The sequence below is a fragment of the Oreochromis niloticus genome, linkage group LG18 (genome assembly GCF_001858045.2).
Source record: "Oreochromis niloticus isolate F11D_XX linkage group LG18, O_niloticus_UMD_NMBU, whole genome shotgun sequence".
Lineage (NCBI taxonomy): Eukaryota > Metazoa > Chordata > Actinopteri > Cichliformes > Cichlidae > Oreochromis > Oreochromis niloticus.
Window position 1 is genome coordinate 38,119,024 of NC_031982.2, and position 72,089 is coordinate 38,191,112.

General features: G+C 40.7%; 2 protein-coding genes and 3 gene segments (V, D, J or C); 2 read left to right on the forward strand and 3 right to left on the reverse strand.

Annotated features, from left to right (window-relative positions):
- Positions 1–3,248: 3,248 nt before the first annotated feature.
- On the forward strand, positions 3,249–20,871 carry LOC109195408 (zinc finger and SCAN domain-containing protein 31). 3 transcript variants are annotated; one of them, XM_025900255.1, is made up of 3 exons: positions 3,249–3,711; positions 9,532–9,765; positions 20,725–20,871. In XM_025900255.1, the coding sequence occupies exons 1-3, from the start codon at positions 3,540–3,542 to the stop codon at positions 20,853–20,855; spliced, it is 537 nt and encodes a 178-aa protein (XP_025756040.1). In that variant the 5' UTR covers positions 3,249–3,539; the 3' UTR covers positions 20,856–20,871. The 3 variants fall into 3 exon arrangements, with proteins under 3 accessions (XP_025756040.1, XP_025756041.1, XP_019202973.1); XM_025900256.1 differs by lacking the exon at positions 20,725–20,871 and adding an exon at positions 13,474–13,532; XM_019347428.2 differs by lacking the exon at positions 20,725–20,871 and having other exon boundaries at positions 9,532–10,371.
- A 1,911-nt stretch (positions 20,872–22,782) lies between these two features.
- Positions 22,783–31,480, reverse strand: LOC109195399 (T cell receptor alpha variable 38-2/delta variable 8-like). The segment is given in 4 exon segments: positions 22,783–22,986; positions 28,965–28,970; positions 31,149–31,331; positions 31,428–31,480. Coding segments are annotated over 4 exon segments (351 nt in total).
- A 3,717-nt stretch (positions 31,481–35,197) lies between these two features.
- LOC112842977 (T cell receptor alpha variable 3-like) lies at positions 35,198–45,211 on the reverse strand. The segment is given in 3 exon segments: positions 35,198–35,217; positions 44,509–44,880; positions 44,965–45,211. Coding segments are annotated over 3 exon segments (447 nt in total).
- A 2,506-nt stretch (positions 45,212–47,717) lies between these two features.
- LOC109195400 (T cell receptor alpha variable 1-1-like) lies at positions 47,718–48,840 on the reverse strand. The segment is given in 3 exon segments: positions 47,718–47,722; positions 48,132–48,515; positions 48,606–48,840. Coding segments are annotated over 3 exon segments (435 nt in total).
- Positions 48,841–66,384: 17,544 nt separating this feature from the next.
- The window catches only part of LOC109195407 (zinc finger protein 2 homolog), a 9,343-nt gene continuing 3,638 nt past the window's right edge, over positions 66,385–72,089 (forward strand). Inside the window, exon 1 of the mRNA XM_019347427.2 lies at positions 66,385–66,903. Coding sequence (XP_019202972.1) covers positions 66,732–66,903 — 172 coding nt within the window. The 5' untranslated portion in view covers positions 66,385–66,731. The remainder of the gene's footprint in view (positions 66,904–72,089) is intronic.

A 72,089-nucleotide genomic window follows, 5' to 3' on the forward strand; every position in this document is an offset into this window, starting at 1 on the left:
TCATCCCACAGATGTAATCGTCTACAGCTACTCTTAATACCATCGATGTTAAGTTAGACTCTTTTTCTCCAATTGATCTTTCTGAGTTAACTTCAATAATACTTCCTCCAAACCATCAACGTGTCTTTTAGACCCATTCCTACAAAACTGCTCAAAAAGTCCTGCCATTAATTAATGCTTCAATCTTAAATATGATCAACCTATCTCTAATAATCGGCTATGTACACAGGCTTCAAGCTGGCTAGTTAAACCTTTACTTAAAAAGCATCTCTAGACCCAGCTGTCTTAGCTAATTATAGGCCAATCTCCAACCTTCCTTTCATATCAACATCCTTGAAAGAGTAGTTGTCAAACAGCTAACAGATCATCTGAGAGGAATGGCTTATTTGAAGAGTTTCAGTCAGGTTTCAGAGTCATCACAGCACAGAAACAGCTTTAGTGAAGGTTACAAATGATCTTCTTATGGCTCTGACAGTGGACTCATCTCTGTGCTTTCCTGCTAGACCTTAGTGCAGCGTTTGATACTGTTGACCATAATATCCTATTAGAGCGATTAGAAACTGCTGTAGGTATTACAGGTACTGTACTGCAGTGGTTTGTATCATATCTATCTAATAGACTCCAATTTGTACATGTAAATGGAGAGTCCTCTTCAACACTAAGGTCAATTATGGAGTTCCACAGGTTCAGTGCTAGGACAATTCTATTTACATTATACATGCTTCCCTTAGGCAACATCATTAGAACATAGCATAAATTTCACTGCTATGCAGATGACACGCAGCTCTATCTATCCATGAAGCCAGGTAACACACACAATTAGTTAAACTGCAGGAATGTCTTAAAGACATAAAGACCTGGATGGCCGCTAACTTTCTGCTTCTTAATTCAGATAAAACTGAGGTTATTGTACTCGGCCCTGAAAATCTTAGAAATATGGTGTCTAACCAGATTCTTACTCTGGATGGCATTACCTTGGCCTCCAGTAATGCTGTGAGGAACCTTGGAGTCATTTTTAACCAGGACATGTCTTCAACGCACATATTAAACAAATATGTAAGACTGCTTTCTTCCATTTGTGCAACATCTCTAAAATTAAAATATCCTGTCTCAGAGTGATGCTGAAAAACTAGTTCATGCATTTATACTTCCAGGCTGGACTACTGTAATTCTTTATTATCAGGATGTCTAAAAACTCACTGAAAAGCCTTCAGCTGATCCAAAATGCTGCAGCAAGAGTACTGACAAGCACTAGAAAGAGAGAGCATATTTCCCTTCATTGGCTTCCTGTTAAATCCAGAATTGAATTCAAATCCTGCTCCTCACATACAAGGTCTTAAATATCAGGCCCCATCTTATCTTAATGACCTTGTATACCATATCACCCTATTAGAGCACTTCGCTCTCGCTCTGCAGCTTACTTGCTGTCCTAGAGATTTAAAGTAGAATGGGAGAGCTTCAGTTTTCAGGCCCTCTTCTGTGGAACCACTTCCAGTTTGGATTCGGGAACAGACACTATCTCTACTTTCAAGATTAGGCTTAAAACTTCCATTTGCTAAAGCATATAGTTAGGCTGGACCAGGTACCCTGAATCCTCCCTTAGTTATGCTGCAAAGACGTAGGCTGCCAGGATTCCCATGATGCATTGAGTTTTTCCTTCCAGTCACCTTCTCACTCACTATGTGTAATAGACCTCTCTGCATCAAATCATATCTTTATTAATCTCTGTCTCTCTCCACAGCATGTCTTATCCTGTTTTCTTCTCTCACCCCAACCGGTCGCAGCAGATGGCCGCCCTCCCTGAGCCTGGTTCTGCCGGATTTCTTCCTGTTAAAAGGGAGTTTTCCTTCCCACTGTCGCCAAAGGCTTGCTCATAGGGGTCATATGATTGTTGGTTTTTCTCTGTATTTATTATTGTGCAATCTACTGTACAATATAAACGCCTTGAGGCGACTTTTGTTGATTTGGCGCTAATTAAATAAAATTGAATTGAATGAATTAATTGTAACCACAGTGACTCTGATAAAACAGGAATTAGCAGAATCCATCTGATATGAAGCTGTGCTTTGAATACATCCCTCCTCTTTGAAGAGTAGTCAGATATCTTGTTCAGTTTTTGTACAGCCTCTTAATAATAATAATAATAATAAATGGATTGGATTATATAGAGCTTTCCAAGGCACCCAAAGCACTTTACAATGCCATTATTCATTCAGCTCACATTCATACACTGTGGAGGCAAGCTACGTTGTAGCCACAGCTGCCCTGGGGCAGAGTGACAGAGCGAGGCTGCCATATCGCGCATCGCCCCTCTGGCCAACACCAGTAGGTGTAGGGTAAAGCCAAGGACACAAAGACCAGGAGAGAAGGCCGGGGATCGAACCGGCGACCGTCCGGTTACAGGTGCTTCCAACCCCCCCCCACGGGTTGTGATACACCAGTGATTACACTTTGTATCACTGTGTTCTAGAGCACAGTAGTAGAGAGCTGTGTCTGCCAGGTTAGGCTGTTATGGTCAGAGTAGTTGATGTAACTGATGTTTGGTTTTATAACGTTTATCAGAATATATTCACTCGAGTATCCTTTGGCTCCTTTCCTGAGTATAAACTGTGGAGCCTGAAGGTCAGAATCATGTCTGTACCAGTGAAGGTAAATATGACTGTAACCCGTCTCATAGTACATGTGAGTTTGACAGATTCTCCTTCTGTTTCAGTGACTTCAGTTTGTTGAGGAGTGATTGAGTCTCAGCTGTTAGTCCTGGAAAAAGAAAGAAGAAAAGTAGTGAATGCAGTCTGTATATTTGCTTAATGCAGCAGCTTCAACTAAACTTTAATCCCTGTTCTTAAACTCACCTATAATGTGAGATAGAAGCAAAAAGAGGTGCAGCAACATGTCTTTGGAGTTATTAAGCCAGACAGACAGCACATGAACAATGTTCTTCCACTGCAGCACAATGACCAAGGTTCAGTGGGCGGGACCAATTACATTTTAACATCATAGTTTCAGTTTATCTCAGCCAATCAAATAGTTTTGTGCTTCCACAGCAGCTCTGTCTCTGATGTTTTCTGCTTCGTTTCTCTGTCTATTCAAATGATAATATTTGTGATTTTCTTGTTTTTCATGGATGTAAAACACAACAACATTGTTTTCAGCTAGAAACTGATTTGAAACAGAGAGAAATCTTCGACAGCGGAACAGTTAAAGGTAAATGCCCTCTGCCGGAACAACAACCGTGTGACACCAGAAAGGAAAAGCGCGTGTGTGAACAGAGCCGAGAGTGTGGGACCGAAAGAGTCAGCTCATCACTGTGGTGTTAGCGGCTTTGTACTGACTGCCCGAGCTCTCTGTAACACTTTACATTCATTAATAAGAGAGAGAGAGAGGGAGGTGCGTTAACAGTCCCGCTCTGTCGGAGCTTTATCACGTGACACCAGGCGGACGTAAACAAAAGAAAGGCGCTAATGCCGTTAGCTTTCCTCTTGTGTGCCTGAGCAGAGACTCTTCTGTTGTGTTGTTTTATGTGAGCTGTGGCAGTAACAATGCCTTCAGTTCAGTATCTGAGAGAGTTTATCAACGAGCGACTAACTGCTGCTGCTGAACAAATATTCTTGGAGTTTGAAAAAACGATCGTCCAGTACGAGGAAGAGATCGACCGTCAGCGCAGACTGCTGGATATCACCTGGAAACCCGAAATCAAGCTTCGGAGGATAGGTGAGTGTCCCTCTGAGGGAGGATCCTGATCACAGCTCTGCGGGATGTTTATGATTGTGAGGGTTAATAAAAACTCGACTGCATCTTTTGCATCCCTGCTGGTGTTACAGATTAACTGGTGACGATCATTGTTGGGTTCATTTAGAGAGAAAAGAAAAATATCCTCAAAGTAGATTTTCTTAAATGTATTAAGCAGTTGAAGGCTCAAGTTAAAAAAAATAATAAAATAAAACAACTGCTTCGCTTAGGAGGCCCAAACAAACAAAGAGCCCCACTCCCAGACAGTAAACGCTTTTTATTATGTGTGATAAACAGGACGCTATGGTCACTGGTCAAAGGTTGGAGGAAAGGCACCGTCCTCCTTATTAGAGCAGGGCGATATGACCAAAATATTTATCACGATATACATTTGAAAATTTGCGATAACGATATAACTGACAATATAATTGACACGAGACAAGATCATTTACAACTCCACAACTTTATTAGTGCAAAAATAAAGGCCGACATATCCTCAACATAACCATGTATAATATCCACACAACGTAAAAAGAGGTTATACACACACAATACGGTAATATTATGTTGAAGCACAGTAGTATCACTCCGCGAGGCTCCTGCCTACGGTAGCCGTAATGCTCCGACAATCCATCAAGCGGTGCGGCTTCGTAGTTTAGCAAAGTCGTACTGAAACATTTGACAGATTTTCGTGTACCACATAAAATCGTTTCGAGGTCAGTACACAACCAGAATTCATACATAAGGCACATGGGATTATAAGGGGCGCTGTCGACTTTCAGAAAAATCAAAGCATTGATTTTAAATGTGCCATATTTTCCAAAACACATGGTAATAACGACGGCCCGCTAGCATGCGCTACCAAAAATAGTGCTTTGTTGTGTATCTGACGGACGAAAGCTAAACCAGTTCCACACCACTGAAGTTGCAGCATTTTTACAAACCAGTTCTGGTTCATCCGTTTCATTCAACGATCCACTTTCGCTCTTCTCATTCTGCTTTGCCGCCATGCTTTTTCCACCATGCGCATATGAAAACAAAGGCACTGCGCACGCGCGTTTTACCCAGATTCTTTTGCGATATTTCATTTTCTTATCGTTGCCTAACATTATACTGGTATTACTGTGAATGGTATGATATGACCCAGCCCTACTCCTTATTTGGCTGAAATCCAGCACTTCAGCTCACATTTCTTCTTCTGCAGCTTTCTGAGCATCTCCTTACGTGGAGACGCCACTTCACCCCTCTGCCAGTGATTAACTGGTGTCATGAATAAACTGGTGACAGTCAAACAGATGTGTGGTAGATTTGCTTTTCAGGAGCCGCTACTGACAAACCAGCAAATAAACACTGAATATCTCACCTGAGACATTTGAGATTAATTTGTGTCTTTTCTCTGGAAATGAATTCAATTTGAAAATTATTTGAAATGGTGGTTTAGTGAGTTTGTGGTCACCTGGGACAATCATGTACTGTTTGTCAGAAACACTTGGGGCCAAAATAGATAACTGATCGTCACAGCTAGTGAGAGTTGGTAGTTAGATACAGTCTGTATAGGTTTGGTTAATTTAACAAACATTTGTGGGGGGGACAGGAGTTACAGTAGTTAGACAATGATCGATAAGCAACAGAGCCAGTGTGACTGAGTCGATCTCCTGAAAGTGAGTGGGTTTAAGAAAGTGAGTGGCTCAGGTGTGCCAGTTGGTGTGTCATGTGTGTTTTTTGAGTTTTGAGGTGAGTTGGCTTTAAAACATCAACTTTCTAAGTTGAGAATATTCATAATTTAATTTCCAAAAATTGCATATGATGGTTATATTGTAGCTGGATCGGCTGAAGTATCACATAGTAGCTGCAGCAGTCTCAAATGGAGTCCTGTCCAGTGCCATAGCATACAGCCAGATTAACCTGTAACACATCTGCGCCTGGATCTATCACCATGCTGAGTAAGGACTGAGTGGCTGCACTTACACCTGGAGCATTCAAAACAACCCACAAACATCATGTTGAAAGATGCGGTGCCAGCAATGGACTGACTAAAACAGGCCGTTAGCAAAGACAACAAGAATCATTTTTTCGGTTTATTTAAAATGCAAAACATCTGCACTCACTGCACAAGGAAAGTGTGACGCCTGCACTTACAGCCACACAGTGGTAATAGCCACCATATTAGTGTAGAGGCTCATACATAACATTGCATTCACATTTGTGTTTCTTTAAATATAGGAATTAATTTACAGGACAATAAATAACTGGTTTTGGTTTAGAATTAATTCACATACCCACATAACACTGCATTCTAAAATAAGTGCACACATTTTAGTTTACACTGTTATGCATGATTTGTTCTTTGTTTTCTGAGTTACGTTAGTTGCAGCTGCTCCAGTTGATTGAGGAGCCAAGAGGTGGAAAAGGGGCGGAGCGAGCCTTGATGGAAAGCTGCAAATTGGCTCATTCCTCGGGACCATGGGGGGGAATTGGAGTTCTTTATGTTAGTTTCAGTTAGGTTTTGTGTGTTTTACCCCTTTTTGTGAGCTGATCAGACACTATTTAAGTTTCCCCTTTGTCTCGTTAAGTTAGGTCAGTTTGAGTTATCAGTAGGGGTGCAACGGATCACGGTTTATCCGAAATCCGAACCGATCCCACTCCACGGTTCGGTACGCACGTGATCCGAAGATTCGAAAAAGAAAAAAAAGTATGTGTATGGTGCGCGTCGTCAGTCTGTCAAGCGGTAGCGCTAGCGGTCCAAGTAGCGGAGCAGAGGAGTTTGCGGCATTTAAGCAGCCCTTTGCTGCCCAGTCCGACCGGGCTAAAGCTAAAAGCTAATGGGGTGTTTAGCTGCAGACGGGAGGCCGTCGTCTGTTGTGCAAAACAAGGTTTAAACTGTGATGAACGTGCTTGACCCACGCTATGATATCTCGTTGCGCGTCCACTTCAGTGACAAGATCCTTCCAAGCATGTATGAGCAGGAGAAGTTTAAAGTTATGGCTGAACTGTCCCAGGCATCTTCTGTTGCTCCAACTACAAATGGGTGGAGCTCCAGGGCAACGGAAAGCCACGTGACCGTGACCGCCCGTTATATCACAGCGGAGAGGTAGATACAAAGCCCTGCACTGCCCTATAGATTACATTAGATTAGATGAAACTTTATTTATTTCTCGGGTGGGTTCCTCCGGGAAATTCAGTTTCCAGTAGCACAGCACCCACAGAAGTTGCAGAATGTGAGCAGAAATATACAATGTTTACACATATATAAATACAGAGTATACAAAAGGGATAAATAGAATAAATAGGAATAAGGATACAAGGGAACGGCACATTTCAAGTATTGTGAGTCTATTACACCGTTGGATATTAACAAAAACTATTGCACAGTGAAAAGGCACTACAGCTTACTTGTTCCCCCCTCCTCTGTCCCCGTTTCCCCTCCAGCGAGGAGTTAAACAGTTTGATGGCGTGTGGGACAAAGGACTTGAGTTTGGGAGAAGCAACCTGTCACTGAACAGACTCCTCTGGTTGTTTATGGCCATGTGCAGATGATGCAGAGGCTGCCCAGCATGGTCCATAATGTCCATATTGCACCTTAATTTGTTTTTATATAAGTGCGTGGAATGAGTCTTCAGTTGAATGTTTTTTAATAGGCAAAAAATACTTAAATAAGTAAACGGCGAGTAGAATTTTTGTCTTTTTTTTTCTATTTTTGCTGATCCGAAAATTGATCCGATCCGTGACTTTAAAACCGTGATCTGATCCGAACCGTGAGATTTTTGATCCGTTGCACCCCTAGTTATCAGTATGGTTTGCTAACTTTGAGTAGAGTTCTGTTATTTTGACCTCTTTTATGGGCCCAAGATTTTCATTCTTTTTGCATGATTTAACCAATTATGTTTTTGGGTTAAATAAAAAATCCTTTTTTTGGACTTTAACCTGTGCCTAAGTATCCTTCGCTGCTCGGTCTGTCACAGAAAGTCAACGCACACTGTGCACTACCACCATCTGCAGTAGGTTCATTCAATCTAGAAAGAGAGAAATTGTATGTTGTCACGGTCACACGGTCTAAAGTCAGGTTGTTGAATGAAGAAACTGCGCTTAGCAGGTTTAGGAGGCTGCCATGTGTAAATGTGCAGTTACTGCAGATTTGTGTGCACAAGTCTTATCTGTGTGTACCGTGATATGGCCCAGCCCTAAGACAAAGCACTGTGCCCAGTCTGAGGCTGGTAGTCAGTGTTTGTTCAAGTACAATACACCGTGACCATTATAGCTAGCATACAAAGACACCATAGGATGTAGCGCTCTGCTGTTTGGGATGTTTGTCACAGACTCCTCCAGCTGCTGCGTCACCCACAAATGTTTGTTAAAATAATCAAGCTTGTGTTGTAGGCAGTGTTGAGGAGTAACGGAATACATGTACCTGCGTTACATATTTAAAATACCAAATATGAGTAACTGTATTCCGTTACAGTTACCGTTTTAAAAGGTGGTATTCAGAATACAGTTACTTTGTCGAAAGAAATGGATTACACGACGGCTTAGAGCGTTTTATTGTCAGTGTGCAGTTTCTTACACAGCGAAATTGGGTAGCTGGACCACAAAGGTGCAAAAGTAAGAAGAGTAAACGATATACAAGGAGGGAAAAAAATGAAAAATGAAAATAAAAAGCAATATATATGTATACATATATGTGAGTGAAGCATTTAATTTAGTTTAAAGGTTTATGTGCAAGACGCAAGAACAGAAAACACTGAAAGCTACAAATGTGTTGTGCATGAAACTGGAATTAAAACGTGGTGATGGAGCCAGAGCCGGATGTTTGTCAGAAGGTAATCTGGCTGTGCACTATCGCACTTGGCCACAGGTGGCGCTAGTTGACTTGCCTACATTTGAGTGCACACAAAGTAAACTGCACGCTTCAGTTGTGTGGCGAAGACGCTGAAATCGAAGTAATAAAACGTACGAGGGGAATGATAACGAAGACAAGATTCTCCAGTAACTCAGTTTGCTGTTTCAGAAAGCTGCTGATCTCAGACCTGCACAACTTCAGCTGCATGAAGAGCACATGAGATTTTCTCTGACAGCATTAAATTAAACCTGATTAAGGTCAAAGGTCATCACTTGTATGTTAAATTAAAAACTTCAATCTAGAATTTTTTCACACTGTGTTTTGCCAATGTTGTATCATTCATACAAGAGTAACCAGAGAGGATGTATATTTAACCCTCTGGGTCCACGGCATAATTGGCCATTTTAACCACTTTTGAGTAAATTGGTTTGGCTGAGATTAAAGTTATTAGATTAGATTAGATAAAATAAAACTTTATTAATCCCCCGGGTGGTTTTCACACAGCTGAATAAATGCCAAACAGAAAACTGATTAAACAGAAGTGTCAGATGGTTGAGAATTTACACCAGTGTCCTGTTATATTTTAGATAGCAAGGAGCAGACGGCTGAGTTTATTAAACTCCACCGACACAGCGGTGATGCAAATCTGAAGGCTAGACCGTCCAATTTCACAGCAGTTTACTTCCGGCCTACCCGATCTTCCGAGGACCCGACCCACGTAGACCACAAAGGCCGGGTCCTCAGGAGGATGCAGCCCATGTCCAATGACTTGGAACCACCTTATCTGCAATACTTCAACAGTTGTAAATGCACTAATAAAATCAGCCATTACTTATATCCAACCCTGGGTTGCTGCTTTACTCACAACCTCTTCACATTCTGTGAAGCAAAGCTGTTTTTTAAAAATGATTTTCACGGTTTATCATCATTACTTTTCTTTTCCTCTTGTCTTTTTGTCCCTCCAGAACTCCCACAGCAGCCTGTCTGTAAGGACGAGGTGGTTCTCCCTGAGCAGCAGCTCTGGAACCAGGAGAGGAACTCTCTGCACCAGGAGGAACCAGAACTTCCACATATTAAAGAAGAACATGAGGAACACTTCACCAGTCAGGAGGGTGAGCAGGTTGGACTCAAGGAGGAGACTGATACCTTTATGGTGACTGCTGCTGAGGAAAGAGACCACCATGACCCAGAAGCAAAAAGTAACCAGCTCCCTTCTCAAACCTGTCCTATAGATGAGAGCCAAAATCACAGAGGAAGCAGGAATTTAGACTCAGGGACAAATAGTAACTTAGAAAGTCAGAGTAATTGTGACACAGGTAAAGAGTCTTTATCATGTAATCTTTGTGGAAAATCCTTTAAGAATAAGTACAAAATGAGTCAACATCACAGAATCCACACAGGTGAGAAGCCATATTCTTGTGAAACGTGTGGGAAAAAGTTTAGTCTGTCATCAAAGCTTAAAAGCCATAAGACTATCCATACAGGTGAGAAACCGTATTCTTGTAAAATATGTGGCAAAAGTTTCACACGAAGCGATAGTGTGACCATACACATGAGAATGCACACAGGTGAGAGACCATACCATTGTAAATCATGCGGGAAAATGTTCACATCTAGCAGTCATTTATCGGCACACAGAAGATCGCACACAGGTGAGAGACCGTATCATTGTAAAACATGCGGGAAAATGTTCACATCTAGCAGTCATGTATGGCGCCACATGAAAACGCACACGGGTGAGAAGTCGTAGTCTTGAAACATTTAGAGAACAATGTCTGAGAAGCCAAGCGTGAAAGAAGATCTAAGAATTTATACAGGTTCACAGGAGAACTTTCAGAGTTTAAATACCTTTAGGCTGTGTTCCGAAATCATTATTTATTGTTTTTGCTGTGCATTAGAGGATAGCTGATGGCTGTTGCTGATTTGGATTTAGTGTCTTTTGATGTAAAACTGGATTTGAGCTATTTGTTTTTTAATAAACAGAAAAAATTGAAGATTTTTGTTACATTGGTAGCTGTTTAGTTTATTTGGTTCATATAACTTTTGGTTATTCCTTTCATTAAGACTGACATAAGTTTTTGTTTTTGCTTTTTTTATTTTTTAACTTTTGAGTTTTCTAAGAATGTAGACGTGTTGTGCTGATGGGATCAGGTTGGGTAGGCAGGTCCACCATGGGGGAGGGTCTTTGTTTTGTTGTGTTTTATGTACACAGCAGTAACTAATGGATGAATACTTTGACAGTAGTAAAGTAGAAAGTTTTGAGGGGATGATTGTGTTGCTTGGACTCCAGCCTGCAGAAAACTGCTGTTCCTGTAGCTGCACAAGTGTGTCTCTGCTTGATTTGCCTCACAGTGTGAGGCAAAGATGTTTTTCCTGTGTAATGGGGACCTGCCAGAGCTCATCTTTGATCTTTCATTTCATAAAATGGACTAGGGATAAATGAAGATAACAGTTTACTTCAGTTGTACTTGTATCCTTTATATCCGTTGAATAGATTTTTATAGGTTATTGCTGTTAGCTTCTGCATACATTAAATTGAATCTGTGATTAAAGCCCACCTGTCATTACTTTATTTCATTCCTCAGACTCCTCCCACCTGAATGCTGTCATTACAAAGCCACTTGCGCTCGGTCCTTAACCCTTTAAAGCCGGTCGGAGCGGGCACACTTTTGCATAGCTATTTTTAAATCCCTGTAGAACTGCAACCACGTAAGCTAGCACAATAATTGTTTTTTGCATATGAAACCGGAGGAGTTGTACTTGCATCATATGCCATCAGCTTGTCCTAGGTCACGGTTTCCTTCCACACATAGCTTTGCAAAAACTGCATAAAAAGCACTTGCAGCAACAAAAACATAATCTTCCAGAAACACGCTTTGCTGATCCAATCAGCTGTTTAAAACGTTTCCTACGTTGGAATAGACGTCAGAGCGAACTATCGCATGTCTGCCATTACTTGCCCGAAACCGGAAGTGATGTCATTTTCGCGGAAAATGTAGTTGTTGGTTTTTTTTGTTGTTTTTTTTACCTTCGGGGCCTTATAAGCCTATACTGGTATTTCTAAAACTCATGTTGACTTTATGCTTTCCTGAATAGTTTCTGGGATGATTAGAACTCAAATTGCACTGCTGGAAATAGTTTATTTTGATGCACATGCTGTTTTGTTTTATTTTTTTGCAAATTTGGATTCCTGTAGTATATTAAAATTGGTGAATCTCAAAAACAAAACTATGAAGACACTCAAAATAAATTTCCTGTTGTTGGAAACTTTTTTGTGCAACTTTTTTTGTATTTACAGTTTTGAGGGATAAACCTCTTAAAATTCTCTAACTAGAAATATATGTAAAAAACAAAACAAAAACAATTTTCTATTTTTTTGTAGTTCATTGCACTTTTTGCAATTTATGTAGTTACTATGGACTTAATGCATACATATTATTAAAACTTGTGCTATAACGGTTGTATTGCTGTATAGCAACTTGAAATGCTCCCAAAATGGCACTACAGCATGTAAAAATATAAAGATAAGCTCTGGCGGACTTGGTTCTATGGTAGGTCTTAAAGGGTTAAGATGTTTCATGTTTAAAAATCTGGCACTTTGGCTCCATGAATATGGACTCTCAGAAGTGGAACTCGTGGAATGATGGATGGAAGTCTGTCAATAGAAAATTGTACTTAGTAGTCAGTATAAGCTTTTAATGATATAAGTTTGCATATGATAGAATACTGTATGTTGACCTTTTGATGACTTAGACTGTTGTCCACTACAAGACTGTTTTATAAATTCTTTCTCACAGTGATATTAGCTGAACAAGCAGGAAGAGGAGAGCTGGACACTCTTATCTGCTGTATCCCACAACACACACACATACACCTGAACCACTCTTCACTCCCTACGCACTAACATTCCTCTGCCTATGAATGGACGTATTCACTGTTGTATCACTTTTGCATATAAATAAAGACAAGTGCAGGAGCAGAGCGCGCATCGCAGGGCCCCCACTCTGGTGTGAGCGTTCTGTGATCGCCCTTGTATACAAGTAAATGCTGCAGCGTCTGTGTGTTTCTACCCTTAGACTCTTAGCTGAAGAAGTGTCTTTAGAATAAATCTCTTGACAAAGTCCCAAAAATATTTGGTTGTCGGATCTCTGATGCAGAGTTGGAGGTGTGTAGAAAACAGAATTTTACAAGTAGGAGGCTGACATTTGAGTTCCAGCTGCTCATATATATATATAATGACGTTCAGACCACATCAACTGTTTAATCAACCATTTTATTATAGTGAATTAAAAGAAATGTGGAACAGCTGACATTCATGTGGTGAGTGTGTGGCTGTCTGTATGTAGCTAAGGTCTGAAAAAGAATGAAAATTAAACCAATGCCAGAGAAACCACATCCCTACCTGCTGGAGAAAAGACTGAACATTTGTTACCAAGTCTTTTTGAACAATACCCCAATGGTAACAGGTGTGCCTCCTCTCATCACCTGCCTCACAACCTATCTAATCCTACACAAACCCAGAAAGGGCAAAGACCTGAGTGGGCGGGGTTATCTGGGAAGCAGTGAAGATTTTTATGTAAAAGACATATAGTAATCTGTAAAACAGTCAAAATCACATCGATGTTTTCACAGGTATTAAAGTTTGAATGTTAAAGAAAAAAAAAACTTTTTTTTTCATCTGTCACTTTGGGTTAGGGCTGTTATGGTCAGAGTAGTTGATGTAGGAGATGTTTGGGTTTTATATCGATTATCAGGGATATATTGAGCTGTCTACTATTTCCCTCCTTTCCATAGTATAAACTGAGGAGCCTGAAGGTCAGAATTATGTCTGTACCAGTGAAGTAGAGGATGTGTATCACTTGTCTCATAGCTACATGTGAGTGTGACAGATTTTCCTTCTGTTTCAGTGACTTCAGTTTGTTGAGGAGTGATTGAGTCTCCAGCTGTGAGTCCTGGAAAAAGAAAGAAGAAAAGTAGTGAAATGCAGTCTGTATATCTGCTTAATGCAGCAGCTTCAACTAAACTTTAATCCCTGTTCTTAAACTCACCTATAATGTGAGATAGAAGCAAAAAGAGGTGCAGCAACATGTCTTTGGAGTTATTAAAGCCAGACAGACAGCACATGAACAATGTTCTTCCACTGCAGCACAATGACCAACAAATAATGTCATTGAATGAGCTCAACTTCAGTGGGCGGGGTCAGGTACCTCGTGACATCGTAGTTTCAGTTCATCTCAGCCAATCAAATAGTTTTGTGCTTCCACAGCAGCTCTGTCTCTGTCTCTGATCTTTACTGCTTCATTTCTCTGTTGTCTTTGTCATCAGTCCAATGACACAAGAATCAGAGGTTTAACAGTGTGTGGCTCCCTCTAGTGGATGTTGTGGAGTATTCTGTTGTCTTTGCTCCAAAGGTTTTTGTACAGAGTTTTGGTGTTTCCTGTCACTGTGGGCCTCACAGCACAGTAGTACACAGCAGAGTCTGTCACTGCAGCAGAGGAGATCTGAAGAGTCATTTGTCTGTTATTATCAACTGCTTTTACAGTTAATCCTGTGACTGGATTTAATATTTTCTCTCCTGTTCCTGAGTGAGAGATCAGGAACTCTGGTGGTTTTCCAGGATATTGTCGATACCAGAAGAAATAATCATCATAAACTGCAGCTTTGGAGTATCTATAGGACAGAGTAACAGTGCTGCCTTCTACACTGAACACTTCTTTGTTGGTTGGAGTGAGATCTTCACAGCTGACACCTAAAGGAACAGAAACATATTTGATACTTTTATAAATCATCACAGTTCAAATGTATTTCTTTAAACACACAGACTGTAACGTACCTGTTAGAATGGTGAGAATCAGTAAAGAAAGTGCATAATAGTCCAAAGACAACATGTTGAATGAAGGTAAAGTTTATGGTTTGTGTGCTGAACTCTGTTGAATGTGGAGGTTTCTCTCTCTTCTAGTTCAGTAACAGCTCAGCTCCTCCCTGAATCTCTCCTCCTCCTCTCTGATCTGGGTTTGAACTTCTCTCACTTCCTCCTCTTTACACACTAGTAGCAGCATTTTCACTTTCAGGTGGGAGCTCATATTTCATCAGGCTCCAGCTTCCCTGCATCACTGAATTGGGATAATCTGAAAATGGATGGATGATTAAGTTTTCAGTGTTAAGTGGCTGAAATGAAAAGAATAATTCAAAGTCTAAACAAAAATACACTGCTCAGAAAAATAAAGGGAACACAAAAATAAGGCATTCTAGATCTAAATGGATGAAATATTCTTATTAAATACTTTGTTCTTTACGTAGTTGAATGTGCTGACAACAAAATTTAAAAAGAAATATCACTGGAAATCAAATTCAGCAACCCACGTAGGTCTGAATTTGGAGTCACACTCAAAATCAAAGTGGAAAAACACACTACAGTAATGTCCTTAAAACAAGTCAAAATGAGGCTCAGTGGTGTGTGTGGCCTCCACGTGTCTGTATGACCTCCCTACATACCAGCGCGTGGCCTGGGCATGCTCCTGATGAGGTGGAGGATGGATCACCCCCCAGACCTGGACTAAAACATCTGCCAACTCCTGGACAGTCTTTGGTGGATGGAGTGAGACATGATGTCCCAGATGTGCTCAACTGGATTCAGGTCTGGGGACTGGGCGGGTCAGTCAATAGCATCAATGCCTTCATCTCGCAGGAACTTGCTGTGGCAGATCCTTTTCGGATGTATCAGTCATATATTTTAATCATATCATATTAGTAATAATAATATCACTGTCTTACTTTAGTATAGCAAGATCACTCCTGCCTTTTAGTTGTCTGCCTGTGCACTACAAATGGGCCTTATGCTCTATGACACCTACACACTGGGAGACTTCTGCTTATCAGGGATGTAAAACCTTGGGTGACGTTGAAGCAGAAAACAACATCATAATTCTCTCTGTGAGGGAGGAGGTTTTAAGGATGGAGCTGATGGTACAGCCCCCCATGAGATGAGCTAACATGTAAGACTTATGGAATGTCTTTGTCTGTCTCTGTATATAACATGTAAGGGTGACGGACAAATTTTGGAGATGATCCTAGTGTTGGGATGTTTCTCTCCACATTGCAATGTGTTTATTAAACCCACTTCAAATCACGCTCACTGGGTGTTTTGCAAGTTCTTGTTAAAATTTCCACAACAAACTGCTGACACACTCCAGCCACATGAGGTCTAGCATTGTCTTGCTTTAGAAGGAACCCAGGGCCAACCGCACCAGGACATGGTCTCACAAGGGGTCTGAGGATCTCATCTCGGTACCTAATGGTAGTCAGGCTACCTCTGGCGAGCACATGGAGGGCTGTGCGGCCCCCCAAAGAAATGCCCCCTCTACACCATTGCTGACCCACTGCCAAACCGGTCATGCTGGAGGATGTTGCAGGCAGCAGAACGTTCTCCACAGCGTGTCCAGACGCTGTCACGACTGTCACATGTGCTTGGTTTGAACCTGCTTTCACCTGTGAAGATCACAGGGTGCCAATGGCGAAGTTGCCAATTTTGGTATTCTCTGGCAAATGCCAAACGTCCTTCACAGTGTTGGGCTGTAAGCACAACCCCCACTTCTGACTGTTTAAGCAGACATATGCACATTTGTGGCCTGCTTTAGGTCCTTTTGCAGGGCTCCTCCTGTTCCTCCTTGCATAAAAGTGGAGGTAGTGCTCCTGCTGCTGGGTTGTTGCCCTCCTATTGCCTCCTCCATGTCTCTTGATGTACTGGCCCGTCTCGTGATAGTGCCTCTGGACATTATGCTGACAGACGCCAGCAAACCTTCTTGCCACAGCTCGCACTGATATGTCATCCTGGATGAGCTGCACTACCTGAGCCACTTGTGTGGGTTCTAGACTCCGCCTCATGCCAGCACTAGAGTGAAATCACTGCCTGCAGTCAAAAGTCACTAAAACACCAGCCAGAAAGCATAGCTGCTGAGAGGTGGTCTGTGGCCACCACCTGCAGAATAATTCTAAAGTTAGAAATATCCTGTCTCAGAGTGATGCTGAAAAACTAGTTCATGCATTTATTACTTCCAGGCTGGACTACTGTAATTCACTATTATCAGGATGTCCTAAAAACTCGCTGAAAAGTCTTCAGCTAATCCAAAATGCTGCAGCAAGAGTCCTGACAGGGACTAGAAAGAGAGAGCAGATTTCTCCTGTTTTGGCTTCCCTTCATTGGCTTCCTGTTAAATCCAGAATTCAAAATCCTGCTCCTCACATACAAGGTCTTAAATAATCAGGCCCCATCTTATCTTAATGACCTTGTAGTACCATATCACCCTATTAGAGCACTTCGCTCTCGCTCTGCAGGCCTACTTGTTGTTCCTAGAGTATTTAAAAGTAGAATGGGAGGAAGAGCCTTCAGTTTTCAGGCCCGTCTTCTGTGGAACCAGCTTCCAGTTTGGATTCAGGAGACAGACACTATCTCTACTTTCAAGATTAGGCTTCAAACTTTCCTTTTTGCTAAAGCATATAGTTAGGGCTGGACCAGGTGACCCTGAATCCTCCCTTAGTTATGCTGCAATAGACGTAGGCTGCCGGGGATTCCCATGATGCATTGAGTTTTTCCTTTCCAGCCACTCACTATGTGTTAATAGACCTCTCTGCATCGAATCATATCTGTTATTAATTTCTGTCTCTCTTCCACAGCATGTCTTTATCCTGTTTTCCTTCTTCACCCCAACCGGTCGCAGCAGATGGCCCCGCCCCTCCCTGAGCCTGGTTCTGCCGGAGGTTTCTTCCTGTTAAAAGGGAGTTTTTCCTTCCCACAGTCGCCAAAGTGCTTGCTCATAGGGGGTCATATGATATGATTGTTGGGGTTTTCTCTGTATTTATTATTGTGCGATCTATTGTACAATATAAAGCGCCTTGAGGCGACTTTTGTTGTGATTTGGCGCTATATAAATAAAATTGAATTGAATTGAATTGAATAGAGCAGCACGAAGTTGGACACGAGGGGTTTTACTGTTGAACACCACAATCTCAGTCTTCTTATCATTTAAAACAAGGGAATTACTCAGGAACCGTTCTTTGACCTCCCGCATGCATTCTTGAAAGTAGTGCAGGGACACAGCAAGGTCGTCAGCAAGTTCAAAATAGATCTGTATGTCGTCGGCGTAACAGTGAAAGGCGATATTGTATTTTTCAAAGATTGCACCTAGAGGGAGCAAATACAATGAGAAAAGAATAGGGCCAAAAACTGATCCTTGAGGTACACCGCAACAGACCGGTGCAGAGGAAGTGGAGAAGGTGCCCAAGTTAACCAAGAAGGATCTGTCAGCGAGGTATGATTTAAACCAGTCAAGGGCAGTGCCTCTAATACCCACAGTGTGCTCAAGTCTTAATAATAAGATGTTATGGTCCACCATATCAAAAGCCGAAGAGAGGTCCAGTAAAACTAGGACCATAGAGCGTCCAGTATCAGTGATTACAAGAATATCATTACGAACTCTAACCAACGCTGTTTCAGTGCTATGCAGATTGAAATTCCTCAGCAACATTGTTCGTCTCCAAGTACGCCTGGAGCTGGGAGAGAACTAGTCTCTCCAGGATCTTGGACGAGAACGAGAGCTTAGAGATCGGTTTGTAGTTCAAAAGGTCATAACAGTCAGTTTCTTTTTTTAAGAATTGGGTGGACTACAGCATGCTTAAAAGCCAAAGGGACACAGCCTGAGAGCAAGGAGAAATTCATTAGAGACAAGATACTAGGTCCAATTACATCAAAACATTCCTTAGCTATGCGAGATGGAAGACTGTCAAGCACAGTATTGGTCTTATTCATTTCATCAACTAGCACTTAAGAGTCAAAAGTGACACAGGCTCAAACTGATGGAAAGTTGAAATGCAATCAGAAATGGGGAGAGGACATGAAACACGTTTCAGTCACAGTAACAGAATCAGAGGTTTAACAGTGTGTGGCTCCCTCTAGTGGATGTTGTGGAGTATTCTGTTGTCTTTGCTCCAAAGGTTTTTGTACAGAGTTTTGGTGTTTCCTGTCACTGTGGGCCTCACAGCACAGTAGTACACAGCAGAGTCTGTCACTGCAGCAGAGGAGATCTCCAGATGAAACTCCTTTTTTTCTCTCTCATGTATAAACTTCAGCTTTTCTGTTTGCGCTGAATGTTCTGCCATGAGAAGCTGTGGACGTGAACCGGACTTCTGATGGTACCAGAAAAGTGCCTGAACATAACCTGAATAGTTGCAGGAGAGAGTCACAGTGTCTCCTTCCAAACTCATCACTGCATCTTTAGATGGTGTCAGTAAATCCTCAGAGGATCCTGAAAACAACAAAGACATATTTCACCATCATGTTTCTGTATCTTTTAACTTAGTTTATAAAAAGTGAATCAATTCAAACAACATCCAAATCTTTTCATGTCTATCATCTCCTTTTACATCTCACTCCATCTTTTGATGACTCACCAGTCTGAAAGGAGACCATCATCATCCAAATGAAAAGCAGGAACATGATTTTCTCTTGGACTGAATGAACAATACAGAGAACACAGCAGCTCTTCAGCTCCTAAATGAAGCCTTTCATATTCACTGGTGTAGCTCCTCCTCCAAAGGCTGCTTCTTCTGGATAGGCTCGGCCCTGGTTTCTGTGGAGCCTGTAAATAAAGAGAGCTTTGAATATTTGAAATATTTAGCAGAATGTAGAATAATCTCACTCATGTATTAAACAGCAGAAGTACACATGTAAACCAGCCAGCATCAATACTGGATTTTAAGTAAGTCCATTACTGTTCTCAGATCAGCGGTGAATAGCCGTCTGACCAGTTTTCCTGTGCCTCACTGATGGACATTCATTCAAAGAGGAAAAAGGAAAACTTCCAAAGGCCTCTGTTGTGAAAAGATACAAACAAAAATTTATTCCACAGCTTGCAAATCTTCTTACAGAATTAATCAAGTTTAACTTATCCTCAACAACAAACATACTATGGTAGAAAACCCGTGTGGCTCTGTTCTCCTCTGCAGCAGCGTCTTGCCTACGCTATACTAACCTTTTTCTCTCTCCCCCCTCCCACACCGCATTCACTCATTTGCATAAATCCATAATGTCGGGTTTTTAACTATAAACGAAGCCTTTAAGGCAAATGTATTCATGGTTTTACTTAACCAAGCCAACACAGCAACACAATATTCTGAATTCAACTATAACCATGAATGTACTTATTAAAGTACTAATTACACAAAATAGGTTTAACAACAAATATAAATACTAAAATATATGAACTATATCAACTTGGCTCCTACAAGAGGAGACTGACTGATGATGGAAAGTATCAGTGATGTAAAGAAGAGAAAAGCAGCTGAACATGTAAGAAAGCAGGCAGGTGAGTGATTACAGATCTTCCTTATTGAACTTACACTTAATAATAATAATGGATTGCATTTATATAGCGCTTTACAATTCCACTATTCAATCACTCTCACATTCACTCACTGGTGAAGGCAAGCTACAGTTGTAGCCACAGATGCCCTGGGGCAGACTGACAGAAGCAAGGCTGCTATATCGCGCCATCGGCCCCTCTGGATAACACCAGTAGGCGGTAGGTGAAGTGTCTTGCCCAAGGACACAACGAGCAGGACAGAGAGAGCTGGGGGATGGAACTGGCGACTTTTCGGTTACAGAGGAGCTTCCCAACACCCTGAACCACGGTTGCCCCGTAGCTACATCTGTTATCAGTCCTGCCTACTAGCAAGTGCAGCAGGGCCGGTCTGACCAACACTTGTGAGACTGATAACTGCTAATGACGGTCATTGAATGGACTGATAACATCTGAAGCAGGAGCATGGTGCTGGGTGTTGGAGGGTCAGGTTTATGTTCTGGGACTTTGAATTCATGTTTATTATGAAGCTCTCTGGTTGGTTATGGTCCTTAAGTTTTTCTTGTTCCAGTTTTTACTTCATGGTTCAGGTTTGATTTACTTCTGTAACTGTTGGTCTTTATGATTGTGGGTTCATGTTTTCTCTGTTTATTTGATTGTTTCTGGTTTTGTGTCATTTCCAGCTGAGTGTTGTTCGTCTCCACAAACAGCTCTTTATGAACAGAACTCGTGCAGATTTCTCAGCATTTTTCTTTCCTGTTAGTTTGCAGCTTTGTGGGAGCTGACTTCTTTACTGTGTTACAGAGACACAGTCCCAGACACCACAGATCCGCTCCAGTTCGCCTACCGACCCAACAGATCCACTGAGGACGCCATCGCCCACGTCCTGCACACCACCCTCAGCCACGTGGACAAGAAACAGGGTAACTATGTGAGAATGCTGTTTGTTGATTACAGTTCAGCGTTTAACACAATAGTGCCCTGCAGACTGTTCACAAAGCTGAGGGATCGGGGACTCAACAGCTGTCTGTGTGCATGGGTGTTGGACTTCCTCACTGGCAGAACTCAGGTGGTGAGGGTGGGTGGGTGTGTCTCCGACAGCATCACCATCAACACAGGAGCACCACAGGGGTGTGTCCTCTCGCCACTGCTCTACTCCCTCTACACTTCTGACTGTGTGGCCACCCACGGCTCCAACACCATTGTGAAGTTTGCTGACGACACAGTGGTGTTGGGCGCCATCTCCAACAACGATGAGGCGGCTTACATGGATGAAGTGAAGAAACTGGCATCATGGTGCCAGGACAACCACCTCCAGCTGAACATCGGCAAGACCAAGGAGCTGGTGGTTGACTTCAGAAGGAGTCAGCACAGAGACTACAAGCCCATTATCACCAATGGAGCTCCAGTGGAGAGGGTGCAGTCCTTTAAGTATCTCGGTGTCCACATCTCCTCAGACCTGACATGGGCTGCCCACATTCAGGTCCAGACCAAGAAGGCTAGGCAGCGCCTGTATCACCTCCGACAACTGAGGAAGTTCAGGGTCTCTCCAAAGATCCTCAGGATCTTCTATACAGGCGCTGTGGAGAGCATCCTCACACAGAACATGACATCGTGGTTTGGGAACCGCTGTGTGAAGGACCAAAAAGCTCTCCAGAGAGTGATCCGTACAGCAGAACGCTGCTGCAGCATTGCTCTCCCCCCACTTCAGGACACCTACACCAGGAGATGCCGGACTAGAGCAACGCAGATACTGAAGGACCCGTCCCATCCTGGCAACAAACTGTTCCAACTTCTACAATCTGGTAGAAGGTTCCGCATCATCCGGGCAAGGACAGAGAGACTCAAGAAGAGCTTCTATCCTCAAGCCATCCGGGCCCTAAACCCCCCCCCCCCCCCACACACACACACACACCCGCCCTCTCACATCATCTATAATTGACTGAGATTCTCCTCCAGACACTCAATTCCTTTAAGTTTAAATATGTTTATATTGTCTATTCTGTAAAATAGTCAGATGTCTATTCATATTAATGTACAGAATTCACCTGCTTGCTGCTACTACTGCACATTCACCCAATGTATATACTATATATATATATATATATTTATAATGTTATCCCTCTACCCCCCCCCCCCCCCCCCCCCCCCCCCCCCCCCCTTTTTTTTTTGCACATGTCGAGGATCGTGTCAGGATACATTTCACTGTGTGTTATACTTGTATAACTATGCATGTGACAAATAAAGAACCTTGAACCTTGAACCTTTACTGTCCTGTAAGAGCTCAGCATTGGAAGGATTTTTTTATCTGCAGAAAATAACAATAAAAACCTTTTTAGTTGTTAATATGAGGATGTGTGTATAGCTCATGTGTGGCAGTCTACAGTTTAATATGAGATCAGTTTTTACCAACAGTTGGAATCAAATTACTGATGATTTTATAATGTCTGGATGTAATGTTGATGAAACTCATGACTAGAAACTCTAAAGGAGAGCATCATCATCATCTGATGTGATGAGTTCAAAGAGAATAAATGGAATAAACATGAGATGGTCTTCCTGGTTGGACTTTTAGCTTCATGTGAGAGATTTTACCTTAAAGAGATAAACCTCTGTTACTCTGTTTATTTTGCTTCTGCTGCATTTTTGCATGTCCTCATCCACTAAATATAAAATAGTGTAAATGAGCAGCTTTGGATGTTTGACAGTTTTTATTGTGTCTGAACGTTCCTACAGTTGGTTTGTGGTTGATGTGGATTTGCTGCTCATGTGAATCCTCCCACAGTGTTTCATTAGCAGCTGTAACCACAGTGACTCTGATAAAACAGGAATTAGCAGAATCCATCTGATATGAAGCTGTGCTTTGAATACCACTTCCCTCCTCTTTGAAGAGTAGTCAGATATCTGTGTTCAGGTTTTTGTACAGCCTCTTCTACACTTTGTATCACTGTGTTTGTAGAGCACAGTAGTAGAGAGCTGTGTCTGCCAGGGTTAGGGCTGTTATGGTCAGAGTAGTTGATGTAGAAGATGTTTCTGATTTATAACGTTTATCAGGAATATATTCACCTGTGTATCCTTTGGCTCCTTTCCTGAGTATAAACTGAGGAGCCTGAAGGTCAGAATGATGTTTGTACCAGTGAAGCTCGATATTTCTGTAACCCGTCTCATATTTACATGTGAGTTTGACAGATTCTCCTTCTGTTTTTAGTGACTTCATCTCATTCAGGAGTGATTGAGTCTCCAGCTGTTAGTCCTGGAAAAAAGAAAGAAGAAAAGTAGTGAAATGCAGTCTGTATATCTGCTTAATGCAGCAGCTTCAACTAAACTTTAATCCCTGTTCTTAAACTCACCTATAATGTGAGATAGAAGCAAAAAGAGGTGCAGCAACATGTCTTTGGAGTTATTAAAGCCAGACAGACAGCACATGAACAATGTTCTTCCACTGCAGCACAATGACCAACAAATAATGTCATTGGATGAGCTCATGTTCAGTGGGTGGAGCCAGTTTGATAGATAATCAAATAGTTTTGTGCTTCCACAGCAGCTCTGTCTCTGTCTCTGTCTCTGATCTTTACTGCTTCATTTCTCTGTTGTCTTTGTCATCAGTCCAATGACATGTTACGTCCCTTGGCTAGTCTAGGGGGTTAAAGGGATGAACATAAAGGTGGATAGTGAAGGAGGAGCCAAGATGGTAAATGTAGAAGGTTTATTTAATGCTGGTGATGAGATTTGGGTTCAGACTGAGGTGTAACATCAGGGAGAGCCAAGGCCAACATAACAAACAAAACATCCCTGATGTAGAAATAAAAGAAACTTACCTAACTCCAAAGAAACAAAATATACAACCTATAACCATAACCTACCTAACAACACATAAACAGGAGAAAACAGGGTGTCAAAGCAAAAGGCAGCTCTCCCCTACAGCAGTCTGAACATGAAAACAACAATGCTCATACAAGATACAAAGGCATGCAAGCCTGCATCGGTATGGCAACCAAAATGGCCAGAGGGCACAGAAGCACAGCTCCACAGGCCTTAAATAGTGCTCTGCTGATTACCAATTAGCCAGACTCTGTGCAGCATCCAATCAGGACAGGAGGTGGAGCCTGGACAAAACAAAAGGTTAGTAAGGAGAAGAGACATCCTCCTGGGGGATGTAACAGACACAAGAATCAGAGGTTTAACAGTGTGTGGCTCCCTCTAGTGGATGTTGTGGAGTATTCTGTTGTCTTTGCTCCAAAGGTTTTTGTACAGAGTTTCGGTGTTTCCTGTCACTGTGGGCCTCACAGCACAGTAGTACACAGCAGAGTCTGTCACTGCAGCAGAGGAGATCTGAAGAGTCATCAGTGTTTTATCTTCACTCACTTTAAAAGTGATTCCAGGGACTGGATCTGAGATTTTCTCTCCTGTCCCTGAGTGAGAGAACAGGAACTTTGGTGGTTTTCCAGGATATTGTCGATACCAGAAGAAATAATCAGTTCCAACAGCAACCCTGGCTAATCTATAGGACAGAGTAACAGTGCTGCCTTCTACACTGAACACTTCTTCGTTGGTTGGAGTGAGATCTTCACAGCTGACACCTAAAGGAACAGAAACATATTTGATACTTTTATAAATCATCACAATTCAAATGTATTTCTTTAAACACACAGATTGTAACGTACCTGTTAGAATGGTGAGAATCAGTAAAGAAAGTGCATAATAGTCCAAAGACAACATGTTGAATGAAGGTAAAGTTTATGGTTTGTGTGCTGAACTCTGTTGAATGTGGAGGTTTCTCTCTCTTCTAGTTCAGTAACAGCTCAGCTCCTCCCTGAATCTCTCCTCCTCCTCTCTGATCTGGGTTTGAACTTCTCTGACTTCCTCCTGCTTTACACACTAGTAGCAGCATTTTCACTTTCAGGTGGGAGCTCATATTTCAGCTCTGTGCTGCTTCAGTCCAAAAATAAGAGAGTCTGTATTGCTGGCAGACTGCAGAGGGCCCGGGGGCGCCAGTGTCCGGCAGCCTCGCCTCTGTCAGAGCACCCCAGGGCAGCTGTGGCTACAATGTAGCTTGACATCACCTGTGTGTGAATGTGTGGATGACTGAATGTAGTGTAAAGTGCTTTAGGGTTCTTAGGGACTAAGTAAAGCGCTATACAAATACAGGCCATTTACCATTTACCATTACATTCAGAACTGTCCCTCCCAGCCAAACGGCCACGTCCCTTAGTAGTCACAAGGATTCTGGCAGATTTTCCCTGCCCAGATTCATGGTACTCGCTAAGATTTCAGTAAACACCAACACTCACTCCATACAACCATTAGTTGATTCTAGAGCACTCCCTGGTTACTCAGCTCAATATTCCCCTGGAACTCCTTCCGGGGCCATTACAGGTTTCCGCGCTAAATGGAGCAAAAATCACTAATGTGACTCATAAAACCAAGTTACTCTCTGGTTCTGTCAGGAAACCATTTTGTTCATCGAGGCTCCTGGTACCCTGTTAGCTCTGGGTCATGCTTAGTTGAAGGTCCATAATCCTAACATTGATTGGGAATGCATTACAATCACCGGTTAGAATTAGGGGTGTGTTTTGATTATCGATTTATTGATTAAAATCGATTCTGGCCTGGATAACATGATATCGAATCATTAAAATCCTGAATCGATTTTTTAATATAAATTTATTTTGCCCGAAATGCCAGAATCTCAGGTTAAATCTCACAAAATTTCAACAAACAGCTAAAACAGTAAATGAGAGCAGGAACACGGATTCTGCACAAAGATGTAAATACAAAGCGCGGACCCGCCAACGGATCAGAATCAGTGAGATGTCGCCTTTCTCACGCGACGGCACGGACACGGTCGGGGCTGAAAGCCGACAGCTCGCTGATTCTGATGTTTCGGCGGGTCCGCGCTTTGTGTTTATGTTCTTTTTGCTCTAGATTCTGAAGCTGAAGGTTTTATAACTCCAAACAATATTGACTGAACCAGCAGCAAAAGAAGATCCAAACTACGCTTCACATAAACATCGTCATGAATTCACTCTGACTTTTACTGTTTTGCTTCCACCACGATAAAAATCACACTTCATGCACAGCTCTCTCTCTCTCTCTCTCTCTCTCTCTCTCTCTGTACTTCAAGAACAGTTTCCTGTCTAAAAATCTGTTTTCTGCATTATTTGCTTGCTTGTTACGCACCAGTCTACCGTTGTTTACGGCGCTGTCGGCCGCTGTTTTTTTGCCCCCTTTTACTTACTTCCGAAAAGAAAGCCTCATTTCTGCTGTTCAATGGGCTACTGAACAAATTTAAACTTTTTAAAATTATGCAAAATTGCAAAACGCTTAGCCATGTCTCTAAGACACCGCTGTAACTTCAGAGGTAACGTTCATATGTTGATTAATGGTTTTCTTTCGTTTTTGATGTACTGCAGAATATTTTTATAAAATCCCAGGCCAGGAAAACCACCTTCATGTTTTTCTGTGTTTTATCTTCAGCTACTTTAACACAAAGGCATCTGCTATCTCGCAAGTGTCAGCTTTCTTTTTATAGATATAAAAATATGTAAATGTACTGATGCATGATATGAATCATAATGTTTCTGATTGTCTGAGGCCATATTTCCAAGAATCGAATTGATTCGATTCTAGAAATCAGTGACGATACCCAGCCCTAGTTGGAGTGTTTTTGTGACCAGTCTTGTCTGAGGTCTGCGTCACCTGCACAGTCAGCTGAGATCTCTGCTTCTCTCTCTGAGCCACCAGATCTATCCTCGATGCCCCCCATTTATCATGACTTGTCCCAGGTATTTAGGAAAGATCTGGCTCTCTTGAGGGGGCGGAGCATAGGGCTGGGTATCGTCACTGATTTCTAGAATCGATTCGATTCCGACTCACAAGGTCGGAAAACGATTCGACTTGAATCGGGGAAATTTTGCCTCAGACAGTCAGAAGTATTACAATTCTCATCACGTATCAGTACATTTCCATATTATTCTATAAAAACAAAGCTGACACTTGTGAGACTTTATCGAAGGTGTGAGCATCACAGCAGATGCCTTTGTGTCAGAGTAGCTGAGGATAAAACACAGAAAAACATGAAGGTGATTTTCCTGGCCTGGGTTTTTATAGCAGATAACCACCTTACAAATATTCTGCAGTAGATCAAAAATGAAAGAAAACCATTAATCAACAAATGAACATTACCTGATGCTGCTGAAGTGAAGCAAAGTTACAGAGGTTTTATTAGAGACACAGCTAAGTGTTTTGCAATTTTGCATAATTTTAAAAAGTTTACATTTGTTCAGTCTTCAACAGCAGAAATGAGGCTTTTTCTTTGGAAGTAAAGGGAAAAACAGCGGCCGACAGCGCTGTAAACAATGGTAGACTTGTGGGTAAATAATTCAATTTTATTTATATAGCTCCAAATCACAACAACAGTCGCCTTAAGGCGTTTGAGGCGACCCCAAATAACAAGCAAGAGATTTATAGACAGAAAAATGTTCTTGACGTGCACTAAGAGAGAGAGAGAGAGAGAGAGAGAGAGCTGTGCATGAAGTGTGATTTTTATTGTGGTGGAAGCAAAACAGCAAAAGTCAGAGTGAATTCATGACGATGTTTATGTGAAGCGTAGTTTGGATCTTCTCTTGCTGCTGGTTCAGTCAATATTGTTTGGAGAGAGATAAAAACCTGCAGCTTCAGAATTGAGCGCAAAAGGGCGTAAACACAAAGCGCAGACCCGCCGACGGTTCAAAATCAGTGAGCTGTCAGCTTTTACCCCTGACCGTGTCCGTGCTCGCCCATCAGGTGAGAAAGGCGACATCTCACTGATTCTGATCTGTCCTCGGTCTGTGTTTACATCTTTGTGCAGAATCCGTGTACCTGCTCTCATTTACTGTTTAAGCTGTTTGTTGAAATTTTGTGAGGTTTAACCGGAGATTCTGGCATTTCGGGCAAAATTAATTTATATTTAAAAATCAATTCAGGATTTTAATGAATCAATATCATGTTATCCAAGCTAGAATCAATTTTAATTGATAAATCGATAATCAAAACCCACCCCTAGCGGAGCTGCCATTCATCATTTGGACGGACCATAAAAACCTTGCATATCTCCGGACTGCCAGATCCCTAAATACATGACAAGCCAGGTGGCCCTCTGCTTCACTCGGTTGGTTTTCATTGTCTCCTACAAACCTGGATCAAGAAACACAAAACCAGGTGCACTGTCACAGCAATTCTTTTTTGCTTGAGAGCCCACGAAGGAATCAAACATCCTCCCTACCACCTGTGCGGTGGGTTCCTGGCCTGGATAAATCATGTCTGCTGTTTGGGAACCGGGAACCAGACCCTGGGAATGGTCCCCCCAGGCAGTTTTACATTCCTATGCCCGTCCACTCCAGGTAGTTCATAGGGCCCATACGGGCAAATTCACCTGACATCATGGAATGAACCGCACAATAACATTTTTGCAAGGAGCGTTGTGGTAGCCATCTCTCATTAGGGATGTCCAAGAGTCTACCAGCTCACCACCAACCAGCTTCCTCAGACCTCTTCCAACCCACAGTTCACTTCCCAGGTCTGTCAAGAGTTCTGTTCAACCGTCGGCACAAAGGTGAGTCTGTCTTCCAGTTTACATCCCCAGACAAACAGTCAGACTGAACCAACCAACCAGGAGCTAGTAACACCCTGTGTTATCTCTTCCAACCAGACCACCTGGAGCAGCCAGCTTACTTGGATGGAGTCTGCCCATAACCTCCTCCGCCAAAGGCTACTCTGCATTCGAGACCTCCCTAAAAATACTATAAACCAAAACACAACTGATTATAAATATTCAACAACGTGAGCCGTAACAATAATCTGCCCTTCTCTTTCTAAAAAGTTCTGTGTCACCTGCCAAAAATTGTCTTTCATACAGGATGTCATTATGTTATTTTATAATTGGGTTGCTATTAGTAATCACAACACATCATTAGATGCCTTTAGTAGGGAGACTTTGATCTTGAGTGCTGACAATGAAGGTTAAGGACAAGTGCTTAACCAGCCTAGGTACTCATGTCCTCCACGGCCTACTATACTATTGTTTAAAGACGATCCATGACACGTTGTGGTGTTTACTGATTTACACAGTTGGTGTGACCTTAACCGGATTTTCACCAAAATTAAATCACCTTGAGCTGTTATTGGTAACAACCATCACAAAAACTGTGAAGATGACATCTTGAAAACTGTGGAAGCTTGACTGCTAACAAATGGACAACAAACAGAAACGATTACATAACCCCAAACCAGAGAAGTGTAACAGTGTGTGGCTCCCTCTAGTGGATGTTGTGGAGTATTCTGTTGTCTTTGCTCCAAAGGTTTTTGTACAGAGTTTTGGTGTTTCCTGTCACTGTGGGCTGCAGAGCACAGTAGTACACAGCAGAGTCTGTCACTGCAGCAGAGGAGATCTCCAGATGAAACTCCTTTTTTTCTCTCTCATGTATAAACTTCAGCTTTTCTGTTTGTGGTGAATAATCTGCCATGAGAAGCTGTGGACGTGAACCAGACTTCTGATGGTACCAGAAAAGTGTCTGAACTACAGCTGAATATTTGCAGGAGAGAGTCACAGTGTCTCCTTCCAAACTCATCACTACATCTTTAGATGGTGTCAGTAAATCCTCAGAGGATCCTGAAAACAACAAAGACATATTTCACCAGGATGTTTCTCTATCTTTAAACTTAGTTTATAAAAAGTGAATCAATTCAAACAACAGCCAAAGATTTTCATGTCTATCATCTCCTTTTACATCTCACTCCATCTTTTGATGACTCACCAGTCTGAAAGGAGACCATCATCATCCAAATGAAAAGCAGGAACATGATTTTCTCTTGGACTGAATGAACAATAGAGAGAACACAGCAGCTCTTCAGATCCTAAATGAAGCCTTTCATATTCACTGGTGTAGCTCCTCCTCCAAAGGCTGCTTCTTCTGGATAGGCTTGGCCCTGGTTTCTGTGGAGCCTGTAAATAAAGAGAGCTTTGAATATTTGAACTATTTAGCAGAATGTAGAATAATCTCACTCATGTATTAAACAGCAGAAGTACACGTGTAAACCAGCCAGCATCAATACTGGATTTTAAAGATTCATTTGTAGCTGATGGGTTTCAACAACCTAACACAAGTTTATCAAATAAAAGCCTGATTAGAAAAACCCTTTTCCAATATTTCCTGCACAATTTCAAGCTTTGGATGTAAAGCATCAGCTGTTGGTAGCTCTTCCTAAATTTCTCATACTTGGCAAGTTATAAATCTGTAGGAGTGAAAAAATAAATACAGAGTTCAGTATCAGCTCTATTAGATATCACAGGCGTTTCTTTAGACTCAGTAATGATGAAGTTATTGAGGGATGTGCATTACTGGGTAGAAATCATTCTCCAGTTTTCTTTGGCTGCTTGTTCACTCATTTTCAGTCCAGTCCTTGTACCTGATCATTTTCAGAGGAATGTTTTTGATTGTTAAGACTCTAAACACTGAGTAATGAATCCTTCAAGCATAAAATGATCCTAACTCAACACATGAACCAGTTTTTTCTACACAGAACAGAAAACTAGCAAATAACCACTTTTATGTTTTATATTTGGACTCTTATTTACTCGAGTCTGTTACAAAAACCACAAATATTCACATTTTGTTGGTTGAATCAATAAATAATGAAAAGATATCAGTTTGATGTAATAGAATCAATGAGGTGATTCTCAACGAGATATTAGCTTGAAAATTTGAATTTTATTCAAATACGAGAACAAAGAGTTCTTACAGTTTTTATTTTATACAACATAAATTCTGCAAAGGAATAAAAACTGAGCTGAAGACTTTTAACTTCATGTGAGAGATTTTAACTTAAAGAGATAAACCTCTGTTACTCTGTTTATTTTGCTTCTGCTGCATTTTTGCATGTCCTCATCCACTAAATATAAAATAGTGTAAATGAGCAGCTTTGGATGTTTGACAGTTTTTATTGTGTCTGAACGTTCCTACAGTTGGTTTGTGGTTGATGTGGATTTGCTGCTCATGTGAATCCTCCCACAGTGTTTCATTAGCAGCTGTAACCACAGTGACTCTGATAAAACAGGAATTAGCAGAATCCATCTGATATGAAGCTGTGCTTTGAATACCACTTCCCTCCTCTTTGAAGAGTAGTCAGATATCTGTGTTCAGAAGATATTTCTGAGTCATATCGATCATCAGGAATATAATCATTACCACGCTGGGATTTTGCTCCTTTGTAGAGTATAAACTGAGGAGCCTCAAGGTCAGAATGATGTTTGTACCAGAAAAGCCAAACATCGCTATCAGTTGTCTCATAGCTACATGTGAGTTTGACAGATTCTCCTTCTGTTTCAGTGACTTCAGCTTGTTGAGGAGTGATTGAGTCTCCAGCTGTTAGTCCTGGAAAAAGAAAGAAGCAAAGTAGTGAAATGCAGTCTGTATATCTGCTTAATGCAGCAGCTTCAACTAAACTTTAATCCCTGTTCTTAAACTCACCTATAATGTGAGATAGAAGCAAAAAGAGGTGCAGCAACATGTCTTTGGAGTTATTAAAGCCAGACAGACAGCACATGAACAATGTTCTTCCACTGCAGCACAATGACCAAGGTAGTGGGCGGGGCCAATTACATTTTGACATCATAGTTTCAGTTCATCTCAGCCAATCAAATAGTTTTGTGCTTCCACAGCAGCTCTGTCTCTGTCTCTGATCTTTACTGCTTCTTTTCTCTGTCGTCTTTGTCATCAGTCCAATAACAAAAACATATGTGAACTGCTTCAGTCTTTCCAGTCATGTCAAGGCTTCCAAGGTTTTCAGTGAAATGATGACTGCTGTATCTTCCACCATCCTTTTTACATCTTTTGCAAGATACATGGATAAATACACATCACTGTGAGGAGGGAGGATGCAGCACTTTCACTGTGTGCAAACACAAGGCCCAAATGTTCTCCATCACTGAGCTTCTTAAGTATATTAAGAGTTACGTTTGACATGAACAGAATTTTTAACAAAACAGAATTTCTCTTGGTTATGATTAGAGACAAAAAAGTTGAACAATGAATTAAAAACGTTTTGAACAACCTGCAAACGATCCAGAGAACCTTTGCTTAGACACATAAAGAAAGAGTTACAATAGTCCAAGCGTGAGGAAATAAATGCATGTATAGCTATCTCCAGTTCAGGGCGAGATAAAGTAGAGCTTAACTTAGCCACATTTCTTAAATGATAAAAACAAGACCGAACCAGAGATTTCACATGCCCATCCAATGTAAGAGTCGAGTCAAAAGTGATACCTAAAGTCCTGATAGAGGATTTAACATACACAGAAAATGGACAAAGTGTTTTCACTATCTGGGATACAAATCTGTCTGTAGCGCATATGAGGACTTCAGTTTTCCCCTCGTTGAGTTGGAGGAAATTTACAGCCATCCAACGTTTGATAGGATCTAAGCAGTCATTTAAAAGCTGAAGCTTAGATAAATCTTGGGGTTTAAAAGAGATGTACAACTGAATATCATCAGCATAACAGTGATAAGAAATGTCCTCAAAAGAGCCCATTATATGCTGGAGGGGGAGAAGATATATTAAGAACAATAAAGGCCTCAAAACTGAACCCTGAGGCACACCACAAGTAAGGGAGGTAGAAGATGACCTAAAATCGGGCACCACCACAGAAAAAGATCGGTTATGTAGATATGAGGAGAACCACTCCAAGGCAGAACCCGATACACCAACCCATTGTTTAAGGCCTTTCAAGGAGGATGTGGTGGTCAACAGTGTCAAAAGCCGATGTTAGGTCCAACATAAGTAGGACCGAGCATTTTCCTGCATCATTATTCATCAAAATGTCACTTGAGACCCTAAGAAGGGCTGTTTCTGTGGAGTGAGCTCTACGAAAGCCGGACTGAAACTCATCAAAAATGCTATGTTTATCCAAAGCTGCTATAAGTTGCTTAGCCACAACCTTTTCTAGAAGCTTGGCAACATCTGAGTCTGCGGTGCCGATCGGTTTAAGGAGGCACTGGATTCAAGATAGGAATCATGGTAAATTTCAATGTAAGAAAACCATTCAGATAATTTCAAAACAGAAAACTTAAAATTCAAATGATAATATTTGTGCTTTTCTTGTTTTTCATGGATGTAAAAAAAAAGATTGTTTTGAGCTAGAAACTGATTTGAAACAGAGAAATCTGAGAAGGGGGGCTCGCAAGATGGCGGACTGAGCAGTCGAATCCTTCTCACTGAAGTCCCGATGTTATAATCGTGAAGCTATATAATCCACTCCTTTGAGGTATTTTGATGATGTTTCAGCCCGAACATGAAGAAAAACAACATTGTCCAACAATATTGTCCAACTCCAAAGGGAGGACCCCTCTTTAGCCCCCCGTTTGCTAAGAGCACACAAGAATCAGCACAGATTACAGACAGAGTACGGGAAGTATTCATTGTAAAGAACAAACGACTGTATCGTCGTAGCAAAGTTGGTGACCAGTTGGTTGTTCCCAAAATTTTAAAGTCTGTAGTCTTACAGTTAGCTCATTCAGTTCCTTGGGCAGGCCATTTAGGGCAGCTTAAAACCTTTTCCAGAATGGTAACTCGTGTTTTTTTTTTTTGGCCACAGCAATTTTCAGACGCTGCCCAGTTTTGCAAATCATGTCCACAATGTCAGTTGACAGCCCCGAGGAGACAGAGCCCCTCTCATTCCTCTGCCTGTGATAGACATCCCCTTTTCTCGTGTTGCCATGGACATTGTTGGCCCATTGGAGAGAAGTAGTTCGGGGCGTAGGTACATTCTAGTGGTTTGTGATTATGCAACAAGGTATCCACAAGCTTTCCCATTGAGAAGGTTCAAAGCCCGCCAAATAGCGAATTGTCTGATACAGATGTTTTCAAGGGTGGGTATTCCCAAAGAAATCTTGACAGATCAAGGATCAAACTTCACTTCCAACCTGTTGAAGGAAGTCTACAAACTTCTGGGAATTACCGGAATCAAAACGAGCCCCTACCATCCACCAACTAATGGACTTGTTGAGAGGTTTAATAAAACCCTGAAATCAATGCTGAGGAGGTTCGTAAGAGAAGCAGAAAAAGACTGGGACCAGTGGCTTCCATTTTTGCTTTTCACCTATAGAGAGGTGCCACAAGCATCAACTGGATTCTCTCCATTTCAGCTCTTGTACGGCCATAATGTCAGAGGTCCGCTTGATGTACTAAAGGAGGCTTGGGAGGAAGCTAGACCTGAAAAACAGTGCTCTTCCCTCTCTTATGTGTTGAAAATGAGGGACAAGCTTGAACAGTTTTAGGAACTTTCTCATTGTCACCTAGTAAGTGCCCAGCGACGTCAAAAACAGAACTATGATAAGACAGCTCGCAGTAGGACCTTTAAAGAAGGACAAAAAGTGTTGCTCCTTTTGCCAACCACTGAAAGCAGTCTCTTAGTCAAATGGCAGGGGCCATTTGTGATAAACAGGAAGGTAGGCCCTGTCACTTACGAGCTCAACATGCCAGGCCGTCGTAAAAAGCACCAGGTGTTTCATGTCAACATGTTGAGGAAGTGGATTGATAAGCCGGAGCAATCACTTCAGTTGTGGGCTCGTGTTGTGCTGCAGGAAGAAGAGCCTCAAGAGCAATTCTTTCCCACCAGTACTGAAGAAAAGCTATTTCCAGATTTGAGCCATCTATCTCCAGAACAGCAGCCAGGCTATACCCATCTCACTCAGCATGACATACGCCTGCGTTGTTCAAATCAACCACCCATCAGGGATACCACCTCCAGAGTTCCAGCAAAGCTAGTTCCAGTACATAAGCTGTAAGCTCTTCCCCAGAGAAATGAAGTATCCTACAATTAAAAAAGAAGCTTTGGCAATAAAATGGGCTTTGGACACTGAAATATTATCTACTGGGAAGTGAATTTGTGCTTGAAACAGATCATCGAGCTTTGCAGTGGATAAGCAGAATGAGAGAGACCAACACACACTCCCTTAAGTGACCATTGTGCCATTATTCTAAGACTACAAAGCAAAGACCAAAACAACACACTTAAGGATTATTGGAAATTTAACTCTCAGATGCTGAGAAATGAGGAGTATTGTAATTCTATTAAGAAATTAGTTTTAGATATCCAGAATGATGAAGCCATCAATACACCGATACTCAAATGGGAATATCTTAAATTTAGAATCAGAAAAACCTCAATCACATTCAGTAAAAAGTTAAACAGACAAAGGAAAGAAGAGGAATCAAACGCAGTAAAAGAACTTATGAATCTTTATGGCAAATTGAACTGGACTGAGGAAGAAAAAGGAAAAATTAACAACTTACAATATAAATTGGACAAACTGTACCTTTATAGAGCCAATGGCGCTTATTTGTGTTCCAAAGCCAAGTGGATAGAAGAGGGTGAAAAGAGCACTGCCTATTTTTGCAATCTAGAAAAACGTAGATAAGAATATAATTCAATATGTAACCTAATAATCAACGGAGAGGAATGTACAGACCCTAAATGCATTTCAAATGAAGTATTTACTTTTTACAGTAACCTTTGTAAGTCTTCATACTCAGAACAAAATGTCACCTCCTTCTTTGACAAATTGATTATAATTTTAGAGAAATTTGTGATGAAGACTTAACTATAGAAGAATTTGATAATGCTATTAAGAGTGTGGCATCTGATCGCTCACCGGGACCAGATGGAATAACAACTAATTTCTATAGGCACTTTTGGGAAGATCTAAAATTACTATTATTCAGTGCGTTAAATGATTGTGTAAATCAAAAGGAGCCTATGCCAACAATGAAACAAGGAGTTATAAAATTAATTCCAAAACCGGGAAAAGATAAGAAAAAACTAAGTAATCTAAGACCTATAGCACTCTTAAATACGGACTACAAAATTTTTACAAAAGTTTTAGCATCAAGAATAAAAATATTTCTGAAATAATTAGCCCGACACAATCAGGATTTCTCAAAGGACGGTTGATCCAAAATAATATCTGCTTGGTTTTGGACCTTATCGATTACAATTACCTAATTCAGGATGATGGTTTTATGTTGTTCTTGGACTTCCATGAAGCATTTGATTCTATTGAACACACTTTTATTATTAAGACATTTAAACATTTTGGGTTTGGAAATGCATTTCTGAATAGGATCATTATGTTATACACTGATATTAATAGTTGTGTTTCTCTTTCAGAAGGCACATGTCCCAGGTTCAAGGTGGAGAGAGGTATCAGGCAGGGCTGCAGCATCTCACCTCTTTTATTCATTGTAGCCACTCAACTACTTTCTATTACTGTCATAAACTCAAACATCATTAGACATAAATAACCACAAATTAATAATAAGTCAGCTTGCCGATGATACAACAATATTTCTAAAAACTAAAGAACAATTTCCATTGGCCTTAGATACAATAAAGATCTTTTCTGATGCTTCTGGCCTACGCCTGAACCTGGACAAATGTGAACTCATGAGTAGCCATATTTGTTCTCACTCTTCTTTGTACGATATACCTGTCAAAAAATGAAATCAAATATCTTGGAATTTCATTAACTAAATGCATGGCTGATAGTGAAGAAAAGAATATTCAGAATACAATTGACAAATGCAAAAAAACCCCCTCTAAACCATTGGCTACAGAGATTTAACGTTTTTCGGCAGGATAATGTTTACCAAGGTTAAATCTTTGTCCAGATTAATCTATCCAGCTTATTCCCTAGCCATCCCACCAAGGATTATAAAAGACATCAATAAGGTGAATTTTAATTTCATATGGAAAAATAAACATCACTATATCAGTAACAGGGATTTGATAAAAGACTATGAAGAGGGGGGTTTAAGAGCAATAGTTTTATAAATAATGAATGGCATGTTAAAGTTTAATTGGCTCTGATCTTTCTTAAAAAAGTGATAATGAGATTTGGTTTGTGATGCCATCTCTTATTTTCAACAAAGTTGGGGGGATCCAATTCCTATTAGTATGTGATTTTGACATTTCTAAACTGCCCATAAAACTCTCCAAATTTCATCAACAAGTTTTGTTAAATTGGAAATTAATGTTTAAACATAACTTTGGTCCCCACAACGTTCCACTGTGGAATAATAGGGTGATATTGAATTGGGGGAAATCTATGTTTGTGGAAGAATTGATGACAGCACAAATTTGGTCTGTGACACATATAATGGATGAAAATGGAGATATACTCGAATTAAACAGGTTTAATGAGAAATATGACATGAGCTGCTAGTTCGAGCTCTATAAAAAGTTTTCACAGAATATCTCAATAGTCCTTGTCAACACGATAAAGAACAATTTTTCAAATACACCGACTCCAAATTTACATAAAATTAAACTTGATGGTCTTGACTTGGTTAATGAAAAATGCAATAATGAGTTTTTGAGGAGGTATTTGGTTAACACCTTATATCCAGGCAGGGCAAAACATTCACTCATCTTTAAAGATTATAACAAATCTGAAATCTCGTTGATGAGAACCAAATATTTAAAATTTCCAATTCCCCCCAAATTTAAAGAAGTCCATTTTAAAACTACAAAAAATATTTACTCCTCCAATGAATTTATGAGAGAAAGATTTAAATTTGTGTCAGACAACTGTTATACAGTGGCTTGCAAAAGTATTCGGCCCCTTGAACTTTCCCACATTTTGTCACATTACAGCCACAAACATGAATCAATGTTATTGGAATTCCAGGTGAAAGACCAATACAAAGTGGTGTACACGTGAGAAGTGGAACGACAATCATACATGATTCCAAACATTTTTTACAAATAAATAACTGCAAAGTGGGGTGTGCGTAATTATTCAGCCCCCTGAGTCAATACTTTGTAGAACCACCTTTTGCTGCAATTCCAGCTGCCAGTCTTTTAGGGTATGTCTCTACCAGCTTTGCACATCTACAGACTGAAATCCTTGCCCATTCTTCTTTGCCAAACAGCTCCAGCTCAGTCAGATTAGATGGACAGCGTTTGTGAACAGCAGTTTTCAGATCTTGCCACAGATTCTCGATTGGATTTAGATCTGGACTTTGACTGGGCCATTCTAACACATGGATATGTTTTGTTTTAAACCATTCCATTGTTGCCCTGGCTTTATGTTTAGGGTGGTTGTCCTGCTGGAAGGTGAACCTCCGCCCCAGTCTCAAGTCTTTTGCAGACTCCAAGAGGTTTTCTTCCAAGATTGCCCTGTATTTGGCTCCATCCATCTTCCCATCAACTCTGACCAGCTTCCCTGTCCCTGCTGAAGAGAAGCACCCCCAGAGCATGATGCTGCCACCACCATATTTGACAGTGGGGATGGTGTGTTCAGAGTGATGTGCAGTGTTAGTTTTCCGCCACACATAGCGTTTTGCATTTTGGTCTCATCTGACCAGAGCACCTTCTTCCACATGTTTGCTGTGTCCCCCACATGGCCTGTGGCAAACTGCAAACAGGACTTCTTATGGTTTTCTGTTAACAATGGCTTTCTTCTTGCCACTCTTCCATAAAGGCCAACTTTGTGCAGTGCACGACTAATAGTTGTCCTATGGACAGATTCCCCCATGTGAGCTGTAGATCTCTGCAGCTCGTCCAGAGTCACCATGGGCCTCTTTCTATTTCTGATCAGCGCTCTCCTTGTTCGGCCTGTGAGTTTAGGTGGATGGCCTTGTCTTGATAGGTTTACAGTTGTGCCATACTCCTTCCATTTCTGAATGATCACTTGAACAGTGCTCCGTGGGATGTTCAAGGCTTGGGAAATCTTTTTGTAGCCTAAGCCTGCTTTAAATGTCTCAATAACTTTATCCCTGACCTGTCTGGTGTGTTCTTTGGACTTCATGGTGTTGTTGCTCCCAATATTCTCTTAGACAACCTCTGAGGCCGTCACAGAGCAGCTGTATTTGTACTGACATTAGATTACACACAGGTGCACTCTATTTAGTCATTAGCACTCATCAGGCAATGTCTATGGGCAACTGACTGCACTCAGACCAAAGGGGGCTGAATAATTACGCACACCCCACTTTGCAGTTATTTATTTGTAAAAAATGTTTGGAATCATGTATGATTGTCGTTCCACTTCTCACGTGTACACCACTTTGTATTGGTCTTTCACCTGGAATTCCAATAAATTTGATTCATGTTTGTGGCTGTAATGTGACAAAATGTGGGAAAGTTCAAGCCACTGTATTTGTAAAACAACTTTGGAAACAACAGAGCACATGTTTTATGGATGTGTGACAGATCAGAATTTATGGAAATCCCTCCATGTCCTAATATTGTCCCAGTATGGCAATATTGATTTTTGGTCTTTTCAAAATGTTCAAATTGGAGTAATCCTTGAGGATATAATAGGGAGGTTTTGGTTAACAATCTCATTATTACAACAAAATATTACATTCATAAATGCCGATATGCTAAATCCCCCCTTCATGGCCTGCGCTTAAAATCGAACTCTCCCTGTTCCGTAAATCTCTGAAGCTAAAAAAAAGCCCCAAGCAATCAAATTACATAGATTTTTAGAAGAGTTTAATTTTTCTTAGCCCGTTATTTAAGTTATGTGTCTTGATTATAGAACCTCATTTTAGAGAATTTATGACCCCCCTTGTCTCCTTTCTGTTCCTTGTTTTTCATTCATTTTTATTTTTTTTAATTTTTTAATTTATTTATTTTTTATTTTTGTATTGGTTATTCATCCATTTATATTATTTTTTTATTTTTATTTTATTTTTATTCTTTTTATTTATTTTTATTATTATCGTTATTTGTGTGTGTGTGTGTGTGTGTGTGTGTGTGTGGTTATTGTCGATTTCATAGTGGTGTACCAACTACACTGTTACGATGATGCGTATTCCTCTGATTGGGAGAAAAGAAAAAGGTGTGATACTGTTCTGGATGATTCAATAAGTCGATTGTCTGTTTGAGATTGTCATTGTTTTTGTTCTAAATAAAGTTCAGTAAAAAAAAAAAAAAAAAAAAAAGGTGCTCTTGAGAAATCTTCGGCAGCGGAACAGTTAAAGGTAAATGCCCTCTGCCGGAATAACAACCGTGTGACACCAAGCGGTATTAAAGAAAGGAAAGGCGCGTGTGTGAACAGAGCCGAGACTGTGGGAGCGAAAGAGTCAGCACATCACTGTGGTGTTAGCGGCTAAATAAAATAAGACAATTGGACTAACGTGATGATGTCAGCAAAGAGACTGACCGTGTGGGAAAGTGGCAGTAATGTAAGAAAAGACAAGCAGCCTAAAACCCGAGAAAGAAGGCAGATTAGCGATTACAGACCTTCCCTAGCAAACTTACACGTAAGCGTCATACTCAAAGCATTTTTTCGCTGTAAAAATGAATGAGAGAAAATACCTTAAAACTACATAAAGTTTTGCATAATTGCTAATAATGGAAGCTTTACACAGGAATTTTCAAACCGAATCTGTGATGATCACATGGGATGTTGTTTTTAAACAGATACATTTAGATAGAATACATGTATTTAACCCTTGGATGCACAATTCAATTCAATTCAATTCAATTTTATTTATATAGCGCCAAATCACAACAAAAGTCGCCTCAAGGCGCTTTATATTGTACAGTAGATCGCACAATAATAAATACAGAGAAAAACCCAACAATCATATGACCCCCTATGAGCAAGCACTTTGGTGACAGTGGGAAGGAAAAACTCCCTTTTAACAGGAAGAAACCTCCGGCAGAACCAGGCTCAGGGAGGGGCGGGGCCATCTGCTGTGATTGGTTGGGGTGAGAGAAGGAAAACAGGATAAAGACATGCTGTGGAAGAGAGACAGAGATTAATAACAGATATGATTCGATGCAGAAATGTCTGTTAACACATAGTGAGTGAGAAAGGTGACTGGAAAGGAAAAACTCAATGCATCATGGGAATCCCCGGCAGCCTACGTCTATTGCAGCATAACTAAGGGAGGATTCAGGGTCACCTGGTCCAGCCCTAACTATATGCTTTAGCAAAAAGGAAAGTTTGAAGCCTAATCTTGAAAGTAGAGATAGTGTCTGTCTCCTGAATCCAAACTGGAAGCTGGTTCCACAGAAGAGGGGCCTGAAAACTGAAGGCTCTGCCTCCCATTCTACTTTTAAATACTCTAGGAACAACAAGTAAGCCTGCAGTGTGAGAGCGAAGTGCTCTAATAGGGTGATATGGTACCACAAGGTCATTAAGATAAGATGGGGCCTGATTATTTAAGACCTTGTATGTGAGGAGCAGGACTTTGAATTCAATTCTGGATTTAACAGGAAGCCAATGAAGGGAAGCCAAAACAGGAGAAATCTGCTCTCTCTTTCTAGTCCCTGTCAGGACTCTTGCTGCAGCATTTTGGATTAACTGAAGGCTTTTCAGGGAGTTTTTAGGACATCCTGATAATAATGAATTACAGTAGTCCAGCCTGGAAGTAATAAATGCATGAACTAGTTTTTCAGCATCACTCTCAGACAGGATATTTCAAATTTTAGAGATGTTGCGCAAATGGAAGAAAGCAGTCTTACATATTTCTATAATATGTGCGTTGAAGGACATGTCCTGGTCAAAAATGACTCCAAGGTTCCTCACAGCATTACTGGAGGCCAAGGTAATGCCATCCAGAGTAAGAATTTGGTTAGATACCATATTTCTAAGATTTTCAGGACAATAACCTCAGTTTTATCTGAATTAAGAAGCAGAAAGTTAGCGGCCATCCAGGTCTTTATGTCTTTAAGACATTCCTGCAGTTTAACTAATTGGTGTGTGTTACCTGGCTTCATGGACAGATAGAGCTGCGTGTCATCTGCATAGCAGTGAAAATGTATGCTATGTCTTCTAATGATGCTGCCTAAGGGAAGCATGTATAATGTAAATAGAATTGGTCCTAGCACTGAACCCTGTGGAACACCATAATTAACCTCAGTGTGTGAAGAGGACTCTCCATTTACATGTACAAATTAGAGTCTATTAGATAGATATTATACAAACCACTGCAGTACAGTACCTGTAATACCTACAGCATGTTCTAATCGCTCTAATAGGATATTATGGTCGACAGTATCGAACGCAGCACTGAGGTCTAGCAGGACAAGCACAGAGATGAGTCCACTGTCAGAGGCCATAAGAAGATCATTTGTAACCTTCACTAAAGCTGTTTCTGTGCTGTGATGAGCTCTGAAACCTGACTGAAACTCTTCAAATAAGCCATTCCTCTGCAGATGATCTGTTAGCTGTTTGACAACTACTCTTTCAAGGATTTTTGATATGAAAGGAAGGTTGGAGATTGGCCTATAATTAGCTAAGACAGCTGGGTCTAGAGATGCTTTTTAAGTAAAGGTTTAACTACAGCCAGCTTGAAGGCCTGTGGTACATAGCCGATTATTAGAGATAGGTTGATCATATTTAAGATTGAAGAATTAATTAATGGCAGGACTTCTTTGAGCAGTTTTGTAGGAATGGGGTCTAAAAGACACGTTGATGGTTTGGAGGAATTAATTATTGAAGTTAACTCAGAAAGATCAATTGGAGAAAAAGGGTCTAACTTAACATCGATGGTACTAAAAGTAGCTGTAGACGATATTACATCTGTGGGATGATTATTGGTAATTTTTTCTCTAATGATAAAAATTTTATTTGTGAAGAAGTTCATGAAGTCATTACTAGTTCATGTTAAAGGGATTGTTGGCTCAGTAGAGCTCTGACTTTTTGTCAGCCTGGCTACAGTGCTGAAGAGAAACCTGGGGTTGTTCTTATTTTCTTCAATCAGTGATGAATAGTAAGATGTTCTGGCTTTGCGGAGGGCTTTCTTATAAAGCAGCAAACTATTTCTCCAGGCTAAATGATGATCCTCTAAATTTGTGACACGCCATTTCCTCTCCAGCTTACGAGTTATCTGCTTTAGGCTACGTGTTTGAGAATTATACCACGGAGTCAGGTACTTCGGATTTGAGACCTTAGTTTTCACAGGAGCTACAGTATCCAGAGTCGTACGTAGTGAGGAGGTAAAACAACCTACCAATACCTACACTCTTCCACAAGTGGGGTCAAAAATGACCTAAAAAAAATCAATGCATTTTGCAACAAACTCTGTTGTTATTCTTCAAAATCTTTAAAACGAAGAGTTGTAATATTTTCATATTCCAGGTATTCCTCATAAAACATGATTGTGACATGAGGCCATTTGCATTTTTATTTACTTTTTCATTAATTTTAAAAAACTGCAGTTTTTGTGTCCCTTGTATCACTTTTGTATGCTTGCTTGTCAAATACTGTAGAAGCTGGGTCTTCCCTCTGAAAGGTTTTTCAGAACTGAAGAAGCTTCTCAGATGAGAGGTGAAACATCTTCAAGCAACTTAAAGACATCCAGACGCTTTTATTTCCAAGCTGCTTAGACTACGATGACCTGGATGACTGAGAACCTTCACAGACACACAAACTGGTACATCCCAGTTCTCACTTCCTGCAAGAGTAACATGGCTGCCATGAGGCCAGCTAGGATCCCTGTGGACCTTGCCCTACAAATGATCCAGGATGGATGGGATGAAGAGCCCATCGGAGGAAATGGATATTGTGTCTAACAGAATGAGCCCCTTTTACTGCTCTACCCACTATATTCTGAATAGTCGGCCAGGACTTGCACCTGGGTTTAATACTGTCTCCCCAGTAGATGCATGGAAGATGTTCATGTTTGATAATATAATAGAAGAGGTGCTGACATGCACAAACATGGAGGCACGAAGAGTAGCCACAGACAGGGGAAAAGAGTGGAAAAATGTAATCAGACATGACCATGGCCTTCATCTGATTGACCATTTTAGATATTAAAAAAACATCAGAAAGGACAGTATTTGAAATACACAGAAAACTATAAATCATGTATGTTACTGTGTAAAAATGAATTCCTGATCCATCAAAGTGTAAGTGGGAGAGTTGCTAAGAAGTAAAGGTTTATAGAAGATTCATAGGAACTGCTTGGGGTCATTTTTGACCCCACTTGTGGAAGAGTGGGGTAGTGATACAAAAACTGCATTTTTAAAAAATTAATGAAAAAATAAATAAAAATGCAAATGGCCTCATGTTACAAACACATTTTATGAGGAATACCTGGAATATGAAAATATTACAACTTTTCATTTTAAAGATTTTCACGAAAAACAACCCTTGGGGTCATTTTTGTTTTTTCTTTGCACGTACTATGAATCCCACTTCCCTCCTCTTTGAAGAGTAGTCAGATATCTGTGACAAACAAATAAACTCAGTTGTTTGTGGCAGTTTTTTCCAGCTCAGGAACATTTCTAGACGCAGAAATTTCTTGTGATCTAAAGATCTGAAAGAAAGTATTACCCCGATACTTGGCTGCCAGCTAAAGACAGAATTGACCTCAAGGTTCTATTATTTGTTTTAAAGCCCTCCATGGTTTGGCTCCAGGTTACATTTCACATCTCCTTCGCAGATCTCCTCAAGTCTAGTGTTGTAAATGACCTACTAATTTGATTAGTTATTAGAATTGAGTTTGACAACCCTGCACTATACAAATAAAGTTCACTTGTCTCGACTTGAATCAGAGGTTTAACAGTGTGTGGCTCCCTCTAGTGGATGTTGTGGAGTATTCTGTTGTCTTTGCTCCAAAGGTTTTTGTACAGAGTTTTGGTGTTTCCTGTCACTGTGGGCCTCACAGCACAGTAGTACACAGCAGAGTCTGTCACTGCAGCAGAGGAGATCTGAAGAGTCATCAGTGTTTTATCTTCACTCACTTTAAAAGTGATTCCAGGGACTGGATCTGAGATTTTCTCTCCTGTCCCTGAGTGAGAGAACAGGAACTTTGGTGGTTTTCCAGGATATTGTCGATACCAGAAGAAGTAATCTCTACCATCAGCAGCTTTGGAGTATTTATAGGACAGATTAACAGTGCTGCCTTCTACACTGAACACTTCTTTGTTGGTTGGAGTGAGATCTTCACAGCTGACACCTAAAGGAACAGAAACATATTTGATACTTTTATAAATCATCACAATTCAAATGTATTTCTTTAAACACACAGATTGTAACGTACCTGTTAGAATGGTGAGAATCAGTAAAGAAAGTGCATAATAGTCCAAAGACAACATGTTGAATGAAGGTAAAGTTTATGGTTTGTGTGCTGAACTCTGTTGAATGTGGAGGTTTCTCTCTCTTCTAGTTCAGTAACAGCTCAGCTCCTCCCTGAATCTCTCCTCCTCCTCTCTGATCTGGGTTTGAACTTCTCTCACTTCCTCCTGCTTTACACACTAGTAGCAGCATTTTCACTTTAAGGTGGGAGCTCATATTTCATCAGGCTCCAGCTTCCCTGATTCACTGAACTGGGATAATCTGAAAATGGATGGATGATTAAGTATTCAGTGTTAAGTGGCTGAAATGAAAAGAATAATTCAAAGTCCAAACAAAAATACACTGCTCAGAAAAATAAAGGGAACACAAAAATAAGGCATGCTAGATCTAAATGGATGAAATATTCTTATTAAATACTTTGTTCTTTACATAGTTGAATGTGCTGACAACAAAAATCACACAAAAAATTATCACTGGAAATCAAATTTAGCAACCCATAGGCTACGTTCACACTGCAGGCGAAAGCGCATCAAATCCGATTTTTTTGACCCTATGCGACTCATATCCGATCTTGGTATGACAGTGTGAACGGCACAAATCCGATATTTTCAAATCCAATCTGGGTCACTTTCGTATGTGGTACTGAATCCGATACATATCCGATGTTTTAGAAAGCGACTGCTGTTTGAACGGTCATGTCGCATTAAATCCGTCTTTTACGTCACTGACACAAGACAGACGCCAATTATCAGCTCCCGTGAAGACATCGTGAACGCTTCCTGGCCATCCAGTGTAGATGTTAGTGAAACTGTTGGGAAGACAACGTGAACATTTTATTTGTACTGTATAATCTGCAGATTCTGACAGAATCTGCAACTATCCTTTGAAGCACCGCTCCTCTAAAACAGCAATAAGGATAATTATTAGGTTATATACATTATTATGTAAATAACAAAATAACTTAAAGCAAAAATTGGAAACGTAACGTCCGAAGTCTTTATATTAAGGCCATCAGTCAAACAATATTGTTTGCTCTGGGTCTAAACAGAGCGAGTTGTGTGTGACGTCTTCTTTTGCGCATGAGGTCTAGCATTGTCTTACATTCGGAGGAACCCAGGGCCAACCGCACCAGCATATGGTCTCACAAGGGGTCTGAGGATCTCGGTACCTAATGGTGGTCAGGCTACCTCTGGCGAGCACATTTACTGACGGCGGAGGTAGCGGTCCTGCTGCTGGGTTGTTGCCCTCCTACGGCCTCCTCCACATCTCCTGATGTACTGGCCTGTCTCTCGTGGTAGCGCCTCCATTCTCTAGACATTACGCTGATAGACAAAGCAAACCTTCATGCCACAGCTCGCATTGATGTGCCATCCTGGATGAGCTGCACTACCTGAGCCACTTGTGTGGGTTGTAGACTCCGTCTCATGCCACCAATAGAGTGAAATCACTGCCAGCATTCAAAAGTCACCAAAACATCAGCCAGAAAGCATAGCTACTGAGGAGTGGTCTGTGGTCACCACCTGCAGAACCACTCCTTTATTGGGGATGTCTTGCTACTTGCCTATAATTTCCACCTGTTGTCTGTTACATTTGCACCAGAGCATGTGAAATTGATTGCCAATCAGTGTTGGTTCCTAAGTGGACATTTTGATTTCACAAAAGTGTGATTGACTTCAAGTTACATTGTGTTGTTTAAGTGTTCCCTTTATTATTATATTTTTGAATAAAAAATTAGAAGGAGGTCTGATAATGATCAGAGGGAGACTCTGACAAGGGTGGAGGGAACATAAGGGAACACCGCTGAGGGCAACTAACAAAATGATCTGAGAGGAAGACAAATAAAACACAAGAAACAGAGCAGCAGTTCCCAAAATAAAACAGGAAGATGGACATAACAGAATGAGGAGACAAGATTAACTTGACACAACTAAACAGGGAAACTAGACGACCATGGAGACAGGACACAGAGAGACAGACACGGGGACAAGACTGAGGACACAGAAAGGGAACAGGAAAGGAAAACAATCAACCTGAAGTCCTCTATCACTAACTAGAGACACAAATGCCACGACAGAGAACCAACAAAGGGATCAGGAAAACTCAAACACACAATGAAACTAAAACATTATTATCAGAAACAAGGAGCATAAACTACTGCTGGAAACCAAAAACTAATAATGAAATTACGAAACTCAAAATCCTGATGATTCCGGGACCCTGACAGTTTCAGTGTGCAGGTAGCAGTCAGAGCCTGCTGATTTACAATGATTTAGATTTCTGGGTGACCGTGGTTCAGTTTTCGTGGGTTGGGAAGCTCATCTTGTAACCGGAATGTTGCCGGTTTGATCCCCAGCTCTGTCTGTCTTGGTCGTTGTGTCCTTGGACACTTCACTTACCGCCTACTGGTGTTGGCCAGAGGGGCCGATGGCGCAATATGGCAGCCTTGCTTCTGTCAGTCTGCCCAGGGGGAACCGTGGCTACAACTGTAGCTTGCCTCCACCAGTGTGTGAATGTGTAAGTGAATGAATAGTGGAATTGTAAAGCGCTTTGAAGGTCTCGAAAGGCGCTATATAAATGCAATCCATTATTCAGTAACATACATGTGGTGGCACAAAACAAACTGTGTTTTTCACCAGTGAAACCAGAGAGAAGAAGAAGAAGAAGTGGACACTGTAGATTCTTAGGTTCACAATATATTTGCTCAGATGTGATTTTTGATCAACCTGCAAATCAGGTTCAAAATGAAGCTTTGAGATTTAAAGTGTGTTTAGACTTCAACAGTGTCACTAACAGGTCGACTAAGACCAGGCTGTGATCTCAGTCAGAGAGCACAATCATTCTGAGACTGTTAAACTGCTGAGTGGATACTTGGTACCTTAAATATGTTTTAACAGTGTCACATATTGTTGTCAGTATTTAGTAAAATTTTATGTTTGGTAACAATCTGAAGACGGTTTCTTCTTGGAAAAAGATCAAAGTGAGTCTGTGGTGCTCTGTCATCAACATTTTACAAAACAATTTATTGCATGTTGACAAAAAGAAGATGAAGGCAGTCAGTGTAACCAGAAGCACAATGTTTCAGTCACAGGAACAGAACCAGAGGTTTAACAGTGTGTGTCTCCCTCTAGTGGATGTTGTGGAGTATTCTGTTGTCTTTGCTCCAAAGGTTTTTGTACAGAGTTTTGGTGTTTCCTGTCACTGTGGGCTGCAGAGCACAGTAGTACACAGCAGAGTCAGACAGCTGAAGCTTCTGGATCTTCAGAGGAACTGATCTGATGCTGGAATCCAGTGTGGAGGAAAATCTCTCCTTGAACTCGTCTTCTGTGTTTCCATCATCCCTGCTAACACGACTCAGGATGAATGTGGGGCTGTTGTTTCCATCCTGTTTGTACCAGAAGAGGGAAGTGCCTGTTAAACTGCTGGTGTTATAGAGACAGTGAAGTGTTACTGTGCCTCCTGCAGCAGCAGTCTCTTCTCCTTTTGCTTGCAGCACGTTGTCTTTTTGTGCTCTGCATTCTGTAAAACACCAACAAACAGTATCAGTGTGCTGTTAAAGAATCATGTCAATGTTGGATTGATATCAAAGAAACAGAGTTGTGTTCATACCGAGGCACATAGCAGCCAGCAGCACTGAGATGAACAGAGGCGTCATATCTGCAGTGTAGAGTAACTGTGAGCTACAGCAAGTATAAAGAAGCTGTGATCTCTCTGTTTAGTCTTCATCAACACTAAGTTGGTGGATTAGAAGGAGGAGCCTGATCACAGTGACAGGACTCATTCACAGCCCTGTGTTATTCCCCCTGCTGACAGCTTTACACTCAGCGCGTCTTTCTGCTGCTCTGCTTTGTTTATGTTCCAGGAAGCAGGTTTAACAGACTTAACTGTGAGTCGAGAAAGAAAGAAATCATTCATGGAGCTCAAAGAGCAGAGCCTCCATTATAATCCAGTTACCTGAAGAATATGAATGTGTGTCAGTGCAGATCATGACGTTTATCTTAAAAAACAAGAAGACAAAGAATAAAAGAATCTTCAGGCACACTTAAGTCTGTTGAAGCTGCTTTCTGGAATACGACCCGATTAACAGGAAAGGAGAGCAGCAGTCATAGAAAATCAATTGTGAATTTGAATTTGAGATCAAGACCAACTCCAGACAGAGACAGAGACCAGCCCCTCTCCAGGAGAATGGTTCCAGCGCCCCAATCCATGTGTTGACGTGAGCCCGACTATATCTAGCCGGCACTTCTCAGGCTCATGCATTAACTCAGGCTACTTCTCCACCAGAGAGGTGACACTCCATGTCCCAATTGTTAGCCAGGGATCAGTCTGCCAGGGCCTTCGCTCCTGGCCGCCGCCCGGCACACATTGCACCCGACCCCTACGGTGCTTCCTGCTGGTGGTGGGCCTGCAGGACGATATGCCCATGTCCCTTTTTCAGGCTGTGCCCAGCAGGGCCACCAGATGCTCGCCATCGGGCACCCTCACAGGGCCTGGCTCCAGAACAGGGTTCTGGTGACCCTATCCCAGGCATTTCATTTACCTGTTACTACCACACACCAAATCCGGTCATTTGGTACTTCCTGGCTTGTGTAGCCACTAGGTAACAAAAGCTCAACACTGCCCCCTAGCATTGTGGAGCACTTCTGTTGTGTTTTGGAGTATGTACGTGCTTTGTCTCTAGGGGCAACCATAAATATACTTTTATTTATTCACTCCACATAAAATGTAATAAATCAATTATAAAATACAAAAACATTTCAACTTTTAACTATTTAAATTTTCAACTTTTTCCTTTTAAATAAATTTAAAGTGAAACAACACAAAACACTGCAAAACACAACACAATCAAATTGTTACGTCCCTCTGCAGCCCCTAATCTCTTCAGTGGGTTCAGCTGTTGCTAACTGACCACGCGTGGTCAGGTGTGGATAAAAGGATACCTGAGGCAGGCTTTCAGGGAGGAGCTCACTAGTCTTTGCCTTGGTGGCACCAGCCATTTCAGCCAGCCTGCTATGCCATTTTTTTATATAAAACCTCTTCTCACCTACAATCTCGTATTCATATCTTTTTTTTTATGTTGCGGCTTCTGAGCCGGGTCGTAACAAAAATATAAATTAAAATATGCAAAACAAAAAGAAGATGCACGTTCTCTGTCATATAGGCCTGGGATGATTTTTTGGGAGAGTGTTTTCCTGCTTGCATACATAGGATTCAGTCTATGAATACACTTTCTGAATCCTTTATCATCAACAACTGAAAAAAGTTCAATGCAAATCAAATGCAACCATTTTTGCCAGGTCTTTATCAATTGAGTTCTGTCTTGCTGGGTCACAGATGTCTGCAAAAACTGTCTAATTGAGCTCTGGGTTGGTTTAGGTGGTTGTGGTGGTGTACTGCATGATGCTGTAGATGCAGCAGCAACGGTTGCAGTAGACACACTGGCACCTTCAGTAATATCACACTCAACTGACTGTGTTTCATCTTCCTATTGCACTGATGGGTGGACAGTTCTCAGGAGCCTGTGCAGGTTGTTTGTGGAGCTGGAACTAAATGATGGTCTTTTCTTGCAGACTCTACACTCTGCCTTTGTACTGTCAATGAAATTGAAATGGTTCCAGATTTTGCTTCTTTTCTTGGTGTCACACATTTTCTTTACTCTACCTTTCTAATGTGACGTTATTGTCCCTGGCTCTCTTTCTCTCTCTTTCCCTCCCGCTCTCTTCCTGTGCAAGCACAAGGCTCACATGCAGCGAGAAGTGAAAAAAGTGTTACATTTTAGAGGGCGACTTTCCTCTAAACAGGAAAATGTGTACAGTCAGGGGTTAATGTGGGTTCAGTAGGTGGGGGAACCATGGAATTGGTTGTAGTGGTTCAATGTGGGGAAAAGTCATTCGGTAACGCACAAAAGTGTTTGATTGACTAAAGTTTGTTTCTATATTTTGTTGGTGTTAACCTGGGATGGGAATCGAGAATCTGATCTCTCCAAAACTGATTACCAGTAGGTCAGTTCCTTGAAATTGTTAGTCTGCCTGCCTATTGATCCCATTTATCTGTTGTTGCACTGCATTACAGTCAGCTGATTCCAATTTGTGTGCCAGAGAAGGAAAGTAGTGGTGCAGTCTGCAGTGTGGAAATGGACATTACTTTTTTTTAATGCACAAAAGGACAAGAACACGATGGCATAGTGGAAACCACATCCAGGACAAAAACAGCTGCATTATGCTGCTAACACAACCTCAGGTCTTTGCAAGCCCCTGCACAGACAGCCTGCTAACTAAGCTAGCCAAGAATCCAGTGTGATGCTAAAGCTACTGTAAGTGAATGCTGACCCCAGCCCAGCAGCCAGACCCTGAACTTTAACAGGTGAGCTGATGAGCAGTCAGGCTGCAGCCTCTGTTTTCTACAGTAGAATCACTGTCGTGATCACTTTGAAGTCTCTTTGTGCTGGTTTTCATCTTTGCTTTGTGCTTTGTGTTCATACCTAAATGTAACTCAAATTTAAACGTGGTTTTGGTAAAATGTGCCCTAATAGGAAAAAAACCCCTAAGAATTGTTAGTTTTAACAATTATACTTGGTTGAATAAACCATATATTCAGCAGTTAAAGGGTTAACTTCTCTGAAGCACGCATACACTGCTCTCAGCCAATGAGCTGCTACAAAATGGTGCATTCCACAGGAAGGAGTAGGAGAGAGGACGTCGTCATATCGAGAATAAGATTTGGACATACTGGGTTGAACACTATACTATTCATGATAGGGATTCATAATACAGGAAAATGTGACTACTGTGGAGAAGAGAAAACGAAAGGACATGTTATATTACACAGTCAGAAGTATCAGGTGGAGAGAAGACTGACTGAAAACCTCAGTAATATGAAAATGAAACTAGATCTTATTGATTTACTGCAAAAGGAATCTAGAAGTAAAAGTCATCAGGCCTTATTCCTTTTTTTTTAAAAGAGTGTAAATTGCTTGGGAGGATCTGAGCTGTTTTCTTTTTTTGTTTTGTTTTTTTGAACAACGTTCCAGTCACACTCCAGACCAGTTGGTGACGGTAATGCACCATTCAGTTGTTTGCCAACTGCCAATAAAATTTAAAAGAAGATGAACAAGAGTTGCTGTGTCCAAATTCAGGGGAAGGATGCTCCGTAGGATCCTTCCTACGTGACGTAGGATCCTTGGATGGCCAGGAAGAATGGAAGTGAGCAGCTGTGAAATTATGCAGCCTTCCAGCCTTCGTTCAAGCCCGCCCTTACTTCCACGCTTTTCCAGTCGCTAGCGCCACAGCGCGAAAACTTTAAGATGGACCCAGAAGTGTTGCTCCATCTATTTGCATATTTTCAATTCTCGAGGAGCTAGAAAAACTTTATCATTGTCGTGGGCATGTTTTGTACCTTAGGCTCATCAGAGACAATCATATCCAGGTAAAATAATTTTCTTTAATCCAGCGGTCCCCAACCCCCGGGCCTCGGACCGGTACCGGTTCGTGAGTCGTTTGGTACCGGGCCGCGAGAGTTGAGGCTCAGGTGTGAAATGTATGGTTTTCAGGGTTTTTATCGGTTTTCAGTGTTATTTTGTCATCGTTTTTATCGTTAACTCAGTTTTCCTGGGTCTTTTCACGTGTGTTATGAATAAATCTTCTTTTTTTGGTACCGGTACTAGTTTTATTTTGTTGTATTTATCCGCGACACCTTAAAGGCCGGTCTGTGAAAATATTGTCGGGCATAAACCGGTCCGTGGCGCAAAAAAGGTTGGGGACCGCTCCTTTAATCTACACGCATTTAGGAATTACTTAGCTAGTTTCATGGATAATTTCAGTAACAGAATTATTGCCGGTCATTCGTACACATTTACTGTATTGTATAAATAGATACACTAAATCTCTTTGAAACTTATAGAATCTAATCTTTTGATTTCTTTTGTTACATAGCACTTCATCAAACTGTTGTCTGCAACAGTTACAAATATTATACTAGTAGTAATATAGCATCCACCACGGAAACATATTGGTGGTGTGGCAGCCGTCGAGTGAGCCAGCCCTGCAAACCCTGTGGATGGACGATGCAGTGGACAGTGGGAGGAAGCATCCTAAAGCTCTCTTTGCAGACCACCCTGTGTGATTCTCCACTCGCTGACCAGAAAAGACAAACCGCAGGTCTCAGTTGCAGCAGCCCATCCATGTCTGATCTTGCTTTGGCAGATTCAGCAACACTGTCAGAGACTTCCTGTAATCTATTACAGTTGTTAAAGAAACAGTCCAGAAACAGGTCACTCAGGTTAATCCTGTGTGAACAACTGTAAATATTGTTTTTCCTTCTTTAAATATTGTTGGTGTATTAGAAATATTCCTGTTTAATTATTATTGTTATTTACTTTATTGTCAATAAATAAATATCCATGTAAAATTGTTCAAAGTTAGCGTTATGTTCATGCATGTTACAAATACCTGTAAATTAAATGAGGTCATTGACAGTTACTGTCAAGGTAACTGTCAATGAAACCAACTGGCAAGGTCAAGATGGCGCCTGTGTTTGGCTGTGCCGCTGCCTTCGTCCGTGTGTTTGTTTATTTTATATGCTATGCAAGTGTTTTTGTTACAGCTTTTTCTGGTGTCACCTCCCTTCGGATTTATGATCATCATGCGTTGCTAGCGATCAAATCTGCAATGGATAACTTTCAGAGTCAATGAAACGAGGCTGTTTTCCTACCGCCGTTAGAGCACGACGCAGCACCCGGTCTACCTCCACTCTTGCCGGTTAGCTCATTTTTGCTTCAGAGGCCTCGTCGGAGAAAGCAAGGAAGCGAGCCGGCCTTCATGTCCTGCTCCGTCGTCTCCGGAAAGAGATGGACCTTCGGGGGCTCTATTCCTGGGTTGCTACCGGTGAGATTCGGCTGAAACTTGTCGGAACCGGATTAATCCCCACAACCCACTATGTGTACCACCCAGGCTGTCATCTGGAAGCATGGAAACCCAAGCCTCATCGCGGCAGGAACCCCGTCTTGCTGCACGGTTTAGCACATAGCGCGGACTCTTTCCTTGGAAACTCTACCCCTGTCCTGGTGAGTCGCAGCCTTAAATGGATGTTAATTAATGCCCGCTCAATCGCCAATAAGTCTTATATTTTAAATGACTTGTTCTGCTATGAGAAGCTTGACTTCATGCTTATCTCTGAGACGTGGCAACGTGAGAATGAAGTCTCACATCTTTTAGAGCTTTGTCCTGCTGACTGCTCATTTCTCTGTGCACCTCGGATATCTGGACGAGGAGGTGGAACAGCTGTAATTTTTAAAAAGACTTTTTTATGCCAGATGATTTCTTCAAGCTGCTACAACTCTTTTGAGATGCTTATGATAAAAATTGGAAGAGAACAGCCCATATACGGCATTTTAATTTATCGTCCACCTGGGTCTGCTGCGTCTTTTTTGTCAGACCTACAAGACCTTTTAACTTCCACCATTAAATGGGCAAGGTTATCATTGTTGGCGATTTCAACATTCATGTGGATGACTCAACAAACAGTACCACTAAGGAGTTCCTGAGCATTATGGACTCTTTCAACTTTGTTCAGCATGTAGCAGGGCCTACTCATAGGGCTGGGCACACTTTGGACTTGGTCTTCACCTGTGGTGTTTCCCTTGACCACATGAACTTAAATGAAGTTGTTTTTAGCGACCATAAGTCAGTCTCTTTTACTGTATCTGTTAATTCAGAGTCCCATCCTCAAGGTTCTATTAGGCGCAGGCGCTTTATTGACGACTCTACAATTTCTGAGTTTTCCTCTCTTTATAACTTTAAAAGTTCTTCTAATGAGGTTGAGCTTTTAACTAATTCTTTTAATGAACACTGTCTTGCCATTCTAAATCAGGTTGCTTCTTTCAAAACCAGTTATTGCTCTCTTAATTCCCGTACACTGTGGTTAAATAATCAGACTCATGGTCTTCAACGCTCCTATCGAAAAGCAGAGCGTCTGTGGAAGTCCACTGGCCTGACTGTCCATCGTGAGCACTTTAAAGAACTACTTTACCTATATGATGAGTCAGTCAAAGAGGCCAGATCCTCTTACTTCAATAATCTTATAAATCGTCATAAAAATAATTCAAGAATTCTGTTTGATACCATCAACAGTATTGTTTCTCCTCCAACCCAGCATGCTCTGCTGCTTTCTGATGAAGATTGTAATACTTTCCTCAATTACTTTGTAAATAAGGTGATGGACTTGAAATCCAAAATTTCCTCAAGTGCTACCCCTTATGAAGACACGCCTTGCTGTCTTGGATCACTTACCTCCTTTTCTCCAATCACACTAAATGACTTAATTATAGTTTTAGGTAAAATATAATCCTCATCATGCTCTGTTGATATATTACCTCACTCTGTCCTGTCTGGGTCTATCACCAGCATTGGTCCCACTTTACTATCCATCATCAACAGTTCACTGAGGCAAGGCTGTGCTCAATCTTATTTTAAACATGCTGAGGTAACTCCTCTGTTAAAAAAACAGAACCTTGATCCTAGCTCTACTAGTAATTACCGACCTATTTCAAAATTGCCATTTTTAAGTAAATTACTTGAAAAAATTGTTGAAAATCAGTTCAGGTCTCTATTATGTAAATTACACATCCTTGACCCTTTTCACTCTGGCTTTCAAAAGCAGCACTCTACAGAGGCCGCTCTCCTAAGAGTCTATAATGATCTATTAATGGCATCTGACGCAGGGAATTGTTCTGTGATCATCTTGCTTGATCTTAGTGCTGCCTTTGACACCATCGACCACAAAATCCTACTTAACAGGCTCAAGGTTCTGGCTGGTATATCTGGCTCTGCCCTAGACTGGTTTTCTTCCTACTTATCAGACAGGACCTTTTCTGTTAGGACAGATAGGTTCACCTCTAACACTGCTGCCCTAACCTGCGGGGTTCCACAGGGTTCAGTTTTAGGTCCATTACTATTTTCTTTTTATATGCTTCCTTTAGCTGGTATCATTCAATCTTTTAGCGACCTGTCTTATCATTTTTATGCTGATGACATTCAGCTCCATATGTCCTTTAAGCCTCATCAGCTGGATAGGCTGTCCACCCTAGTCCAGTGCTTAGCCCAGGTTTCTGATTGGCTTTCAAGCAACTACCTCGTTCTAAATACTAACAAAACCAAGACCATGATCATAGCTCCTCCTGAGCTACATTCTAAAATCAGTCAGGTTCTTGCATCCTTGTGTCCATCTGTCAAGTCAAATATTTGAAATCTCGGAGTAATATTTGACTCTTCTCTGGGCCTCGACTCTCATGTAAAATCTTTGTCTCGTTCCTGTTTCTATCATTTAAGAAACATATCTAAACTGCGACATATGGTTTCCTCAGCTGAACTGCAAAAACTAATTCATGCATTTGTGTCATCACGCTTAGATTATTGTAATTCTCTGTTTACTAGCTTGGATAAATCATCTCTCTCTCGCCTACAGGCAATACAAAACGCAGCAGCCAGACTATTAACTCGTTCTACCAAGCGTGTTCACATCACTCCCATCTTATATTCTTTACATTGGCTCCCAATAGAGTTTAGAATTCGCTTTAAAATTCTTGTTTTAACATATAGAGCACTAAACGGCCAGGCCCCAGGTTATTTATCCAAGCTTCTTATAAAATACACTGCTGCTCGTCGTCTCTGCTCACAGATTCAGAGTCTCTTAGTTGTTCCCCGTACACGACTGAAGACAAAAGGGGACAGAGCCTTTCAGTCTGTTGCACCAAGGCTGTGGAACAATTTACCACTACAGTTACGTTTGCTTGACTCTGCGGATTGTTTTAAAAAACAGTTAAAAATGTTTCCGTTTAAACAAGCCTTTTGTTGATCTACATATTTTATATATTTTTTTACATTATTTACATTTGATCTTTTATATTGTGTACATTGTCTATTGATTTTATTGTTTATTTTAATATTTGTGTACAGCGCTTTGTGATTATCTGTCTGTGAAAAGCGCTTAATAAATAAAGATTACTTACTTACTTACTTACTGTTTGTTGTAATCAATTTATTAATAACATAAAACTTTTACACTAAAACAAAACATATAACAATGTAACAAATATATTCAAATAAATACATGTCACCTCTCTTGTTCGCGAGTGATGGGAGAAGGGAGCCGGAGATCGACAGACGGATTGGTGCTGCGGCTGCAGTGATGCGGACGCTGCACCGGTCCGTCGTGGTGAAGAGGAGCTGAGTGTAAAAGCGAAGCTCTCAATTTACCGGTCGATCTACGTCCCGACCCTCACCTATGGCCACGAGCTGTGGGTAGTGACCGAAAGAACGAGATCGCGGATACAAGCGGCAGAAATGAGCTTCCTCCGAAGGGTGGCTGGCCTCTCCCTTAGAGATAGGGTGAGAAGTTCGGCCATCCGGGAGGGGCTCAGAGTAGAGCCGCTGCTCCTCCACATCGAAAGGAGCCAGTTGAGGTGGTTCGGGCATCTGACAAGGATGCCCCCTGGGCGCCTCCTGGGTGAGGTGTTCCGGGCATGTCCCACCGGGAGGAGGCCCCGGGGCAGACCCAGGACGCGCTGGAGAGATTATATCTCTCGGCTGGCCTGGGAACGCCTTGGTGTTCCCCCGGATGAGCTGGAGGAGGTGGCTGGGGAGAGGGAGGTCTGGGCTTCTCTGCTTAGGCTGCTGCCCCCGCGACCCGATCTCGGATAAAGCGGATGAGGATGGATGGATGGACATTTTTAATTTTTAAACCAATCTTTCATGAAGTGAAAACAGTCTGTCCATCCTCTCCCTGCTTTATTCTTGTACCGCCATGCCACAGTGGCCAAATTCTTCACCGGAGTAAGAGGTGATCATTTTCTCTGCTCATTTTAATAAATTGAGCCATTTGGTCTTTGTCCCCTAAAACATATCACCAAAAGGTTCATTCAAAGAAATCTAAATTAGCTGTATGCAAGTGGCAATACATGAAAAACCGAGGGACCCACCATAGTTTACGGGTACGTTTGATGAAGATTATTTTACTTAAAAAAGTAATCTGGTTGTAACTTTTGTACCACCAGATTTTCATATACTTACATTTAAAAGTGTAATCCTCTACCGCATTAACTCCCGCTTCGTCCGAGATTGTTATGAGAAAAATTCTCCTGCATGACCTGCAATGAATCCTGGGATATGTTGGGCCACGAAGGACACACCGGACCCATCCTTCAAATCTGGGAAAGATTAGGATGAATTTGCTGCCACATTTGGAGGACTCTTCGAATTTGGACAGCCTTCATCGCATTGCTGTGACATAAATCCCTACAAATGCGGCCATCGAAGCATGCTACCCCTGAATTTGGACACAGCCAAAATGGTGCATTGTCCCGCTGAGAGAGGACAGGCTTTCCTCTTCTCTCACGATGTCCCATGAGTTCTGAACACCCTAGCAGGAAAAAAAGAGAAGAAGAATCACCGAACAAAGGTACAAAAATGATATAGAATGAAGAGTTAGCAGTCGCTGCTTATGCTAAAAATGCTAAAACAATGCATTAAGTTAAAAACGATTAACTAGTTCTGCTTCTCTCCGCATTGTTCGGTCGTAGAAATCTGTCCTCTTGTGAGATCGGTGAGCAAATGATTTTAATTGTTTATTGTTTATTTGCACTTTTTATGAGTAAGTGAGTAAAATGTTTCTTGTATTTACTGGAGAAATAGGTTACAATGTGTGGTGGGGCGTGGTCTCCGGTGCCGTGCAGGGAGGCGGCATCCTTAATCACGCCCGGGGTGTGATTAACTTCTTATTCATAACTGTCTCGTGAGTTATTTTCTCATTTACTCTATTCTGTCACAACACAGACAAATATTCACATTTTGTTGGTTGAATCTGTGAAAAATGAAAATATAACAGATTGACATAATAAAATCAATGAGGAGATTCTCAAAGAGATATTAGCTTAAAAATGGGAATTTTATTTAAACACGAAAACAAAGAGTTCTTACTGTTTTTATTTTATACAACATAAATTCTGCAAAGGAATAAAAACTGAGCTGAAGACTTTTAGCTTCATGTGAGAGATTTTAGCTTAAAGAGATAAACCTCTGTTACTCTGTTTATTTTGCTTCTGCTGCATTTTTGCATGTCCTCATCCACTAAATATAAAATAGTGTAAATGAGCAGCTTTGGATGTTTGACAGTTTTTATTGTGTCTGAACGTTCCTACAGTTGGTTTGTGGTTGATGTGGATTTGCTGCTCATGTGAATCCTCCCACAGTGTTTCATTAGCAGCTGTAACCACAGTGACTCTGATAAAACAGGAATTAGCAGAATCCATCTGATATGAAGCTGTGCTTTGAATACCACTTCCCTCCTCTTTGAAGAGTAGTCAGATATCTGTGTTCAGGTTTTTGTACAGCCTCTTCTACACTTTGTATCACTGTGTTTCTAGAGCACAGTAGTAGAGAGCTGTGTCTGCCAGGGTTAGGGCTGTTATGTTCAGAGTAGTTGATGTAGGTGATGTTTCTGATTCATATCTTCTATCAGGAATATATTGAGCTGTGCCCCCCTTTCCTCTTTTCCAGAGTATAAACTGAGGAGCCTGAAGGTCAGAATGATGTCTGTACCAGTGAAGGTCAGCAACACTGTAACTTGTCTGATAGTTACATGTGAGTTTGACAGATTCTCCTTCTGTTTTAGTGACTTCAGTTTGTTGAGGAGTGATTGAGTCTCCAGCTGTGAGTCCTGGAAAAAGAAAGAAGAAAAGTAGTGAAATGCAGTCTGTATATCTGCTTAATGCAGCAGCTTCAACTAAACTTTAATCCCTGTTCTTAAACTCACCTATAATGTGAGATAGAAGCAAAAAGAGGTGCAGCAACATGTCTTTGGAGTTATTAAAGCCAGACAGACAGCACATGAACAATGTTCTTCCACTGCAGCACAATGACCAACAAATAATGTCATTGGATGAGCTCAGGTCTAGTGGGCGCAGTCAGTTACCTAGTGACATTATTGTTTGAGATCAGCTCAGCCAATCAAATAGTTTTGTGCTTCCACAGCAGCTCTGTCTCTGTCTCTGATCTTTACTGCTTCATTTCTCTGTTGCCATCTGCTGCGACCCAACCGGTCGCAGCAGATGGCCCCGCCCCTCCCTGAGCCTGGTTCTGCCGGAGGTTTCTTCCTGTTAAAAGGGAGTTTTTCCTTCCCACTGTCGCCAAAGTGCTTGCTCATAGGGGGTCATATGATTTTTGGGTTTTTCTCTGTATTTATTATTGTGCGATCTACTGTACAATATAAAGCGCCTTGAGGCGACTTTTGTTGTGATTTGGCGCTATATAAATAAAATTGAATTGAATTGAATTCATCTTCATCTGTTTGTGATCATATTGCCTTCAACAAAAAGAAGCATTAGTTTGGCTCCTACAGGTTTGAATCTCTAAATGAAAATGTGTGTGTCACAAAAAATATGAACAAGTATACAGACTATATGTGAACATTAATGGCATCAAACAAAACTGTTTATTCTGAGTTTTTTTTTTTTTTAAAGCTATCGAGATGGAAAAGCTAAATATTTTTTTCTAGTAGAGGCTCAAAAATGTCACGTGATGAAATCTTATTTTTTATAACATTTCATAGTAATGTAGAAAAAACAAGTTTTCACCCTCACACTTTTTAAAATAAAAATTTAATGCCTCTATTAAAACATTTATTTCAGGACACAAATGGAGGAAAAGGAGAAGTTTGTAGCAGTGCTTAGTCGTCCACCTGAACCACATGTTATCAAACCTAAAAAATGAACTAGGAGCTGAAACAAAGGTTGGTGCTCGGACTCAGGTGATACAAACAGAAGAAACAGAAATCACTGTAATGATGAAGAAGGCTCTCCCGTGTCAGACAGTGTAACACTGATGCAGGTCAAAGTCTGTAAAATGTGATATTTGTGGAACAGCCTTCAAGAAAAATTCTAAAATGAAGAAATAACATAGAATCCACAGAAGTGAGAGCATTTAAGCAAAACATGAGAACATTTCAGTGATGTCACTTAAGGTCCGCATTAAAACACTGAAATGTGAGAAACTGTACCAATGTACCACATGTGGCAAAACCTCTATTTTTCAAAGCCTGGTGGAAACACTGTTGCGTTCATCGGAGTGTTTCCACCAGACTTTGAATGTGTGTGAATGTTGGTTAGTTTGCACTTGAGTTTAGAAGTGCTTGTATGACTGGGTGTGAATGGGTGAATGAGGCATGTTGTATACAGCGCTTTGAGTACTCCGGGAGAGTAGAAAAGCGCTATATAAGAATCAGTCCATTTACCATTTACCAAATCCACAGGAGAGAAGCTGTGTTACTAAAAAAACAGTGGGAAAAGGTTCAAAGTCATCTCCTACAAAGAGGCGGAGCTTGTTGGAAAAGATTTAAGCAGCTGACTGTCCCTAACCATCAGGAACCCTCGGGCTAACTTTTACCGAGTGGAAAAAAAAGTTAGTTTTCATCCTCCAGCTTTAGTTTGTTTATGTTATGTTAACATAGCTGTGTCACTAGCCATCAAATTATTATATACCAGCTAGCTCAACTTCAGTAACTCTACAAACGTCACTGCTGTTTAGTTTTCTGTCTTTATTTATGTTGAAAGTTATAGCACAGCTGTACGTTTGAATTTTTCAGAAATCCCTCAGTCAGACCATGGCATATTATTTAATCTTAAAAATAATTTGGAGACTTCCTGCGTACCATTAGCGGGAGTCCATGTACCACCAGTGGAATTCGTACCACAGTTTAAGAACCACTGCTGTAAACAATATTTGCCATCGTACACTGTAGGATTCTTATATTCAGACAGCTCTCGTCACTTCAAGGGAAAAAACCAAGTGATGATGATGGTGATTATGATGATGTGTGTGTGTGTGTGAGCTTCGTGTCACCTACGGTCAAAGTGCATTCAGCTGAATTTGTGTAGCTCCATCACTAAAAACGGTCACGTGTCGAAGCCTAGCTTATGAGCTGTCCAAGGTCCTGAAAATACAACAATTTCATTTGAGTCGATTAAATGTTTATTGGTGAAATAAAGTTTGATTACATTCAAGTTAAAATGTTATACGTGGGGAAAAATCAGGAAAAATGTGTCGTTAAACTTTATTAAAAATGAATGTATTGATTAGAGTGCTGTCCATCCAAGGCCTGATTACTGTCAGGACAGGGTCCAAAGACGCCATCATCCCTCCATTCTCTCCGCTCTTCTGTCATTTCTTTTTTTAGTCTCACTGAGCAGGCTCTGAAACAGAGGCGAGAGAGCACAAGAGAGCGAGGGCAGCAAGAGAGGGCGAAGGAGTGAGAGAGAGATAAGATGGGTTCGGGAAAGGAACATTGATACACATGACAGATGGGGAACATGGAACAAGAGTAACTAAACGTGGAACACAGAAACTATAAATGTAACATGAGCAGAAAACACTAAGAACCAAGAATAATCATAAATCATTGAGTATGATTTAAACCAGAAAAACACAAACACTGGCTCACAAACCCAGTGCCATGACAATCTGAGGATTAATAATAAAATATAATTTTCCGAGGTTTGGCGGTAAATGTTCTCCAAAACATTTAATAGTCGACAGTATCTTCAGAGAGTGAGTGGTGGGAGAGAGAATTTGCTCCACGCTTTTTAGTTTGTTTGTAATGAAAGAGGACGATGAGATCAGAACACACTGAGTGTTGACTATTCTTATTTTTCAATACTGGCATAAAAAAGACCTTTAATCAAATAATGTCGACAATTTCAAATTCAGTGGGCGGGGCCAGTTCCCTAGACATCTAGACATCAGTGTTTCAGTTCAGCTCAGCCAATCAAATAGTTTTGAGCTTCCACAGCAGCTCTGTCTCTGTCTCTGATCTTTACTGCTTCATTTCTCTGTTGTCTTTGTCATCAGTCCAATGACACAAGAATCAGAGGTTTAACAGTGTGTGGCTCCCTCTAGTGGATGTTGTGGAGTATTCTGTTGTCTGTGCTCCAAAGGTTTTTGTACAGAGTTTTGGTGTTTCCTGTCACTGTGGGCTGCAGAGCACAGTAGTACACAGCAGAGTCTGTCACTGCAGCAGAGGAGATCTCCAGATGAAACTCCTTTTTTTCTTTCTCATGTATAAACTTCAGCTTTTCTGTTTGCGGTGAATAATCTGCCATGAGAAGCTGTGGACGTGAACCGGACTTCTGATGGTACCAGAAAAGTGTCTGAACTACAGCTGAATAGTTGCAGGAGAGAGTCACAGTGTCTCCTTCCAAACTCATCACTACATCTTTAGATGGTGTCAGTAAATCCTCAGAGGATCCTGAAAACAACAGAGACATATTTCACCATCATGTTTCTGTATCTTTAAACTTAGTTTATAAAAAGTGAATCAATTCAAACAACATCCAAATATTTTCATGTCTATCATCTCCTTTTACATCTCACTCCATCTTTTGATGACTCACCAGTCTGAAAGGAGACCATCATCATCCAAATGAAAAGCAGGAACATGATTTTCTCTTGGACTGAATGAACAATAGAGAGAACACAGCAGCTCTTCAGCTCCTAAATGAAGCCTTTCATATTCACTGGTGTAGCTCCTCCTCCTCCAAAGGCTGCTTCTTCTGGATAGGCTTGGCCCTGGTTTCTGTGGAGCCTGTAAATAAAGAGAGCTTTGAATATTTGAAATATTTAGCAGAATGTAGAATAATCTCACTCATGTATTAAACAGCAGAAGTACACGTGTAAACCAGCCAGCATCAATACTGGATTTTAAAGATTCATTTGTAGCTGATGGGTTTCAACAACCTAACAAATGTTTATCAAATAAAAGCCTGATTAGAAAAACCCTTTTCCAATGTTTCCTGCACAATTTCAAGCTTTGGATGTAAAGCATCAGCTGTTGTTAGCTCTTCCTAAATTTCTCATACTTGGCAAGTTATAAATCTGTAGGAGTGAAAAAATAAATACAGAGTTAAGTATCAGCTCTATTAGATATCACAGGCGTTTCTTTAGACTCAGTAATGATGAAGTTATTGAGGGATGTGCATTACTGGGTAGAAATCATTCTCCAGTTTTCTTTGGCTGCTTGTTCACTCATTTTCAGTCCAGTCCTTGTACCTGATCATTTTCAGAGGAATGTTTTTGATTGTTAAGACTCTAAACACTGAGTAATGAATCCTTCAAGCATAAAATGATCCTAACTCAACACATGAACCACTGTTTTCAACAGAAAACAGGCAAATAACAAGTTTTATGTTTTATATTTGGACTCTTATTTACTCGAGTCTGTTACAAAAAAAACACAAATATTCACATTTTGTTGGTTGAATCAATAAATAATGAAAGTATATCAGTTTGATATAATAGAATCAATGAGGTGATTCTCAACGAGATATTAGCTTGAAAATTTGAATTTTATTCAAATACGAGAACAAAGAGTTCTTACAGTTTTTATTTTATACAACATAAATTCTGCAAAAGAATAAAAACTGAGCTGAAGACTTTTAGCTTCATGTGAGAGATTTTAACTTAAAGAGATAAACCTCTGTTACTCTGTTTATTTTGCTTCTGCTGCATTTTTTCATGTCCTCATCCACTAAATATAAAATAGTGTAAATGAGCAGCTTTGGATGTTTGACAGTTTTTATTGTGTCTGAACGTTCCTACAGTTGGTTTGTGGTTGATGTGGATTTGCTGCTCATGTGAATCCTCCCACAGTGTTTCATTAGCAGCTGTAACCACAGTGACTCTGATAAAACAGGAATTAGCAGAATCCATCTGATATGAAGCTGTGCTTTGAATACCACTTCCCTCCTCTTTGAAGAGTAGTCAGATATCTGTGTTCAGGTTTTTGTACAGCCTCTTCTACACTTTGTATCAATGTGTTTGTAGAGCACAGTAGTAGAGAGCTGTGTCTGCCAGGGTTAGGGCTGTTATGGTCAGAGTAGTTGATGTAGGTGATGTTTCTGATCTATATCGATTATCAGGAATATATTCACCACTCCATGATCCTGCTCCTTTGTAGAGTATAAACTGAGGAGCCTGAAGTTCAGAATGATGTCTGTACCAGTGAAGGTAAAGTCTATCTGCATCTGTCTGATAGCTACATGTGAGTGTGACAGATTTTCCTTCTGTTTCAGTGACTTCAGGTTGTTGAGGAGTGATTGAGTCTCCAGCTGTTAGTCCTGGAAAAAGAAAGAAGAAAAGTAGTGAAATGCAGTCTGTATATCTGCTTAATGCAGCAGCTTCAACTAAACTTTAATCCCTGTTCTTAAACTCACCTATAATGTGAGATAGAAGCAAAAAGAGGTGCAGCAACATGTCTTTGGAGTTATTAAAGCCAGACAGACAGCACATGAACAATGTTCTTCCACTGCAGCACAATGACCAAGGTTCAGTGGGCGGGGCCAATTACATTTTGACATCATAGTTTCAGTTCATCTCAGCCAATCAAATTGTTTTGTGCTTCCACAGCAAATCTGACTCTGGTGTTTTCTGCTTCATTTCTCTGTCATCTTTGTTATCAACCCAAAGACAAAAACATATGTGAACTGCTTCAGTCTTTCCAGTCATGTCAAAGCTTCCAGGGTTTTCAGTGAAATGATGTCTGCTGTATCTTACACAATCTATTTTACATCTTTTGCAAGATACATGGATGAGTACACATCACTGTGAGGAGGGAGGATGCAGCACTTTCACTGTGTGCAAACACAAGGAGCCAAATGTTCTCCATCACTGAGCTCTTTTAGTATATTAAGGGTTAAGTTTGACATAAACAGAATTTTTAACAAAACAGAATTTCTCTTGGTTATGATTAGAGACAAAAAAGTCGAACAATGAATTAAAAGCAAACTAAAATTGAAAAGAACAAAGCTAACAGTGATAAGTTAAATCATCTCATCTAAATGAAAATATGGAGCACCAGAACATCTGATTTAATAGACAATAGGCCAAATATTTAACATCTGAATATAATAAAAATGTATTAGTGGTCAGCTAAACAGTAATAATAATTAACAAATAATTTATTCAGGCATTACTTCGTGAGTTTCTATGTAATTAAACTGTGTGAAAACATATTTCTTTTATTTGTTCTAAACTCACCAAATCCAAACAGTAACTCCTTTTATAAAAATGAGATTTAAAAATGTCATCTGAGTCTGCGGTGCTGATCGGTTTAAGGAGGCAGTGGATTCAAGATAAGAATCATGGTAAACTTCAATGTAAGAAAACCATTCAGATAATTTCAAAACAGAAAACTTAAAATTCAAATGATAATATTGTAATTTTCTTGTTTTTCATGGATGTGAAAAAACCCCCATTGTTTTCAGCTAGAAACTGATTTGAAACAGAGAGAAATCTTCGACAGCGGAACAGTTAAAGGTAAATGTCCTCTGCCGGAACAACAACGATGTGACACCAAGCGGAAGTAAAGAAAGGAAAGGCGCGTGTGTGAACAGAGCCGAGAGTGTGGGACCGAAAAGAGTCAGCTCATCACTGTGGTGTTAGCGGCTTTACACTGACTCCCCGAGCTCTCTGTAATACTTTACATTCATTAATAAGAGAGAGAGAGAGAGAGAGAGAGAGGGAGGGAGGTGCGTTAACAGTCCCGCTCTGGCGGAGCTTTATCACGTGACACCAGGCGGAACTAAACAAAAGAAAGGCGCTAATACTGTAAACTTTCCTCTTGTGTGCCTGAGCAGAGACTCTTCTGTTGTGTTGTGTTTTGTTGTGTTGTTTTATGTGAGCTGTGGCAGTAACAATGCCTTCAGTTCAGTATCTGAGAGAGTTTATCAACGAGCGACTAACTGCTGCTGCTGAACAAATATTCTTGGAGTTTGAAAAAACGATCGTCCAGTACGAGGAAGAGATCGACCGTCAGCGCAGACTGCTGGATATCACCTGGAAACCCCAAATCAAGCTGCACAGGACAGGTGAGTGTCACTCTGAGGGAGGATCCTAATCACAGCTCTGCGGGACATTTAAAAACTCGACTGCATCTTTTGCATCCCTGCTGGTGTTGCAGATTAACTGGTGACGATCAATGTTGGGTTTATTTAGAGAGAAAAGAAAAATATACTCAAAGTGGATTTTCTTAAATTTATTAAGCAGTTGAAGGCTCAAGTAAAAAAAAAAATAAAACAACTGCTTCGCTTAGGAGGCCCAAACAAACAAAGAGCCCCACACCCAGACAGTAAACGCTTTTTATTATGTGTGATAAACAGGACGCTATGGTCACTGGTCAAAGGTTGGAGGAAAGCCACAGTTCTCCTTCATATTTGGCTGAAATCCAGCACTTCAGCTCACATTTCTTCTTCTGCAGTTTTCTGAGCATCTCCTTAGGTGGAGACGCCACTTCACCCCTCTGCCAGTGATTAACTGGTGTCGTGAATAAACTGGTGACAGTCAAACAGATATGTGGTAGATTTGCTTTTCAGGAGCCGCTACTGACAAACCAGCAAATAAACACTGAATATTTCACCTGAGACATTTGAGATTAATTTGTGTCTTTTTCTCTGGAAATGAATTCAATTTGAAAATTATTTGAAATGGTGGTTTAGTGAGTTTGTGGTCACCTGGGACAATCATGTACTGTTTGTCAGAAACACTTGGGGCCAAAATAGATAACTGATCGTCACAGATAGTGAGAGTTGGTAGTTAGATACAGTCTGTATAGGTTTGGTTAATTTAACTAACATTTGTGAGGAGACGGGAGTTACAGTAGTTAGACAATGATTGATAAGCAACAGAGCCAGTGTGACTGAGTAGATCTCCTGAAAGTGAGTGGGTTTAAGAAAGTGAGTGACTCCGGTGTGCCAGTTGGTGTGTCATGTGTGTTTTTTGAGTTTTAGGTGAGTTGGCTTTAAAACATCAACTCTCCAAGTTGAGAATATTCATAATTTAATTTCCAAAAATTGCATATGATGGTTATATTGTAGCTGGATCTGCTGAAGTATCACATAGTACCTGCAGCAGTCTCAAATGGAGTCCTGTCCAGTGCCATAGCATACAGCCAGATTAACCTGTAACACATCTGCACCTGGATCTATCACCATGCTGAGTAAGGACTGAGTGGCTGCACTTACACCTGGAGCATTCAAAACGACCCACAAACATCATGTTGAAAGATGCGGTGCCAACAATGGATTGACTAAAACAGGCCGTTAAGCAAAGACAACAAGAATCATTTTTTCTGTTCATTTAAAATGCAAAACGTCTGCACTCACTGCACAAGGAAAGTGTGACGCCTGCACTTACAGCCACACAGTGGTAATAGCCACCATATTAGTGTAGAGGCTCATACATAACATTGCATTCACATTTGTCTTTCTTTAAATATAGGAATTAATTTACAGGACAATAAATAACTGGTTTTGGTTTAGAATTAATTCACATACCCACATAACACTGCATTCTAAAATAAGTGCACACATTTTAGTTTACACTGTTATGCATGATTTATTCTTTGTTTTCTGAGTTACGTTAGTTGCAGCTGCTCCAGTTGATTGAGGAGCCAAGAGGTGGAAAAGGGGCGGAGCGAGCCTTGATGGAAAGCTGCAAATTGGCTCATTCCTCGGGACCATGGGGGGGAATCGGAGTTCTTTATGTTAGTTTCAGTTAGGTTTTGTGTGTTTTACCCCTTTTTGTGAGCTGATCAGACACTATTTAAGTTTCCCCTTTGTCTCGTTAAGTTAGGTCAGGTTGAGTTATCAGTATGGTTTGCTAACTTTGAGTAGAGTTCTGTTATTTTGACCTCTTTTATGGGCCCAAGATTTTCATTCTTTTTGCATGATTTAACCAATTATGTTTTTGGGTTAAATAAAAAATCCTTTTTTTGGACTTTAACCTGTGCCTAAGTATCCTTCGCTCCTCGGTCTGTCACAGAAAGTCAACACACACTGTGCACTACCACTTTCTGCAGTAGGTTCATTCAATCTAGAAAGAGAGAAATTGTATGTTGTCACGGTCACACAGTCTAAAGTCGGGTTGTTGAATGAAGAAACTGCGCTTATGAGGTTTAGGAGGCTGCCATGTGTAAATGTGCAGTTACTGCAGATTTGTGTGCACAAGTCTTATCTGTGTGTACCGTGATATGGCCCAGCCCTAAGACAAAGCACTGTGCCCAGTCTGAGGCTGGTAGTCAGTGTTTGTTCAAGTACAATACACCGTGACCATTATAGCTAGCATACAAAGACACCATAGGATGTAGCGCTCTGCTGTTTGGGATGTTTGTCACAGACTCCTCCAGCTGCTGCGTCACCCACAAATGTTTGTTAAAATAATCAAGCTTGTGTTGTAGGCAGTGTTGAGGAGTAACGGAATACATGTACCAGCGTTTCATAATTAAAATACAAAATATGCAATATTTTTAGAACCACTGGCCTTAACTATTCGAGCTAACAGGGATATCAGAGGTGTTCATGCAGGGGGTATGGAGCACAAGTTATTTTTATATGCTGATGACATCTTAGCAGTATTAACGGATCCCATGCAGTCTCTACCAGCGCTACTCACATGTGTTGAGTCATTTTCAAGGTTGTCAGGTTATAAGATAAACTGGGACAAATCGGAAGGCATGCCACTATCAGCATCATGTCATTCTAGATGCATTACTCCATTCAATTTTAAGTATTTATCTTCAGGTATGACGTATTTAGGAATATTATTAAACCCCAAACTGGAGGATATTATGCTTTCAAATATGGAACCTCTTCTCCTAAAGATAAAAACAAATCTGGATAAATGGGGTAAATTGAATCTTACACTATGGGGTAAAATTAATGTGATTAAAATGATGGTGGCCCCACAGTTCAATTATGTTTCCATGATGTTACCTGTAAGAATTTCTTTACACATATTTAGTCAATTTGAGAAGCTAATTAGGGATTTTTTGTGGAATAAGAAGAAGCCAAGAGTGAATATAAAGAAAATGTGGGCCGCTAAAGACATTGGGGGAATGGCCCTCCCAAATGTGAAGTTGTATAATTTAGCTTTTGAAATGTCAAGACTGGCCAAGCACTGGACAGGTTCGGACTCTGAGCTGAGCTGGATGAAGATCGAACAGGAACTAGTGAGCCCTTTTACACCCTTGGATGTTCTCTCACAGGGCTCAGCAATTAATGGACAAGACTTTCATAATAACCCAGTGCTCGGGTATTCTAAAGCTGTCTGGGTCGAGGTGCACAAGATGTGTGGAGCCTCTCATTTAAGACAACCTTATACCTCGTTATGGAACAACACTGCTATACAGATTGGGAGAAAAATGGTGTTCTGGAAGGAATGGCTTGTCAAAGGCATACACAGGATAAGTGATCTTTACTCAGGGGGAGTGTTTATGTCATTCGCTGAAATAACCCAAAAATATGGTTTGACAGGAGAAAATAATTTTTGGAAATATTTACAAATAAGGGATTGTATTACCAAAGGAAAGTTTACTCAAAACACAAATATGGTGGTGGAGTTTTTAGAATTGTCCAGTACAGCACATAAAGCAGCTGTTTTCTACAAACTGTTTAACAATCTAAAAAAAGAGATATGTGAAAACTTGAGGATTATATGGCAGAGAGATTTGAGTTGTGCAATTTCTAAAGAAGATTGGTGTAGAATTTTGTCATTCTCTGATAAATATATAAGAGAGGCCAGGGGTAAATTTACTCAGTACAAATTAATACACAGATGGTACTTCACTCATTCTAAACTTTATAGAATGGGAATCAGTCCCAGTAATATATGCTGGAAATGTAGCTCAGATCCAGGGACATTTATACATGCTATTTGGGAATGTGGGAAAGTTTATCCCTTCTGGCAAAAAGTATTGGACAAAATAGGAAGGTGGATTGGTTTAATAATACCCTTGTCACCAAGACTGTGCTTATTAGGGGATCGGTCGGTGTTGCCGGGGGTTTCAAAATATGATTTTGTGGTTATAAAGGTGGGGGTGATTGCAGCGGCCCGAGTTATTCTCAGTGTATGGAAGGAACCATCTCCTCCAGAATATAATAGGTGGAAAGAAAATATGCTGAAAATGGTGTCGTATGAAAAATTCTTGGCGAGGATTAATGACGATAGGGAGGGTTTTGACAAATCATGGGGACGTGTTTTCGGCTGAGATGGTTGAAATTTATTTGGTCAGGACAATTATCTTTAGTTAAATTTTATGCTTGCTGTGTTTGTATGTGGGTGTAGGCACTCAGTAACGGAATAACTTAAGAATTTCATTGTATTGTCCTTTTTTTGTGTGTGTATTGATAGTTGTGTACTGATAGTAAGTATTGCAAAATGGATCCAAAATGCATAGTTGAATTAATCATGGGATTGGAAGCTGTCTTTTTGTTTTTGTTTTGTTGTTGTTGTTTTTTTGTTGTTTGTTTGTTTTTCTGTTGTTATTTGGTTTGTTGTTTTGTTTTTGTTTGTATAAAGGTTAAAAACAAATAAAGACTTTAATTACAAAAAAAAACAAAACAAAAACAAAATATGAGTAAATGTATTCCGTTACAGGTTTATGTGCAAGACGCAAGAACAGAAAACACTGAAAGCTACAAATGTGTTGTGCATGAAACTGGAATTAAAACGTGGTGATGGAGCCAGAGCCGGATGTTTGTCAGAAGTTAATCTGGCTGTGGACTATCGCACTTGGCCACAGGTGGCGCTAGTTGACTTGCCTACATTTGAGTGCACACAAAGTAAACTGCACGCTTCAGTTGTGTGGCGAAGACGCTGAAATCGAAGTAATAAAACGTACGAGGGGAATGATAACGAAGACAAGATTCTCCAGTAACTCAGTTTGCTGTTTCAGAAAGCTGCTGATCTCAGACCTGCACAGCTTCAGCTGCATGAAGAGCACATGAGATTTTCTCTGACAGCATTAAATTAAACCTGATTAAGATCAAAGGTCATCACTTGTATGTTAAATTAAAAACTTCAATCTAGAATTTCTTCACACTGTGTTTTGCCAATGTTGTATCATTCATACCAGAGTAACCAGAGAGGATGTATATTTAACCCTCTGGGTCCACGGCACAATTGGCCATTTTAACGGCTTTTGATTTTTCCTCTACATTTCACCGTTAAAAAAAAACTTTTACTTTGCTTGTTTGGTATCTTTTTTTAGCCTCAGGCC

Excerpts from the sequence above, each read along its gene's own strand:
- LOC109195408 (XM_019347428.2), top strand. The coding sequence starts at position 3,540 with ATGCCTTCAGTTCAGTATCTGAGAGAGTTTATCAACGAGCGACTAACT. Across the intron at positions 3,712-9,531 it reads AATCAAGCTTCGGAGGATAG|AACTCCCACAGCAGCCTGTC; the intron begins GTGAGTGTCCCT and ends TTGTCCCTCCAG.